The sequence below is a fragment of the Onychostoma macrolepis genome, chromosome 22, assembly GCF_012432095.1.
Source record: "Onychostoma macrolepis isolate SWU-2019 chromosome 22, ASM1243209v1, whole genome shotgun sequence".
NCBI classification, from domain to species: Eukaryota; Metazoa; Chordata; class Actinopteri; order Cypriniformes; family Cyprinidae; genus Onychostoma; species Onychostoma macrolepis.
This window is the reverse complement of record NC_081176.1, coordinates 28,752,174-28,824,262: the sequence shown is the minus strand read 5'-3', so window position 1 is coordinate 28,824,262 and position 72,089 is coordinate 28,752,174. Positions and strand designations below refer to the sequence as shown.

General features: G+C 37.5%; 1 protein-coding gene across 4 annotated transcripts; it reads right to left on the bottom strand.

Annotated features, from left to right (window-relative positions):
• Positions 1-36,040: 36,040 nt before the first annotated feature.
• Positions 36,041-71,490, bottom strand: dag1 (dystroglycan 1). Of its 4 annotated transcripts, none has more exons than XM_058760145.1 (3): positions 71,032-71,490; positions 48,145-48,680; positions 36,044-42,059 (listed from the first exon to the last, which is right to left on the bottom strand). In XM_058760145.1, the coding sequence occupies exons 2-3, from the start codon at positions 48,472-48,474 to the stop codon at positions 39,777-39,779; spliced, it is 2,613 nt and encodes an 870-aa protein (XP_058616128.1). In that variant the 5' UTR covers positions 48,475-48,680; positions 71,032-71,490; the 3' UTR covers positions 36,044-39,776. The 4 variants fall into 4 exon arrangements, with proteins under 4 accessions (XP_058616130.1, XP_058616128.1, XP_058616127.1 ...); XM_058760144.1 differs by lacking the exon at positions 71,032-71,490 and adding an exon at positions 69,691-70,118; XM_058760146.1 differs by lacking the exon at positions 71,032-71,490 and adding an exon at positions 49,090-51,201.
• Positions 71,491-72,089: the final 599 nt, after the last annotated feature.

The window sequence follows — 72,089 nt, the reverse complement described above, 5'->3', positions numbered from 1 at the left end:
CTCAGTCTTAAAAGCATGTGGGCATGTACCTTCCCTCAGGGCTCAGAATTACACACAAACAGTTTCTTTCTCCACCATGCACCCACACAAACCAGAAAGCATATATTTCAGTATATATCAGGGTGTCCAGACTACGAATTGTGTCATAGGTGTTAATCACAGTCGTGAAATCAGCAGCCGGTTTCCTATTCCACTATCAGTCGCAATTGGCAATGCGTTTGCCATCTGTTTTCTTCGCATTCGCTTGCTCACTTTCAACTTGAGTGATGTTGTTCAATCTGAGTGGGTTAAAACAGAAAAGCCAAAGTTTAACCACAGCCATTCCCTCTGCCATCTGTGGCAACGTTGAGAGGGAAATTTGGCAGGCGGAAAAGCAAAACCAGCTAAATAAATCATGACTGGTTTGTTCGCCGGCGAAACCCACAAGGGTTCCAGGAGCGATAACAGGAGGACAGAAAAAGAAAAGGAGAGAGATCGCAGGGCTTCATCCGAGACCTCATTACATTTTCCCAGCTGTGTGTGTGTGTGTGTGTGAGTGTGTACCTGAAGGTGACGTTAGGGAAATGTCTCCAGTGGTGAGAAAGCTTCAATCAGATTTGTCCCCTGTAGGCTTTACGATACAATTCCAACAGGTGACAAAGTACAGGTGACCTCTTTGACTCGTAATCCAGAGCATTAATCCTGTGGGTCGGTTGTGGCCGGGTGCAAGATCACTGAAAATGGAAAAAGCAGCACATGGAGCTTTGATAGGGAAGATGACAGACTGAATAATGGAGAACACAACATGTATGACTATCACAGTCGAATTGTGTAAAGACCAAGAATACACGTTTTTCCAATCCCAAGTAGAATAAGGAGCAATTTCACTGAGCGCTCAAACCATTCCTTGCAAACAACCAATGTAAACAGATGCTGTTTGAGTCTGAAATGTAAATTATTTATATGGTAACACTTTACAATAAGGTTCCAGACAGTTGTTAATACTGGTTAGCTACCTACGTTAACATGAGCTAACAACGAAAAATACTGAGCTGAGAAGAATTTATTAACTAACGTGGTCCCATTTTATATTAGGTGGCCTTAACTATGTACTTACATTTAAATTAATAATTTGATACAATGCACTTTTTGTGTATATACATGTTTTTACATTGTACTTATATTTTAAAAAATACATATTTGTAATTACATCTGTAATTAATTTCTGTAATTAAATTTATAATTACACTGTTGACCCATCCCTTACACCTTAACCTGCCCTTAAACCTACCCATACCACCAAACCTGTCCCTAATCTTACATGTATCCCACCTCAATAGCAGCAAAAGCGTTTTGCAATACAATATGAACACAATAAGTACATTGTACTTATTTTTTGATGTAAGTACATAGTTAAGGCCACCTAATATAAAGTGTGACCACTAATGTTAACAAAGCTTAATAAACACTGTGTTGCTCATTGTTAGTTAATGCTAATTAATGTTAACTAATAGGACCTTAATGTAAAGTCTTTAACATATTGACAGCATCTAAAATATAAGCATTTTACATGTGAACATCAAGAAGAGCCATACAAATGTTTAAGTCATTTTAAGTTAATAGAATGTGGAATTCATGGAAATATATATATATATATATATATATATATATATATATATATATATATATATATATATATATATATATATATATATATAATTCATAATATTATGAATATGTTATAAATATATATAACTAAATATGTTCAGCACCATCATACTTTATTTACATCGCTTTTAATTTTAACGGTTTTATTTAGTGAATTTCTGTGTGATTTCTGGAGCCGTAGTCAACTTGTTTTAAAGGAATCCATCAATTTACCCAAGCCTAAACTTTGCAATGTTGAAATAAATTATTTAAAATGTCCATTTAATAGCAAAGTACTTTGTAAATAGTATTATTGTACATTTAGTAGCCTATAATTTTATGTATGTATTTATTTATTTATTTTATTGTAACAAAAATATAGAACTATATTTATATAAATATATATATTTTTTTAAATAAATAAATAAAGGTCTATAACCATTTTTATGTTTCTAAAACTGTCTATGTAAATGCATTTGTATCTTAGATACGTCAATAATTTCATATTGCATGTTTCTGTGTATATTTAAACATACAAAAATGTATGTGTAAATGCTACACATGCACGTCTGGAATGCAATACATGACTTTTACGTTCAGAACAGATTTTCAAACACTAGCAATACATTTGCAGAAACACATTTGCAGACTTTGAAAATTGTTACTGATAAATGCTTGAAAACTCTCCATCATACACTAGATGACTGAGGATCACACTGACCTCAGAAGACTACAGAGGGTAGTCCGGACTGCTGAGTGAATCACTGGTACAACCCTCCCCACTCTCCAAGAACTGTACTCATCCAGATTGAGCATAAGGGCTTGCAAAATCACTCTGGACCCCTCACATCCAGCACACTCCCTCTTTGAACTTCTGCCGTCTGGTCGACGCTACAGAGCTCTGAGCACCAGAACGGCCAGACACAGGAATAGTTTCTTCCCTCAGGCAATCCATCTCATGAACACCTGACAATAAACGTGGAACACACAACGCTATTGTACATTATTTATTTAACACACATACTTATTTACATTTCAAATTTACACATATCATACCTGTACATACATTATTGTCTATATTATATATTGTGTTTTTGCTATTTTGTACATTGTCTATTTTGTATATTATTCTTTTTATTATCTGTGTCCTGTCCTGTCGCTGTCATTCTGTTGCACTGTGGAGCTTATGTTACTATAACAAATTCCTTGTATGTGTAAACATATCTGGCAATAAAGCTCATTCTCATTCTCATTCTCTCATTCTCACACACTACTGTGTTTCATGTCGCTCTGAACAAGGCAAACTCTTGCAGGAACATGCACCTCATTTGTAGGAGACATGCAGGAGTTTGATATCCTCTGATAGGATGGAATCATAGTCTGAATGAATGAACGAATTAATAAATGAATGAATTAATAAATAAATAAATGGAGTCTGTCGACTCTTCAAAAGTGTAAATCTGTGCAAAAGTCATGTAGTATCTTCCAACCTTAACACTAATCAGATAAGGTTTTCAGATCAATTTATGGAAGATATGGAAAAGAGCGCTCTGGATATTCTGCAAAATGTCTATTTTTGTAAGGTTTTCCTGTAGAACAATAGAGCATGACACTAGCAATGCCAAGGCCATGGATTTGATTTCCAAAGAATGTATGAACAGGCAAAACCTGTTTGAAGTGTATTCCACTTTTTTGGAGTAAACTAACTGTTTACAATCTCTTTTACACTCTTATTGGTGCCATTATCTCACATAATCTTTGTTTAGATAGCATTTGTGTAATTCAATGCCCATGGAGCTGTTAAATGTTTTGATGTTCTCTTGGGACACGAGCGTTCCTCTGTCGGTAGGATCAAAAACCTTCAAAGGATCAGCTGGTAAATCTCCTAATTCAAACGCACAGGCTTAGGCACTCAGAGATGCGGAGAGGGAGTATGAGCGTTTGTGGGCATTGACGTATATGAAGACCAAATGAGACGTGATATAATGTGCAAGCAGTTGGTAACGCACCAAACAAAATCCCTTGGTAGCCGGCCATGAAAGAAACTCACAGATCTGGAGTCTTTCAGCTTTGTCTTGTCTCAGAACCTGAGAGCTGTTTTGTCGCAAGTGTCCAGATGGTTTCGTGTGGAGAGCCGCAATGGAGGGAGGCAGGGAGTGCTTGTCGGAGACGATCCATCAAGTGGGAATTCTCATTCATAAGCTTTACTTCCATTTGGTGTGATTTCATAGGGAATTATGCTGTTATTTTAAACACAAACAAATCAAAGACACATTCTCATGAATATATTTGGCAGGCACTGTTATCCAAAGTGAATTACAGTGCATTAAATGCATACCTGAACCCTTGACCTTGGGTATGCTGTACCCACTGAGATAACACAATTTATATTTTATTTTCATCCCTGGATGATTCTATAAAACATATTTTTTTAAATCTTTTTAACAACATTACAATGTGCCATGTGCCAACAAGCACAGATGCACTGCAGTATTTGCATCTGTTATTGTTCAGTACTTTGCATTCATAAATGCAAAACATTGTGTGTTTCTAACAAATCCATTTGAAAGCTATCCATGAATGGCAAATTAGATGCTTAGCATTTGTCTGTTTTACAATCATTAATCTAAAAAATTAGTGAGCACAATTTTTAGGCAATTATCTTCTTGAATTTGTTTGGAAATTATATATAAAGCTATTTTAAGCAACACTAAATGAATGAATGCCTTTGCAAAATCAAGCCAAGTGGATTTTTTTTTTTTTTTTTTAGATTAGCAAAATATTCTTTGTGATGAATTACACCCGCGGTTACACTGCTAGGACACCTGTGGAAGTGACTTCATTCATCCACTAAAAATCACCTTGGGACTAGCTTATTAAAGGTCATTGCAAAACTGGCTCAGAAAAGTGACATTAGTTGGAAGAAAAGGTCTGGCACAGTGGTATTTAATTAAAGTTCCAAAAGGTTCCGTCTCTAAATTTCATTTCTGGTAAAGGTCCAAAACAAACAAAAGTTCCAACATAACTGCTTCAGAAACCAGTATGTTGTCCAGCTGTGAAATTAAATAAGGAATGGGCATTAAGGAAATTTATTTGTAAATGTTCAAGCTGGAAATTGTAATGCTATGGAACAGTAGTCCAAAAAGTCTTTCCAAGACTGCTGATTTAAGCGGAATTGCAAATTATGAATAAAGTCACCGATGCTAGTAGCACATGTTAGAAATATATTTTTGAAAGGGGGTTCAAAGCCTTGCTCAAGGGCACCAGAGTAATAGAAGGTGAAGGTGGAAGAGAACGCTGAGCATTCACCTACAACTCCTACCAGTACTGAGACTCGAACCTACAATCTTTGGGTTACAAGTGCAACTCTCTAACCATTAGGCCACAGCTGCAGCTGGCAGCCCTTTTTGCTGCGGCACCTGGGGAGCAATTGGGGGTTCGGTGCCTTGCTCAAGGGCAACTCAGTCATGGTAATTGAAGATGGAAGAGAGCGCTGGTCATTCACTCCCCCCACCTGCAACTCATGCCGGTACTGATACTCGAACCCAGGACCTTACAAGGTAACCCAGGTTATAAGTCCAACTCTCTAACCATTAGGCCACGACCGCCCCTAGTCAGCTGTTATTGTTTTAAGATAAACTGTTCAACAACAAGGATATTTTTATTGAGGAAGAACGTGAGTTCATCTTTAAAAGTGCTCTACGATCCGTCCGATTTGTTAACTACAAGCCAGAATACATTATTTTGCTGAGTTAGCTTGATAGTTCAGGCTCTGTTGGGTGCTAACTGTGTTTGCACATTATGTGGGTATATGATTACCATCCACAGCACAGCTGTTGAGTTAGAAAATGTGTAGAACTGTCCAAGTCTGAGCTGCAGTGATATCCTCCTCCACAGTCTGGAATGTAAGAGGGAAATAGGATTACATGGTTTCAAACCACCCATTACAGCTACCATTGTAGGGAATGACACGAAGGAGCCAGAAAATCCCAAGAAGAGACAAAAAGCAGTTTTATGCATCCACAATTTCAGATCTAGCAAGATGATATCAGCTCCCCAGCAGTTGGATCCAGCCCCAGGGACGCTTCATGGGAGGGAGGCAACACTTAAGCAGCTAAGACGACATGAAGACAGGCCTCTTGGAAGAAGCCGAAGCTGTAAGCCGCCTGGTTCACAAGAAGGCCGCCAATCTTTCCAAACAGCTGGGAAGCATATGTCATTTGCCAATCCAGAGCTCCGGAAGGAAACGGTAGTATGAAAGACGACTGAGAAGAAGAATGCGATGACTCCTCAGAGGGGAAATGTGAGTGGGTGAGAAATCTCATGAGTCGTAAAACTTTAATTAAACATTTCACAGCTAAATTTTGGTGATGAGCAAGCTGGGGATAAAAACGGTTGGGCGACGTGCCCAAAAGATAAGGAGGGGCAAACAGGACAGGAAAGTTGAAGAGGGATGTTAGAAATGACAGAAGGAAGATGTGTGGGAAGCTGGAGATAGTGGCTTAGCGTCATTAGTCAAATACAACAGGTCTCATTCTACTAGAGTCCAAACAAATTATGCCACTATCGTATCTTCGCAGAAGTGCAACAAATCAGATTTGATGTCTCAGCAGAAGTACATAAAATCGGATAAGAAATACATGAGAAAAATCTCCCAAAAAATGAGTCCCTGCTTATCTCGCTATCTGACCTTCCATTAACGCGCACATATATAAATAAACATACGCATCTGAGAGAAAGTCACAGCTTTCCTGGACCGCTGGGTTCATGAATAACTCATATTATAAGGGGAGTACATATTTCCATACGGATCACTGCCGGTTTTATTATTCTCAGCTACTCAGCTGCAAGGCGAGACGCCGTTCCCAGACTGGCCTATTTTCTTCGAGAGCCAGGAAGAAGGCAGCGGGTGATTTTGGTCTGACTTATAGCTCCCAAACAGAGACTTCAACCCTCTTAAGTCAGGCACTCACTATAAGGCTCTCAAAATCCTCACCAACCGCGACTCTCCAGTCATTTCTCATCCTGTTATCATAATGGTGAGAAAATTAAACAACTTTTTAGACTATGGGCTCCTTCCTTAACTGCAGCACTGTGGTTTAAGTGCCCAAGCATTTTGAACAGAACATCAAAATGACATTTCTGGCTTTCAGTACTGAAAATCTCGAAGTAAACAGCTGAGGGAAATTATTGTTATCTTGTCGAGTGTGCTAGTGTCTGAAGTGTGCACTCTGCCCGCACACTAGATACTGCAAGGTTTGAGGCATGGAAGATGTGGATTGAAATTGTTCTGGATTCACTATCTGGAATGCTTTATATTTTCTGTCCTCAATTGACCATTCACAGGGAGTTTGATTGACAGGTGATCTGACCAATCATAACGTTGAATCTGCCATTTTTGTCTGACAAACAAACCAGACAGGAGAGTAGATTAACGTTGGTGGACTTGAACTTGAAAAATGGTGTGTACTGATGTCTTTCCACAGTTGAAATAAAATACCTTCTGATGTTCATTCATGTTTATTTTATGCTTTAACTAATAAAGATGATCAGTTCATGTGCTGCTTGAACTGAGGCACAACAGCGATCTGTCACAACACATAAAAGAGCCACAAAAAGCCAAGACTTTGTTTCATACCAGAAGTAACCTTCTCTGTCGGCGTGTTGTCAGTTTTCTCTTTGTGCCGCAATGTGTTTTTCACTACGTGAGAGCATGATGTGCTTGTCAGACATAACAACAGTAACGAAAGGAGGCAGGTCTTGCGAAGGGTCAATTGTTTCACAGATGTATCTGATTTGGATTCATCTTGGAAGAAGGATACGGAGGAGCGATGTTAAGATGATAATATCTTGAGGCTATGCTATTCAAGATTGATTGACCAAAAGATCAATCAATAAATTCAAACACATACAAAATAGATCCAGTCTCTGCCGTCGGAATGGATGCTAGTTTAAATCCAGAGGCTTATGGGTACCCAGTGGGCTTGTACAAAGTTGTGCTAACAAGACCTAACTCTTTATTTTACTCAAGGTCACAATGAAGGAGCTGCCCTTCCCAAAACTGGGGTGTGTTAAAAGAAACGGGTAGCTAATGATGAGCATTCACCCAGGCACATGCCAGCTAGGGCTGATTAGACGCCACCATCGTTTAACACAACGGCCACTGACATTTCTCGGGGCGGAGGAAGGGGAAAAGTCGAGGCGAGCTTTAGGAACCTTCGGCAAGTTAGTATTGTGCAAATTATGGCTAATTACTCCTCCCTGCTGCCTGCACTCATTAGCCAAGACAAAGGGCATATCCCGCTGACAGTCAAATTACTCCTGGCATCATTGACATCACCTTTTAAAACCAATTAAATAATGAAAAAGACAGGTTATGGACTGTTATAGAATGACGCACTACTGTTCAAGAGCACTTCATCCTGCCCAATCAATCTCAAAAATGATGTATAGCAAAAATGACGTTAAGATAGAGACAACCATCCCTGAGAGGCCACACTAAATTTGGTAGCAGTATAAATAATTAGTTTGTTCTAGCAGACAGTGCTCTTGACTTGTCTCGTTTTTATGCACTGCATGCTAACGCTAAAGCTAATGTTTGTTTTTAGAGAACTACAGGCCCCAAAGGGTGAAGTTAATAGCTGAACTCTTATAGAAGCAAATTAGTAGGTTGAAGTTAGTTTTAAATACGAATTTAGAACCTGAACAGCATGTGTTTGATGCATTTATGACAGCACTGCTCTCACAAAAAGTACTGTGGTGCTATAATGGGACAGCGATAATACGAGACATTAAGACCATTGTACTTCCATGCAGTATACAGCATAGTTAGGGTTGGGGTTTGAACAAATATTCATCAGACATTTCCCTCTCATATTAGGGGAGAGTGGTGTAAGATGAGCCTATTTTTACATATGTGGCTTTCAAGATAAGGGAAAATGAGGCAGAAGTACAACAAAAGTACAGTATCTAAGGTAATTGCAGGATGTTTCCTATCATTTTAATTTATCAGAATGTATCTATGACATAGGGTTCTAAAAATATGGCTTGACCCGAGTCAGTGGGTAAGATGCACCATTTGGGTGTAAACTGACCATCTAACTAAATCTGATTCAAATCCAAGTCAAATTTTAAAGATAATTTACCTCTTTTAAAAACTAATGTAATAATCAAATTTATTTTTAGAAACATTCATATTTATTTTCTTAAAGCTAACTTAACATAAAGCAAACCAATCTTTAATTGTTTGCATTTCTGAAACACTATGTTGAACACCAAAGTTGTAACCTTCCCAAAAACAGACTAAACAGAGAGTTTGTTGAGTAAAATTAAATAAAAATTGAATTAGAAAGAATGAATAAATGCCATTGAAACTAATAAACATTAAATAAAAGGTTTATTGGCATGGTAGCTTTTGTGTAAAACAGGCCATTAGGTACTACAGATGGGAAGATGAATATGATTATAATGTGATGAAAAGCAGCTTCTGGTTGTTATCAAAGAATGATTTGGTTTACTTATACACTGTTGTTCACTTTGCACCATAGCTGCCATTTTTTCTGGCAAAAAAAATAAATAGCTTGCTTACCTATTCAAGCTAATATTTAGCTAAACGATTTTGCATGGTTTTATCTATTGCTAAATCACTTATATGTATCATAAATATTTTTTAGACCTGCATAAATTTGTTTTGATATAACATATGTAATTATGTCTGTTATGCAAAAATTTCATAATTTATATACCACAATTCTGACTTTATAACATGCAATTTCAAATTTATATCACGCAATTCTGAGAAAAAGTCAGAATTTCCGTTTATATCCCACAACTCTGACTTTTTTTGCAATTTGCAAAAACTCTGAGAAAAAAAGTCAGAATTGGTGTTTATACATCGCAATTTTGAATTTATTTCTTGCAATTGCGAGTTTATATCCCATAATTCTGACTTTATAACTCGCAATTGCAAGTTTATATCATGCAATTCTGAGAAAAAAGTCAGAATTCCTTGTTCATATCCCACAATTTTGAATTGCGAGTTTGTATAATGCAATTCTGAGAAAAAAGTCAGAGTTGCGAAATGTAAACTCGAAATTGCGAGAAAAAAGTCAGAAGTGTGAGATAAAAAGTCGCAATTACCTTTTTTTTTTTTTTTATTCAGTGGCAGAAACGAGCTTCCATACAACCCACTACACCACAGGCCAAGAAGGTATATAGATAACATAAATGTTTCAGGACCAACAATAAATAATTATCATTTAGCATAATCACAATCACTACTAAGTTACTGAATGATTAACATATTCACACCACATTCATTTTTCCGAAATACTTCAGAGAACACCATGGTAGTTGTTGGTACTTTTTTGTTAGCGTAGGTTGTTTTTGTTTGTTTTCTTTCCCCAGAGATTTAATATAGATTGTTATTGACAAGTTGACTATGACTGCCACATCTCTCATGCCAAAATTTTAGGATGACTTTGTATCCTAGATCAGGAAAAAAAGCAAAAACAAAACAAAACAGTCATCCATCCCTCTCAGCTATCATCCATCATGCTGTTTGATCGCTTAGAGTGAAACAAATTGCAAAGAACCTTAAGAGTCCTTTCCTATCTGTGTCATTCTGATACAGACAATCAATTTTTTTATAAGATTGCATTTTAAGCCTTGCACAGGTTTGGCAAATGTTTTTCGATGGTTTCAGCTATATACCCATTTATCAGTTTACTTTGCATCGTTTGACTGCAAGCGCATCATGCCTCTGTCCTTGAGAAGGGGGCTATTTTGGCTCACGTGGAAACTCCGACCAGCTTCCCTTGTGCTAAGGAGCAGCCGGTGCCATTCAGCTGTCAAAGTCTGAGCTAAGGAAAATCGATTCAACAATGAGAACATTGACTGAACACGCATTTGCGTGACAGTGACTGTGAACGTAATCCATCCAAAGTTAGCCTTTGTACATTGAGCATCAAGAATTCATAAAATTCATTGTGTGCAGCTCATAAATTTATGTAAGAATTCTCTTGGGTTACTAAGAAATCTAACAGCGTTTAAAGTTCTACGAGAGTAACTGAAGGGCAAGCAATGGGAAGACCAGCATCAATAAACCCCCTCCTACATTTGGTGCTCTGTCTTCATTTGTCTGGACGACATAAACCAAGAGGATTTAGATAAATCAATACTCCAATGATTCACACTTAGACAGCCGTGACGTCATCTAAATTGGCAACAGTGACCAATGCTAAAATGTACTTGCACTATTCAATAGTCCGAAAGGAAGAGGGGAAAATGGGGTCTTTCATCAGTTGATAGACTTCCCTTGGCTGCCCGGTAACTCCTAACAGCCAGTCCAACTGCTGTGTCCAGGAGTAGCCGTATCTTCCAGCCATTAATTGCTGATGTTTACCCTTTCCTCTGGGCTTAATTTTCAGAGCAAATGATCACTTGAACTCCCACCAAATCGTGAAAATGGAGGCTGACTCCGCAAATACCAATTTGCTAATTAGCCAAACACGTCAATGGCTGCTTCGAAAGGAGAAGGGGGTCATTTCCTGCCATATTTATCAGTTCTAATTTGCTGCGAAACAATTGCCATACTGCCCTGCACCTTATTGCATCACGCTAATGAGCGTTACACCGACACCTCTGCCATGATAATTTTTAATATTTGTTGCGCCGCATATAACAGATTAACCTTTCGTTCATCTACTTTTCTTTGCAACACACATGGGATTACATAACAAGGCCTGAAGTATGGCGCTAGTCCAAAGCACTGCTTCAGCATTTTTGTCAGCGCATTCATTTTACAGTGACCCTCTTCGCACCCGCAGCATTTTGATTGATGGGTCGCACTTATATTGTACATGACAAAAGACACTGTCACTCTAGTGAGAGAATGCAAGTGACGTGTTCGGGATTTTTTTTCGAATGCAAAACCCATCAGGAGAGCGTCGGCACAGCACAGCATGTGTTTTCTAATGAATTCCACTCATCTTGACCCACTCGCGAGTAGCTAGATAGATCAGGGGATCCAGGGTCTTTCATATTCTGCACGCTTTGTTTGACACACTTCCCATGAGGATGCCACACTGGGCCAAGTATGCAGTTGGGCCTCAAGTCACGTCAACGTCTTTGGGAAAAGATGATGAAATCTTTTCATCTACCCTCCTTGTGTCTCTAGGCATAATTCAGTCAGGCTGCTTAGAAACACAATGTAACTTATTTCCATGCATTTAAAATATTATTATATAATTTAGCTAGAATTGCATCTTATTTCTCAACTCATGCTACAGGCCCACACAGAATCTGTACCTTCAGTTCCATTTTGGAACACTCATTATTTACATTGTTCTACACGTCCCTAAACTCAAATAAATGTTTCTGCTAATTTGCTTGTGCTTTCAGCTACCAACGGAAGCACCATGAGGAAACTAGAGGCACCTACATGAAGAGAACATAGAGGGTTAAATCAATGTGATAAACGAGTGAGGTCAAAAATAATCTAAAAGTAGTCTGATTATATTACCTCAAATATAATGATTACGTTACTAACTACAATTATTGTCATGTAATTTGGAATCAGTAATACCTGCTTGTAGATGCTGTAGCTACACCATCTGGTGCTACATCTTCACCCATTGACAGCCATTCAAATGTAGTTGTGTATTTACACTTTATTTTAAGGTTCAATTCTTGCTATTAACAAACCATTAACTACGCCTTTTGCCTCCAAATTACTAAACTCCTGATTACTGCTTATTGATAGTTAGTGATAAGTGTAGGTATTGGATAGGATTAGGGATGTAGAATATTGTCTTGCATAATATGTGATTTATAAGTACTAATAAACAGCCAATATGTTAATAATAAGCATGCTAATAAGCAACTAGTTAATAGAGATAATTGGTCTCTATACTAAAGTGTTACTGTATATTCTTATTTATTTATTTATTTAACTCTCATGTTGTGTTCTGGGATGCATAAGTTTAGGTACATCGTAGACCCATTGAAACCAATGGAGCTATGACCAATTTAGGCTTACAATGCTTTTGGAAAACGCGGCCCTGGTCAAAAATCCTTTCCCCAAAGTTAATTGGACTAATCTTACTCACACATTAGGTAAAGGTACTAACCACTTCACACTTTCTTTTTCTTTTTTTGGGGGGTATTTTCCCCACCTTATTACACTTGTGGTGTTTGCGGTTAAACATGACAGCTCCACAAAAATTGGCTGTAAATTTCTTGTTATGCTACATTATTACCAAATATTGGATTCAATCTTCTGTCAACTTGTTTTCTTTAAATTAGCACAGGTTTTGTGTTTCAGTTTGGAAAGGACTGACCACCGAGCATGTGGACCACAGTTTTTGATTGAACATTGCCAAATTATCCACAAATAATGCTTTATTTGTTTTCACTTTCAGTGCATAAGTGCATAAACACAGTGCATAAGCTCGGACCAATGGGGCCTATGACCAAACTTCCAAAAATAAATATAAAACCAGTGCAAATTGAATGAAAAGAAGTTGACAGGAGATCAAATCCATGCAATAATAAAATGAGAGATTTACAAGCAATTTTTAAAAGGCTGGTCATTTTTGACCGCAAACTCTAAATTAGGTCATGTATCACAGCACAAGGGTTAAAGCAACATTTGCATGACAAATCTTTCATTATATTATCATACATGTTTTGATAGTGACGGATTTGAAATTGAATGAAGTAAAGTGGACTTTACAGCTCAGGATGGGTTTGGGACTGTGAGCATTTTTGTGGTGCTTTTAACCAATCAGTACAGTCATGTACAGCTCAGGTGTTTGACTTAAGATATGTTTCCATCACCCTGTTTTTATTCACATTTTGAAGTACTGCATCAGAAATGAGTGATGGAAATGTCAAATTTCAAATTGAAAAAAATCCCTTAATTTCCAAAAAATAAGTTTTTACATTCGCTTGAGGTGGTTTTTGACTTAATGCGAATAATTGAACATGGAAACGCATTTGCTGAATAAATTCCTCCATGCGCATCATAAAAGTCATGTGACTTTGTGTTATGAGATGGGATAGCTTGACTAATCTGCGAACCGATCTTGAAATGTTGTTATGGTCATTCTGAAATGCCTGAGCAAAGTCTGACGTCAAAGTATTTCTGTATAACTTCCTCCCAGAACTGCATTCCCAAACAGCAGGGATCCGCCTCCGAAAGCAATGACCGCATTTATTGTGTTTCGTCTGCGTGCTCCGAGGTGCAAGTAATTTATTATATATGAAAATGACTATATTCAGTGGCTTCTCCTACTTTTCTTAGTGATATTTTAGTGCCAGTTTATCTGTAAGTGACGATTTTGTCGTCTTTGACTCGTTGGATGGAAACGGCGCAAATGTTTTATGCGACACTCCAATTTTGCGCATAAGTTAAATTCACAACTCAGTTAAAACTTAGTTAAAAAAACTGAATGCACAAACAATTTTTTCACACTGTACCTGCGCCAACTCTTACTGAGGTCAATGTAAGCACTAACAGATAGCTTTCTCCAGGTATTACAGACCACCTTGAATCAGTAGCTAGCTTAGCATTAACACCAAGAGTAGGAAAACCACAATAGAGCCGTTTGATGTGATCAAACCCATAAAACTTCCCTCTCACTCTCTCCGCTGCCTGCGTGGACACATTGACAGCCAAAAAGGCATGTGTGCGTTGACGTCATGTTTTGACGATACTCGGCGAACTCATCAGTGCCAATTAGTTCTGCTCTGACTGGGAGCGCAGATAGCAATTATTCCCTCCCTTTCTGGAAGCTGACAATCAAGATGAGGCGGCTTGATAAAGAATCGAGTGAAATGTTTTACGACACCGAAACAGATGGGAAGAAAGGTATATTAACATATATACAGATATAAAGTGGGGTCAAAAAGTATGAAACAACTAGAAAATCATTTGGTTTGTCCCTCTTTTGCTTTACTGATTTGACTAAAAACCTGATGATCCATGTTATTCAGCAAGATCTGAGAAGGTATCTTGAGTGCTTTTATATATCTTCTTATTTGATTAGAAATAGTGCATAATCTTAAATAAAGCTCAATCATTTTACACCATACGTCTTGAACTTTGAATGTTTTTAAAAATCCTAAAACGTTCCGTTTGTTATGGTTTAAATTAGATTTAGATTTTTTTTAATGCGTTCTCAGACTTTTGGTCTCCGCTGTGCATATTCACCGAAGATAAATATTATCCATTAAGCGCATTTAGTCAAAAATGGACCAATGTATTAAAGGCTTCCCATTCCGACTTTGATTTCAAGATGGAATCAAATGAGTAATTTTAAAGAAACAAATGACAAGTGGTAGCTAATGAAGGGCTGGATGAAACTATGAAAATATTACTCCTATAATTTTAACATCAAACCACGCTCTACATATACAGTCAGGCGATTGTGTAATTGCACACATGCCCAGATGAAGATTATTAAAGGTGGAATTATTAACTGCTCTAGCTAACGCATTTAAGCGTTATCTTTATATTTCACATCTGGCTGGGTATTTAAATCTTATCGACAGCCAGGTGTAAACACCATCAAATCCCCACGGATATCCACAGGCCTAGACGCATAGGAGTTCAGCGTAGAGTAATTGTTGCTTGGCATTCGGAAATGTCAAAAGGATCGCATTTACAAATTCGGTCAGGTACCGAGAGATTGCATTTTATCAACATACAAATGAACAGCCTGTGATATTTTCATGCAACGTTCAGCTTCAGCCTAGAATACTAAGCCAGACGTGCTGGGGAGTTTCTATTTAATCAATGAAGCCACTCTGTCATGAATGATATGAGAAAGGAGTCGAATCGGAAGAGAAAACAAGAGTCCAAGAGACGAATGACAGATTCGCAGATAACTGCCACCTGAAAGCTACTTAGCAGAGATGTGAAAAACTACATATTTTCATCGATCGGTCTTGAAGAAGTCTTGCGTAATTAGGGTGATTTAAGGTCATGGTTTGAAGTATAATAGTAACTGTCTTGAAATATGTTTTATGGTGGTCAATTTGTTATAAAAGCATATCTTTAAAGCCCTGCTCCTAAAATTTTATAATTTAAAATATGTGTTTATAATTATTAAAATAAACAAATATTAAAAATTAAATAAAAAAATATAATTAACTAAAGAAGATTTAATATTTAAAATAAAAGATTAAAATAAAAATGTTAAAAATATATTTGTATATGATATTTAATATTTAAATAAAAAAGGAAATCTTTCATTATTAGACTGGTCTAGAGCTGTGGTTTGATGTCTGACAGTAATGGTCTTGAAATATAATGTGGTGAATTTGTTTTAAAAAGCATATTTTTGAAGCATAACACATGTACAGAACTGCTGCTAAAAAAAAAAAAGGAAAATCCTGCTAAAATGTTTCAATATTGTGAAATTAATTATTGCAAATAACATGAATAAAATATCTGAATTAGAATTAAATGAAAATTAAAATAAATAATTACAGTTTTTTACAATCATTTTTGCACTAATAACATAACCTTTGTTTCATTTTTCAAAACACTAGACACAAAACTTAAAACAGTCATTATTTGTAACACAGGCTATCCATTGTTCAAAACTTTGCATATTGCATAGTTTCACTGTTTAGTTGTTAGTACAATCATTAAATATAGTTGTTCAAAACACATTATGCAGCTTTCATTATGGCTCTACACATTCATGCATCATTGTAATAGACCAGAGAGAAAAGTACAGACACTGGAATCATTAAACAAAATTAGAAAATTATTGATGAAAGAATCAACACAACAGATTTTTCAAAAAACTTTATATAAGAAAAAAAAAAATAGATAAGAAAAAAAAAGGATAAGAAAAAACTACATTAGGTCTACAGTAAAATGTCAACTGGAGTGTTCCTCACTGCTCCTCTATAGCGGGTTTCCATCCAAAGTTGCGAATTTAACTTATGTGCAAAATTGGAATATCGCATAAAACATTTGCGAACAAGCACCGTTTCCATCCAACGAGTCAAAGAGAATAAAATCGTCACTTCCTGGTAAACTAGCACTAAATAGCCTATAGAAACCTAGGATAAGCTACTGAAAGTCACATGACTTTTTTGATGCGCTTGGAGAAATTTATTCGCAAAATGCATTTCCATCTGCCATTATTCGTATTAATTCTTTTTCTCACAAGTCAAAAACCACCTCAAGAGAGCGTAACGATTTTTTTGCGAATTAAGGGATTTTTATTCGAAATTTGGCGTTTCAAAATGTGCATTAAAACAGGGTGATGGAAACCCAGCTCATGTTTTTTTTTATCAACCCTGTCTTGTGGATTTGGCCACAGGTTCTCATCCACATCATAATGTATGTTTTCATTAGTTAAACATCTTGGGAAAAAAATCTTCCTGCATGGCAAATACAGGCCTGACATTGGTCTCCTCCTGTGATGCCATTGCACACATCATCTATGGCCTGGAGAAGAGGGACTTGTTTGTGGGGAGCCTATTGAAAACCTTCCACCTCCATGTGGAGAAAAACTCCTCAGTCGGGTTACTGTAAGGAAAGAGGAGTATGGGGTAAATACAAGGTGATAAACTGTGGATGCCTGAAACCGTGATTGCTCTCAGTGCCATCGCTAGGAATTCTGGGCCTGTTGCACTGATTTTGCTATGGGTCCCCTCAAAATCATATTCAGTGGGGGTGGTCAGGCCCCCCAGTGAACATCGTTCTGGGCCCCTCTCAACCGCTGGACTCTCAATCTCTCCTCCATGTCATGGCCAGGGTAAAGCTTGCCAGCTCTATCACCCTCTAAAAAGACATTTATTGTAGGAAAAACAAATACTGATAATAATGATATAGACTTTTGGGGATTTTTTTTTTTTTTCTCCCAACAACAGGCATCTTGAAACTGATCATACCTGAACATACTCTGTCACATTTAATATTGTTCATCATTTTACATAAAAACTATGTTTCAAGAGTAACGCAACAGTTACGTAGCATTTTGAACAGTTGTATCAACTGATAGTTAGATCATTGTAATGAAATTAATAGATACTCAATTCAGATGTAATGTGTGAGTGAATTTTGAAATAACTTTGATGTTAAGTTGTGTCATTTTGAACCGGTGATTTTAGTTCAGTGAACAAAAGATCTTTGAAAAAAGTGAAAATGACATGAAATGTGGCCAAGTATGGTAACCCATACTCGGAATTAGTGCTCTGCATTTAACCCATCCTAAGTGCATACACACAGCAGTGGGCAGCCATTTACGCTGCAGCGCACTGGGAGCAGTTGGGGGTTCGGTGCCTTGCTCAAGGGCACCTCAGTCGTGATATTGAGGGTGGGAGAGAGCGCTAGACATTCACTCCCCCCACCTACAATCCATGCCAGACCTGAGACTTGAACCCGCAACTTTTGGGTTACGAGTCCGACTCTCTAACCATTAGGCCACAACTTCCCCATGACTCGTGTGTATTGTATCCAAGCATTTGGAAAAAGTGTTAAGTGTTTTGAAAAATGTGCATTTTGATCATCGGTTGTGATATATGTGTCTAGAGTTTTGAAAAATGACATGAAGGTTCCGTTATTAGTGCAAAAATGATATATATATGTTTTTTAAAATATATTTTTGAATATAATAATTAATAATTATAATGAATAATAACTACGGAAGTCTTTCATTATTAGACTGGTCTAAAGCCATGGTTTGATGTCTGACGCTAACAGTAGTTGTTATGAAATCTATTGTTTATTGTGATTAATTTCTTGTGGTGAAAACATATTTTTGAAGTTCAACACATTTACAGAACTGCTGCTAAAAAAGATTAAAAAAAAACAAAACATGAAACCGTGATTTTGAAGCACTATATAAAAAAAACTGCATAATTACATAATCAATTAAATAATTACAAATAAAATGAATAAAAATATATAAATTAGAATTAAAATTAAAATTAAAATTAAAATAAATGCTTAAAAAAAGAATGTAAAATAAATAAAATGAATACAGAAATAAAGAAGTATTTTATAATTAGAGCAGTGTCTTGAAGTTTAACAGTAGTTGTCTTGAAATGCATTGTTTATTGTGGTGAATTAGTTTTAAAAAGTACATTTTTGAAGCACAACATGTTCACATTTACAAAATATTTTGAAATAAAATAATTACAAATAAAATATAAGAGAATTATGTAAACTGTAATAAAATAAAAGTTAAATTAATCAAATAAAGTAATTTAAAAAAAAAATCAACTACATGTCAGCCTTTAAAACACTGCGGTTTTAATTTGAATATTTAATATTTAAATATGAATATTTTTAATATTTAAACAGTTTAAGAAATAAATAATACTAAAATAAATAAATAAATAAGTCGGTAAGTTTTGCCTCTTTGTCGCCATCTCTGTTTGAAAACCTGTAATTGCAGCTTTTTTGCAGTATTATCTTCCTAGCGTGAGTCGGAATGGCTCCAGCACAGATTAATCTATTGTTTTGAAGAGTATGTGTGGCAGTCAGTCACCGCACCTACGTTAAGAATTTTCACCGTATATTGCCATCTGAACAAGTAAGTAACAAGTCTGCCACTTTTGTTCTGACCAACTGAGGAAAAAAGCATTACAATAAATCGCGCTACCAATGGTGATTAAATCTAACGATCGGTTAGCTCATATCACATCAAACCGTGCAAATTATTATTATAATTATAAATGATACATTTAATTATTCTAGCTGCTGTGAGAAAAGGCTATAAACGATCCACCACCTGCAGGATCCTCACATGCGATAGCATACTAGCCGGGAAAACTTCTTTATGTTTACAGACGTGACGTAATGACGCAGTGCCATGCTCAAATTTCCTGTGAAAATCTACCCGTACCACTCAAATTAGAAAACATTATTATAAGCTAACCATTGTGAATCGGGCTAAAGTAAGGTGATAGTTTTGAATACTGGCTGGTTATGTACTTGCTCAAATATTGATTTTGGATAATTTTTAACCAAAAAAAGTTATGGACTGCAGCTTTAAATATAAAATACAGATAACATAAATTAATACTCATATAATAAATCTTAAAAAAATATAAAACTAGTCCTGTATCGTGACCCAGCCTGATGTGCTCCTGAGGTCAAGCTGTTCCACGAGTCAGATTTACTGTTGCACAAGTACTTTGATTTTGTTGGGAAAGTGTGGCAACAATTAGTATACAATCAAAATCAAATTAAAGTTGATAACACTTAATGCAAATTGGACTGAGAGGGTTTCTGCTTTAAACTAATTATCTTGGTGTGGGTTATACTTAAAGTGCATTTCTCTTTGCCACATCCCCTCATTACAAGCCCAGGTGGGCATCATACACAAAGTGAAATGGATAATTGTGCAACCCTCAGCCCGAGATGACATAAAAGTGAATTGTGCACACGCTGCGGTGTATACATAAGCTTTATTATCCATAAAGCAGTGAGCCACAAAATGTTTGAGGTTGCAGCAACTTATCATGTAACGGCCGGCTCTCTCACACCACAAACGACTTGTTGATAGCAGTTAAACAGACCCAAATACATAAATCAGATATTGTCACTAAACCCTGTCATAGCAATGCATGGGTAAACTTGTTTCATTCCATTCCATTCCATTTTCTTTCCATCAATCTTACTGCCTTATACATTAAAGAAATAATGTATATAGTGTATACAGAGGAGACTGGGGCTAGTCGTCACCACCGTCAAGTTTTGAGTCAATATTCCAGTTTTATAACAAGATCAAATTACATTTTAAAATATATTAAAATAGAAAAGTTATTTTACATTGCAATAATATTTCGAAATATTACTGTTTTTTCCTGTATTTTTGATCAAACAAATGCAGTCTTGATAATTATAATACATTTATTAAAAGAATATTGAATATTGAATATTGAAAGAATTGCTTGATTAATATAAAATAAAATAATATAAAATAATATAATATAATATAATATAATATAATATAATATAATATAATATAATATAATATAATATAATATAATATAATATAATATAATATAATAATGTGCCCTTTGGACAACTTTAAAGGTGATTTTCTCAATATTTTGATATATATATATATATATATATATATATATATATATATATATATATATATATATATATATATATATATATATATATATATATATATATATATATATATATATATATATATATATATATATATATATATATATATATATATATATATATATATATATATATATATATATATATATATATTTTTGCACCCTCAGATTCCAATTTTCAAATAGTCAAATATATTGTCCTATCCTAACAAACCACACATCAGTTTATTCAGCTTTCAGATGATATATAAATCTCAATTTTAAAAACAAATTGATCCTCATGACTGGTTTTGTGGTAATAATTATATTATATTATATTATATATTTTTATTTTTTATTTATGTTGTATTTATTACTTAGAGTCAGGGATTTAGTGACTGTAAATGCCTGGTCCATGTTAAAGACCGCACAAAATAAAATGATCCATTCTGAAGCCATATATCTTCATTGTCAAGTTTTTTTCTCCAGTCCAGGCCTCGCCGTACTCATGTTATTCCTGTAGAACAAGGAGGTTGAGGAAAAAGTGCAGCTCGATTGCCGCCAGATGTCAAGACACAAAAAACTGAGTCTGTCAAATAAGCAGAAGGACTGGCAGCTCCCTGATGCCCACCGTTACGGCAATCACGCTCTCCTCAGACAGATTCTCCCACACCAGCTGCAGAAAACACAAACACAGAGAAATGTACCTTTCCTTGCATGGATGGTCCCATTGGAAAAACCTTCCCTCCAAATTAGCTGGCTGGGCAAGGGAATGAGGAGTGACTGATGACAAGTCATGTGACGGCTTGCCCTTCACACGGGCCGAAGAGAGGTAATGACTTTGAGACTTCCAGAGGAACACGTGAGTGTGAGAAAGAGCTAATAGGTGCGAGAAAAAGGATGTGTGAGCGAGAAACGGAGAAAGGATAAGAAAGTGTGGAAAGAAGAAGAAAGGAGATGACAATGGCTGTCAGCGCTGAATACGTGTCAAGGCTCTTATGGCTCTTTCACCCCGCAATATCTGCCAACTTCCTGTCATAAACATGCATGAAGCTTATGTGTCTTATTTTAAGCATAAAAAAAGATAAAGCATTTTGAGATTTATGTTTAAAACAAGAACAACAAACTGTGCAAATGTGGTCAGAAACATAAAAAAGACTTGATTTTAATGTGATTTTTTTTTTTTTTGATATTTGTGTTTTATTTTTTTTTCCAAAAATACAAGAAATGATTACTGTTCTTTTGCACTGCTAATAAAAATGGTCGTCAGATTTTATAAAAATGCCAGGTCTATGATGATAAACAAGAAGAAACAACTTGTCATTGTGGTAAAAACACTAAAATGGACATTAATAAATTGATTTACGTATAAAGTAAATTTATCTTGTTTTAGGATGTTTATATTTTTTATCCTGGAAAAAGGACAACAATGTCTTAATTTTTTAATTTATATTTTTATATATTGTGTGCATACTCTGTGCACTACAAATAAAAAATTGGTCAAATTGTTTAAAAATTATACTTTAAAATTATACAGCTGGTTTTTGCAACTAAAATGAGAGAGAGAGAGAGAGAGAGAGAGAGAGAAAAAGAAAACTATTTTCCGGTACAAAAAGTAAAGAAAAAGTAAAATAACATTGAAATATTAATGAAGACTAAAACTAATGCATTTAGCATATTAAAAAAAGTTGGTGGGGTGGTATTTTTAATTTTTTTCCTGGGGAATAATAATAATAATAATAATACAATTTAAAAGGAATATATATATATATATATATATATATATATATATTTATATTTTTATTTACAGTGTGCATGTTATATCTTGCTAATGAAAAATAGTTGCCAAATTGTTTAAAAATGCTGCTTGTTTATATGGCTTATGAAACAGGCAAAAATGTAAGAAAATCAGGTAAGAAAAATTCTAAATTCAGAAAAAGACAAGATATTTTAATATCATATTTTTTTCTTAAGTAAATGTTTTTTTTTTTTTTTTGTCTCTGTTTTTTCCAGGAGAAAAAAAAAAGAGAAAAACATATTATTATTTTATATTATTTATAATGTACATATGTATTTTTTTTTTTTTTTTTGCAATGTTAATTGCTAATTAATCAAATTGTTTTGAAAAATGTTAGTCATTTAACAGATTTATGAGGTGATGGGCTTGTGTGGCAAAACTACATTTCTCACAATTCTCTGTGGCAGCTTGAAATTGATAAAATGCACACATAAGGTTTTAATTACACATCCTAATACATGCTAAAAACCTGTCAGCTAGAAAAAAAATATATGAAATTATGAAAGGAATATAAAGTTTCCCAGTGAATTAAGCCAAGATGACTGGAACGCACATACTTTTCATAATTGCAAACTTGCACGTAGGAACATCCCAGAAGAACTGGATTGCAGCAATATGCAGCTGAACGATTTTGTTGTGTTCTGCAGTCCATGTGTCCAATTACATCAGCGTTTGTTTGATAGTGAACCCACCTGTGATTTTACAGTCCCACAATCCATCTGGCAGCCCATCCCACAACACACCGCAAATCAGATACACGTGCATCGATCACTGACAAACAAACATCCCATTATGCCTTACCTGGAAAAAAAAAACATTGCAGAAATAGCTCCCAAATGATTATACTGCAAATCACTCTATAATGGCTCATGTTTTCATCAGCGAAAGAGCAAAATTAGGCTTGGAGGATTTCATTAGAAAAACAAAATGTCAAGCCATCCATTATCAGTCGTAATTCAAGCATATATCGTTCAGAAGGCTTTCTACCAGCATATGGTGAAAATGTAAGATTTCGGCACCCCATTTCACATGAATTGAATCAATAGCTCGGATAATAAAGTCGTAAAAGATGATGTGGAATTAGAGTTTTTCTTTTATTGCACTGTAGAGAGGATGTGGAAGTTGATCATTCTTGTATGGCGACAAGAGTGAGAGAAAACAATACATCATCACTGCTGACAATTAGATATTTAATCATACGTAAAGCTACAAACAACTTGCAGATGTGTACAGCGTTTATAAGTATGCGCACTTCAAGAAATGCGTTTGTGACACAGACGAAGTGTGTTCAATTGCTAATTGACTCTATGCGGAGTTACCATATAAAATAACTGAGCCATTTGTGTGCTGAACATATCCATGTAATGATAATGTACAAACTGGGTGAATCTCAAGAAATAAGTCAAGAAAATATCTAGGCCTAAATTCATTCCAAAATAAAAATAATTTCAAATGAAAAATTACATACAGATAAGAAAATGAGGACATTTTGAAGATTCTCTGCATTCTGATATCATCTATATAAATATTAATATATAGTATGTATAGCGTAAAAAGCAAAGGTGCACTCCACACTGAACTTGTGTTAGATATGTGTTTAGTAAGAGAGAAGCAAGATGTCAATGTGTGTGTGCGTGTATATATACAGGTGCATCTCAATGAATTAGAATGTTGTGAAAAAGTTCATTTTTTCTTGTAACTTATTTCAAAAAGTGAAACTTTCATATATTTTAGATTCATTACATGTAAAGTAAAACATTTAAAAAAAATTGTTTTCAATTTTGAGGATTAGAGCTTACAGCTCATGAAAGTCAAAAATCAGTATCTCAAAATATTAGAATATTTACATTTGAGTTTCAATTAATGACTTGTTCTTTGAAACCACAATAATGGGGAACACTGCTGACTTCGCAATGGTCCAGAAGACGAACATTGACGCCTTCCATAGGGTAAGTCACAGAGGGTCATTACTGAAAGGTGTGGCTGTTTACAGAGTGCTGTATCAAAGCATATTAAATGCAACGTTGACTGGAAGGAAGAATTTGGGTAGGAAAAGGTGCACAAGCAACAGGGATGAACGCAAGCTTGAGAATACAGTCAAGCAAAGCTGATTCAAACACTTGGGAGAGCTTCACAAGGAGTGGACTGAAGCTGGAGTCAGTACATCAAGAGTCACCACGCTCAGACGTCTTCAGGAAAAGGGCTACCAAGCCACTTCTGAACCAGAGACAACGTCAGAAACATCTTACCTGGGCTGTGGAGAAAAAGAACTGGACTGTTGCTCAGTGGTCCAAAGTCCTCTTTTCAGATGAAAGTAAATTTTGCATTTCATTTGGAAATCAAGGTCCCTGAGTCTGGAGGAAGAGTGGAGAGGCACAGAATCCATGTTGCTTGAAATCCAGTATGAAGTTTCTGAAGTCAGGGATGATTTGGGCTGCCATGTCATCTGCTGGTGTTGGTCCACTGTGTTTTCTGAAGTCCACAGTCAACGCAGCCATCTACCAGGAAATTTTAGAGCACTTCATGCTTCCTTCTGCTGACAAGCTTTATGGAGATGCCGATTTAATTTTCCAGCAGGACTTGGCACCTGCCCACACTGCCAAAGGTAGCAAAAGCTGGTTCAATGTCCATGGTGTTACTGTGCTTGATTGGCCAGCAAACTCACCAGACCTGAAACTGTCAAGAGGAAAATGAGAAACAAGAGACCAAAAAATGCAGATGAGCTGAAGGCCACTGTCAAAGAAACCTGGGCTTCCATACCACCTCAGCAGTGCCACAAACTGATCACCTCCATTCCACGCAGAATTGAGGCAGTAATTAAAGCAAAAGGAGCCCCTACCAAGTATTGAGTACATACACAGTAAATGAACATACTTTCCAAAAGGCCAACAATTCAACAATTTTTTTTATTGGTCTTATGAAGTATTCTAATTTGTTGAGATAGTAAATTGGTGGGTTTTTGTTAAATGTGAGCCAAAATCATCACAATTAAAAGAACCAAAGACTTAAACTACTTCAGTCTGTGTGCATTGAATTTATTTAATACACAAGTTTCACAATTTGAGTTGAATTACTGAAATAAATGAACTTTTCCACGACATTCTAATTTATTGAGATGCACCTGTATGTATATATATATATATATATATATATATATATATATATATATATATATATACACACACATACATACATAAAACATCTGCAACATCTGCACACAGAATACTCAAATAATGGTGTTAATTTCATTAGTTTGACTAGTTTTAATTTTCACTAACTTAACAACATGTTATAACATAAAAACACATTAGAGAAAATAAAGTATTCAATAGGAAGTATGCTTATACTTTTGTAGCATTATTTTTTTCTATATTTTCATATAGATTATACATGAATGAAAATAAAGAACATTTTCCCCAAAATTATCAGTACTGCAATGTGAAAAAAAAAGAATTTATGTGTTCGTATGTATATAAATATATTCATATTGACACGTTTTGAACTGTTTTGCTCTTAGAAACCACATATAAAACACAAGTTCAGTTTGGAGTGCCACAAGGCTTAGTACTAGGACCTTTGCTTGTTACCCTATTTATGCTTTCTTTGTGAGACTTCATCAGTAAACTTTGAGTTAGCTTTCAGAAAATCACTTCAAATATATATAAGGACAACAGCCAGCTTACTATAGTGTGTGTTTTCTTGCCACTTGATTTGCCAATTTAAATTAAATTTTGTGTGATCATATGCTTAGCGTGTTTATTTTGCCAACAACACAAAATTAGTGGATGATGAGCAACATCAGAAGTTAACATATAGGCTACTGTTACGCTAATGATTTCTGTCATTTTCTTTCTTTCCACTTTCTCATATCCCACTTATGCTAATTTCCGTCTCAATCGCCACTACACAAAAACCCCAAAAACTCTATATTTACACTAAAGAGCTCATTAGAGAGGAAATAACATTTAGAGGGCTTTACGAGAGAGTGACAAGAGGACGTAAGGATTTATGTGACCTGGTAATGAAAAAGATTGCTGAAGTGTCATCCAGTCCGCTACTGCAATGATCCAATAATATGCGTCAAGTAGTCCCAGCAAGAAAGCTGGCATTAACAGCAATGATCACACTGAAGGGCCATCATGCAGTTATCAGGCTTGCATTAATTCTCCCCACCACTGACAAGATTTACGTTACCATTCCAACCAGCAAGAGATGTTTTCTATGAAATCCACAATAGAGGCTGAAGCCGATTTAAAGCTGGACTTGCTAGACTATTTTGATTAGCAGCACAATGGCAGAAAATGGATTGACTCTTCTTTTTTTTCTGTAATTTCTTAAAGCAGTTGCATTTAGCCAGATCTCAGAAGAGAAAGTAACAATATGTCTGGACATTTGGCCAATTGCTGACAAATTCATACAATTTTATTTCTGTAAAAATAATAATAATAATAAAAGCTAGGTAGAATGACAAATTCTACTGTTATATATATATATATATATATATATATATATATACAGGTGCATCTCAATAAATTAGAATGTCATGGAAAAGTTCATTTATTTCAGTAATTCAACTAAAATTGTGAAACTTGTGTACTAAATAAATTCAATGCCCACAGACTGAAGTAGTTTAAGTCTTTGGTTCTTTTAATTGTGATGATTTAGGCTCACATTTAACAAAAACCCACCAATTCACTATCTCAACAAATTAGATTACTTCATAAGACCAATAAAAAAAACATTTTTAGTTAATTGTTGGCCTTCTGGAAAGTATGTTCATTTACTGTATATGTGCTCAATACTTGGTAGGGGCTCCTTTTGCTTTAATTAATGCCTCAATTCGGCGTGGCATGGAGGTGATCAGTTTGTGGAAAAAAAGTGAAACTTTCATATATTTTACATTCATTACATGTAAAGTAAAACATTTCAAAAGGTTTTTTTTTGTTTTCATTTTGATGATTAGAGCTTACAGCTCATGAAAGTCAAAAATCAGTATCTCAAAATATTAGAATATTTACATTTGAGTTTCAATAAATGACCATCCATACAGTATAAATTCTGGGTATCTCTTGTTCTCTGAAACCACAATAATGGGGAAGACTGCTGACTTGGCAATGATCCAGAAGACGATCATTGACACCCTCCACAAAGAGGGTAAGTCACAGAAGGTCATTACTGAAAGGTGTGGCTGTTTACAGAGTGCTGTATCAAAGCATATTAAATGCAAAGTTGACTGGAAAGAAGAATTTGGGTAGGAAAAGGTGCACAAGCAACAGGGATGACCGTAAGCTTGAGAATACAGTCAAGCAAAGCTGATTCAAACACTTGGGAGAGCTTCACAAGGAGTGGACTGAAGCTGGAGTCAGTGCATCAAGAGTCACCACGCTCAGATGTCGTCAGGAAAAGGGCTACGAAGCCACTTCTGAGCCAGAGACAACTTCAGAAACATCTTACCTGGGCTGTGGAGAAAAAGAACTGGACTGTTGCTCAGTGGTCCAAAGTCCTCTTTTCAGATGACAGTAAATTTTGCATTTAATTTAGAAATCAAGGTCCCAGAGTCTGGAGGAAGAGTGGAGAGGCACAGAATCCATGTTGCTTGAAGTCCAGTGTGAAGTTTCCACAGTCAGTGATGATTTGGGCTGCCATGTCATCTGCTGGTGTTGCTCCACTGTGTTTTCTGAAGTCCACAGTCAACGCAGCCATCTACCAGGAATTTTTAGAGCACTTCATGCTTCCTTCTGCTGACAAGCTTTATGGAGATGCTGATTTCATTTTCCAGCAGGACTTGGCACCTGCCCACACTGCCAAAGATACCAAAAGCTGGTTTAATGACCATGGTGTTACTGTGCTTGATTGGCCAGCAAACTCGCCTGACCTGAACCCCATAGAGAATCTATGGGATATTGTCAAGAGGAAGATGAGAGACACCAGACCCAACAATGCAGATGACCTGAAGGCCACTGTCAAAGAAACCTGGGCTTCCATACCACCTCAGCAGTGCCACAAACTGTTCACCTCCATGCCATGCAGAATCGAGGCAGTAATTAAAGCAAAAGGAGCCCCTACCAAGTATTGAGTACATATACAGAAAATAAAGAACATTTTCCCCAAAATTCCCAGTACTGCAATGTGAAAAAAAGTATTTATGTGTTCGTATGTATATAAATATATTCATATTGACACATTTTGAACTGTTTTGCTCTTAGAAACCACATATAAAACACAAGTTCAGTTTGGAGTGCCACAAGGCTTAGTACTAGGACCTTTGCTTGTTACCCTATTTATGCTTTCTTTGTGAGACTTCATCAGTAAACTTTGAGTTAGCTTTCAGATAATCACTTCAAATATATATAAGGACAACAGCCAGCTTACTATAGTGTGTGTTTTCTTGCCAATTGATTTGCCAATTTAAATTCAATTTTGTGTGATCATATGCTTAGTGTGTTTATTTTGCCAACAACACAAAATTAGTGGATGATGAGCAACATCAGAAGTTAACATATAGGCTACTGTTACGCTGATTATTTCTGTCATTTTCTTTCTTTCCACTTTCTCATATCCCACTTATGCTAATTTCCGTCTCAATCGCCACTACACGGAAACCCCAAAAACTCTATATTTACACTAAAGAGCTCATTAGAGAGGAAATAACACTTAGAGGGCTTTACGAGAGAGTGACAAGAGGATGTAAGGATTTATGTGACCTGGTAATGAAAAAGATTGCTGAAGTGTCATCCAGTCCGCTACTGCAATGATCCTTTCTAGAACATACTTTCCAGAAGGCCAACAATTCACAAAAAATGTTTTTTTTTTTTTTATTGGTCTTACTTATGAAGTATTCTAATTTGTTGAGATAGTGAATTGGTGGGTTTTTGTTAAATGTGAGCCTAAATCATCACAATTAAAAGAACCAAAGTACTTCAGTCTGTGTGCATTGAATTTATTTAATACACGAGTTTCACAATTTGAGCTGAATTACTGAAATAAATTAACTTTTCCACGACATTCTAATTTATTGAGATGCACCTGTATATATATATATATATATATATATATATATATATATATATTTTTTTTTTTTTTTTTTTATTATTATTTATTAATTTTTTTTTATCTTGAATTTCCCTTTTGTTTTCCATTGAAAAAAAATAAAATCAAAAAGGTTTGGAGCGAAATGAGGGTCAAATGGTAAATAACGACCTTATAATGAGGGGTAAACTATCCCTTTAAAGTTTTTATTTTGCCATTTTAGTATCTGCATTAAATTTCTTGGATACAATCAGATTTCAATCACTCGCCATGCACACATGGATGCACACACTAGTAACAAAACGGGGCACTTTGCCCCAAACCTCCATTTGCTTCTGAAGATTAAAAAATGATTCCATGCTAGCATGTAGCAAATGTGCATCTGTGGTCACATAACAATCCCTTATGGCTAACTAATGGGCCTGAAATAACGGCTTCCACTCAACAAGTACAAAGTAATGAGTTCTAGCTAGCTGGCCAACAAGAGAGGAAAGGAGGGAGGGAGATCGAGAGAGGCCAAATCTCATCATGCATAATAGATTGTGCCAACAGCCTGCGTGGAGCTCTTGAGGCCCAGTGCTTCATCATTCCTGGAACGGCGCAACGAGAGGGGACACCTGGGTTACTGAGGACGAATCTGAATGAGCTTGTGAGAGCGGGAGCGGAGAGGAACATACTCATCTGATGTCCTCTGCTCTTTTATCTTCAAGTCCATCCAAGCTGACCATTTTTTGCTCTGGTATAACGACAACATCTGATCTGTGTTAAAAATAGTGTTCTTAAAGGGATAGTTCACTGCAAAACAAGTTTTTTTGGAATTAATTCTCCTTACTCACCTTCTTTTCTTTGTAAAACACAAAAGGAAATAGTTAGTAGAATGTCAGAGCTTCTGTTTTCCATACAGTTGAGTAAATTGGCACCATATGTGAACAATCCTTTAGGTCAAGGGGTCAAGTCGCATGAAATGCATGATCTAAAAAAGTTCTGTTCCTCACAAACCTCATTTGTGGGTGAATTTTTATACATGCAACAATCAATAGGTGTCTTCGGCTTTGGCTGGAAAATAGAGATGTGAAATCAGACACTTTCTACTTCCTGTAGTGTTTGCATACAGAATTCAAACAAAATTTCTAACCGACATGCTTTGCTTTAACTAGTGTTGCTAACTGCTAGTGTACACATACAAAACCGAAGTATACTTGGGGTTTAAGTCTCAGTGGGGCGCAAGCAGATTGTATGAATAAGATTGAACAAACTCATATTCACTACCAATTTGTCAAAATGTAAAGTAAAATTCTACTTTTTTCCAACATTGTTTATTTATACGCAGCATTTTAAGCATGTTGTAAATAGATCTTGTGAATAAACCCTGGCTGGTTTTTACTCAAGTATTTTATGAATTGGCTACTTCATATGACTTTGCCTCCAATTTGTCAAAACGTAAAATAAATATTTTCTACTTTCCTACGCTATATAGTTTTTTCAGCACATTGTAAACAGATCTTGCATCCTGGCTGAATCACCTTATGGAGAATTTTTCGCAAGTATTTCATGAATTGGTGATTTCGTATAAATTTGTATGATTTGATTAGTACAAAAACGCACCATTTTTAAGAAAAAAAAAAAAAAAACGTACCCAAAAAATTCACCCTCAGTGGACTGTAAAACGATTGTACAAAAATATATAAATGAGATTGTCAACAATTTGCCAAAGCGTAAAAAACTTTTGCCAAATTGCCACAAAAGTACTGTAAGTTAAATGTGTCCAGAAGTGAATAAATGTGCATACAATTTAAAACCTTTGGCATGCTTATTAGAGAATACGTATATAAATTTTGCTATTCTCCTCACACAAAGCTACATTATGGCTTTGGAATATGGTTGCCAAATGAGGAGAGCTATTTTTATGGTGGTTTTTGGAGCTTGGCAGCATTTTCGTTGTAAGAAAACATAATTTCAGACATTCTCTAATGAGTCCCTCTACAGAATACATGGCCTCATAAAAAAATGTCAGGTGTCCTCCGGCCTCGTAAACCTGTCGTTTCAGGATTTGTAATCTAAAAGATGACGTCAAAGGAGGTTTCTCCTCAGATGCTGAGAAATTGCTTGTCATTCTTAATTCTCTGGGGGAAAATAAATAAATAAATAAGTAACAGTGGGAAAGGAAAGTTTAAAGCATTTCCCACTGATTAAAGAAGGCAGTTGTCTTTCAGAATGCACATATCAAAGAGATAAATGGAAGAGAATGTTACTCTGAACCTGTTAACTCCAGTACCACTGGCGTTCCCTGCTCATATGGTGAAGTCCTGAACAGAGAATGTGTTCGGCAAGCAAATAGCCTTGACTTGAAACGGCGCATGTGGGTTTAAATCACACGTCTGCTCTAAATTGACAACAGACTTGGGTAATTTCTGTCTACGTGGTCCTTGAGATAAGCTCTCCATCACAGTGCATGTCTGATTAGAATTTGCATAGATTTACTTCATGAATATTTCTAACTCATAATGACTTGTCCCTTTAGGTCTAGCAATCCTGTTTTTTAGCAGTAAATCTAAAAAACTAAACAGGCAAAAAATGCAAAGTTGCATTTATGCACGTCGACAACTAATGACAATACTGTGGTACAGTAATGGTAATATCATGACAATTTCATATTCAGAATATTCTATATCTATGCTATTTACATGACAATTTTAAGCTAGTTCACAGAATATCATGGTATTACCATGATACATGTACAAAAACATAGTAATATTACAGTTTGTTCAAAAACATAACAATATCATAGGAGTCCAATGAGACTTCACAAAGTTCATTATGATACTCCAAGTGATACCATGTACTTTTATATATATATTATTGAAATAAACAATTTTACATGGTACATCAACAAATACCATGCATTTACCATAGTCCTTAAAAAAAAATACTGTAGATATAAGGATATCATTAAGTCAGATTAAAATTTTTACCGAATGATTATAACATTCATATACCATGATTTTTAAATGGTACTTCACAATAATAAAAAAAATAAAATAAAAAAAAAGTACTGTATGTCCAGAAAGCATGGTGATATTTATGTACTTTTGGTATATATTATGGTAATCAATAATTTTGCATGGTACATCAACAAATATTGCTTAAAGCAACAAATTGCTTAAAGACATAATGATATGAGTTTGTCATGGCACTTTATTCATATTGTTCATATACAGTGTTTTTTAAATGTTACAGTAAAAATACATTTTGATACTGTGTGTCCAAAAATATGCTGATTCATCTTATACACCTATATCATATTATGGTACTCAGTGATTACCATATTTATATACAATGAGTATATACATTGATTTTTAATCAAAATACTTTATGATAATGTAAATATCTAGAAAACATGCTGATACCATATACTGTGCTATATATATATATATATATATTATGGCAATGGTATTGCCATGGTACTTGGACAAAAATCATGATAATGGTTCAGTTAATCCAAAAGCGTGATAATACCAAGGTACTAAATGATACAAAAGTTTTTTTACAAGATACTTCTAAGAATTATAACACCATGTATAATACAATAATAATAATTTTCAAACAATAATAAAACATGGTAATGTCAAAAATCACGGGGGTACATATTCATATACAGTGGTAACTATAAAATTATATAATTCAGTCAAAATACCCTGGTATTATCATAGGACTTTAAAAGCACAGGTGGTGAATATCATTTTACCTCAGTAATTTACCAAAAAAAAAAAAAAAAAGGCTTGCACATCCAACATTTCAACAATCAAATCCATTGGAATAAATTTTATTCAGCTGTACCCAGCACATGTTTCCACAGTAAAGTAAAACTCTTCCTCTTCTCCTACATTATATATACAATATGCTGATGCACTCATTGCAGATGTCGAACTGAGACCCAACGGAACTCCAGTCCAGATTTTCAGCACGTTGTGAGCAGATCTTGGGAATAAATCCTGGCTGCATTGCCACGTGGAGTCCTAGATGCTGCGCTTGATGTTCGCAGCCACACGCTTTTCGATGCTGCATCAAACGCATAAGAGATGATGAATTGCCACTGTCTACCACGTGGCGCCTGAATATTCTCAAATGAAGAAGACAGAACAATGGGAGGAAAAACAAACATTGTTTCTGCATTTGTTACTATGTTCTACATTTTTTTGTGGGGTTTTAAAATGGGAACAGTCTCACTTCAGAAAACAATCACGGATTTATTGAGCTAAAAACTTTTTCTTATTTATTCACCAATGATCTATGCAATGAGTACTCATAGATGCCAATCCCACGCTACAAATACAACAACTGGAGTCATTTTGGTATTATGTTTTGGAAATTGGTGAATCTTGCAGGCTATATTTTCACCCTGAAATACATTTTATAAAATTTATAATTTTAAAGTAAATAAGTAAATTAACTATATTCTATATATAAAAAAAGTCTCTTTCAGGACCATTATTTTACATTATTTTCATGGCAATTAAGCACATTTTCCCACAAAATTGTAATTGCCATAATGTGTCCAGACATTTTCCCTCCAATTATTCTTTTTAATGTGAGTAATTTTTATACAAACCTTTGTTTTTTATACATAAATCTGCATAAAGCAGCAGTGCAATTACTGTCATGATGTGTTTTTTTCATTACAGTAATGAGAATTGGGGGCAAGAGTGCTTAAATGTCATGCAAATCTTATTGCTCATCAAGGCTTCATTTTCATTAAGCGCAATATATTTGATTTATTTCTTCAGATTTTGAAGTAAAATATAACCCAGCCATATTCTTGATACATTTTAAGAGATCTAAGGAGGCACAACCAAACCGCAACAAACAAATCCTAAATACCAAAATAACTGCAGTAATGCCCCCAAAATAATGTGAAGCCCCCAGATATAGTAAGCTTGATGTATGTTCATTTTAAACTCAATAGCACAAAGAAATAACTTAAATACTGCTGTGAAACAAAACCCAACTATCTCCAGTTTGTGTTTTGTAGGGTATCATTGCAGTATCTGGAGAAAGTAAGAGGCTCATCCATCCTAATGCCCATGGTTAAGTAAACACAAGAGTTTGGAGACACAACCATCTGTACATTTTAACAGGAGGCGTCCTCAGAGGCGAATCTTCTTTAATCTTCATATGTAGCCTGCACTAAAACTACAATCTGTAAACTGCAACATTGCATCCTATTAGAAACTTCAAGGACTTAACGTCGCATTACATGGGGAGATGAAAAACCATTGTACTTAAGGTGATCTGAACAGTTTGGAGAATTGGGAGAACACTGAATGCGCACAATTACTGAAACTGGATATTTTTAAGCTGAATCACTGAGAAAAACAACGACTAGAAGAGTTAGTTCAAGTTTTTAAACACCGTCAATGGTGAAGGACACACATTTCTAGGAAATCTTCATCAACACAGTGGTATTGATGTGAATCCTGTTTATCTGGACAATAATGTCTACGTATTTGAAATGGGGGCTGTATTTGAAAACAGCTAAATAAAGACATTCATCAAGCGCTAGAGTCGCGATGGAAACAGATTTACCGTCTTTCATCTTTGCCTTCTCAATTTGTCTGACAAGAGAGACACCCTGTCTACTTTGTTCCTTATTCTAAATTAAGACAAAAAGAACGTAACAGGTATGGCTTGTATAATTCATCTCGAAGAACACATGAATCTGGTTTGTGATAGATGAGCAGTAAATTAAAAGAAAAACATGGCCTCTCTTCTTGATCTCCGGCTGTCAGGGGGTTTTAAAGGCCGCAATGCCATCGAGGGCGCTTCAGATCCTCAAAAGCGAAAGGGTTTTATGAAGGGTGCTCTACCCGAAAGGTCACTTGCTGGAGGGTTCACATTCTTTGATGGTAATGAGGGGGTCTTACTGAGGAGGATCCTTTGACAAATGCTGTAAATACTTTATTTAAAAAAAAAAAAAAAAAAACAGCTTTATATTTTTTTCTACTCTCTTACTGTATAAATACATGTTTTTATATTTTATGATGAATGTATAATTTTAGTGCGAAAGTTGAGGAATCATGATTTGTTCATAAAAACGAACCAATTTTTGTGTGTACTACTACTTCTAGTAATATAAACAATCCTGTATAGAAGATCAGTTTGCTTAAGCAAAATTTAAAATAAACAGATTTTTTGTCAAATATAATGCAGTGAGTTTCAACAACAACAAATGCAGTAATAAAGCATTTTGCTTCTTTGAAAAAAGAAGCATGTGCATAGAAAATGATTCACTCGTAAAACGACAATTGAAAAGGTGCTAACCCCACAAGTTCCAGTAAAACAAAAATAAATAAACCACTGCACATGTATGCTTTCAATCTCATCTGGAATGTTTCGCAACATAGACTACCACTGTAAGTACTGTACGTTTTTGTTAAATTTTAAACTAAACGACAAGTGACATTTTCAGTGTTAATCAACAGTTCATATTTCTTAGTTGTTTGAACCAGGAACATTCTTTAAATCCCTAATTACGAATATTATCGTTACTAGACTTTTATATGCAGTATAATATGCATCAACACCTAATGCACGTTGGTGGACAGAACGCAGTCAGTTTGCGCAAAACTCTGAAATTATCAAAGAGCCCACACACATTCCCGGTGAGAACACTTTTTAATACAAGATTCAAACATACAGTGTTTGGTGGCATAAATTAACCAACGCTGTTTAACATGAAAGAGAATGAATAGTGTTTTTCGTCATTACGTTGGCGTTGTATTCTTTACTAGGATGCACTTCTTCGCAGCAACTGACCTCTAAGGTGTCTCGCTCAACACGTCACTGTCATTTCTAACACCTGGACCCAAGGTCGATCTCAGCACCTTTATAAACGCATTGCTTAAATGCTCAATCTTTTGTCAACTCGGCTTGTCTTTGCAATACAGGTTGCACACTTTGTAACATTGTTAAAACTCAGACAAAATGTTAAAAACAACCATAAAAAAATGAAAAGAAATACTCATATACACACAAAAAGAAAACATACTGACCATTTCCCCCACTTGTACCATTTCCGGTTTTAAGGATTAGTTATATTCTTACAGTAAGTATAATCAAATTGTTTTGTGAAGGCTGAAAATATACGTAAGGCTGACTGATTTGACAAATAAAAAACATAATAGCTGTGCAAAAGAATAAAAAATATTGTAAAATAGATAAAACTCAATTAGCTCAGGGTTTGTGAAATTAACCATATAGATTGAATACATGTACACAGACTGAGCTTTATCTCTATGAGAAAAATAAAATAAAATAAAATAAAAGGGACGGAGGGGAACCTATCATATTTTTACTTATTCATCATCGCTTATATTCAAAACTGTAAGAAACAAAAAGACATTAACTTAAGCAGCAGACTTACCGGTAGCAAACAACAGCCATTTTGTAATCTGCATCTTTGGTTTTTCCACCTAAAATATTTATTCAGAGTTGTGCTAATGAGAAAGCAGTAACTTTACTGCAACAGACTCATTGCTACATAAATGTATAAATAACGTATTATAACACGAACAAAATAATCCATTATAAAAGGCCACAAAAAAAGACAATAAGCATTTCCTTGCTGATTTTGCTGTACACTGCAAAAAAAAAAGAAAAAAAAGAAAAAAAAAAAAAACCCACGTGTTCTTGTAAAAACAAAAACTTTCTTGAGAAGCAAGATTGTGTTTGATAATAAATAGCCGTTTTTCTTATCCCATTGGCAAACAGCGATCGTTTTTGCTTTAGTTTCTACTATAATTCTACCAGATTCAGGGTTAAAACAAATACACAACTTTGCTTCTTTGAAAAAAAATACTGAAAATTATTTTGCACTTTGTCAATGCCGCACCATGATGAAGCGCATGAGCAATGTTTTTGTACCTCAATACTACTGCACCTTTTCCTGCACCATTTCCATCTTCAACCTGCTGGTACGTACAAATGAAACATCAAATCAAACCTCCATGGATTTTGGTTTACTGATAAATCTATAAAGGCTAAATGGAAGCATTAAAAAACAAGTTACGATCACACCCAAAAATACATCCATACATAACCTCCTACGTGGCAAAACAATTCCGGGGTAGTGAGACTTGAGGAGGTACTGCGTCACACAGATCTTGCACACTACTCATACTGACCAGCCGTGACTACGCCACACCTTTATTATTGCAAATGTCACTTTTGAATTCAAACCTCAAAACAAATGTTAAAAAATAAAAATAAAATCTATTACATAGGACACTTTCCCCGACAACACAGTCCGCCATTTCGATTTTGTAAGCTTAAAGCAAACTTAAAGAAAACCACCTAAGAAAAAGACCCATGAGGAAAAGCTAATGAATCAATTACCAAGACTAAAGTTTTACAAATTGCAATACACTATATATTTATTGTTCTTAATAAACAATTTGAGGCTGTATCAAAAACTTTGTAAAAAATTAGATTGTGATTTTATCAATCTTTTTTTTTTCTTTCTTTTTTTCTAGTTTTCTGATGATTTTGTAAATGAAACCAGTTCTTTTCACTCCTTCCATTCCAAGTCTTGCTCAAGGATTTATTTTTTTTTATAACCATCACTATATATAAAAAATAATCACCCCTCATCTAAAACAAATGGTAATATTTTTTTCTCCATTTCCTTTTTTTTTTTTTTTTTTTATACCATATCTGATTTACACACGTTTGGACTATACAGTTATATCCACAGGCAGAATATTATGTACAGAAGACACTTGCTGCGATACCACCAAGGCAAAATATGGCATTCAACTGCAAATATATAATTATGACATGACATTTAATAAACAATACCGTTGTGTAGAGGATGGGTCACCATTATCAAAATCTTCAGTCTTTATTTTGAATTATTTCGAGTGGATCCAAGGCATATACTCCATAATCATCACTGAAATATATATATATATTTATATATTAAAAAAAAAAAAAAAAAAAAAAAAGGAAGAAACAAAGAAACTACAAATCATTTGAAACCAGAGCTTGTTCTGATTAAATCAAGTCTTTGAAATTGAGCAATCCATCTCAATGACTGTCAGTAGCTTGAGTCTAACTGGTGAAACAGTATATTGGTGGTTTTGACTTGAGGGTGCTGAACATGGTTCCTGCTGTCTTATGAGAGAATTAAGGATGCGAAGACCCCGTCAACCTGTACAACCAATTAAATCACAAGATTTCTTCATGGCCTATGGGAAATATGATTAAGTGAGATCAATACCGGGCTCCGGCCTGTCAGGTCAAAGGCAGAATCTGCATAGACGACTCACTCATGAGATTACCTCCTCCAAAAGTTTAACATGGCTGGCAAGAAACTATATAGCACAAATCTCAAGTCAGAACACACACTGTGACATGTTCACTCAGTAATTTTAATGTTTTTAGTATTTTTGAGGGGTGGAAAATAGTGTTTATCTCAGTGTAATACTTAAAAAAAAAAAAAAAAAAAAAAAAGTAATAAAATATAATAAAAAAAGAAGATCTAGCATAACAACTTTCAAATATACAGTGGATTAAACAAATCTTTCGTTTTGGCTACCTCTTCTTGTAGTGATTTACCTAGACATGTGAAGAACAATAAAAACAGTTTAATTTTGTGTTAAAAGGCAAAACCATAATGAATCGACATCCCACGGAACTGTCTGCATGGCTGTCCAAGTCCCTCAAGGCCATTCTTTTATTCCCCTTCTGTTATTGAATTTCTCTATGAAACCTTTTGCACCTGCAGTCAGCTTTATTGTCCGCTTATATTATTCAAGATTAACGAATTCAGAAGATAGAAAGAGTGCTGTTAGGCAAGGAGTTTTGATTCTGAGTCAGAAAAACGTGAAACAAAAAGACAAAGAAAATAAAAATAAAAACAAAACCAATAATTAGTCAAAAAAGCCCATCTAGACACAAAAGCGCCAGGACTGGAGGGTACATCCCCAACAGTTTAGCAATAACCAGAGTAGTCAGAGGCTGAGGTTGTTTTTGCTGTCCTTTGCAGACTATCCACTTGCCCCACCCTCCCACATCTCCTTAAGAGTCCAGTTTAACAAAATTATCCCATCCCATCACATTCAAACCCCAATTTGCAGCACCCCCCTTCTAAAAATCCCATAATGCAAAGAAACAACACACTGGTGTGGAACTACAAAAGTTCCCCATCCTCCTGCTCCGGAGGTTTCGGCAAACATTAGGGTGGCACGTAAGGGGGTGGAGATCTGTACGGGGTCATGTTCTTGGGGCGGGATCCTTTCCCCTCCATTGGCGTAGAGAAGGGTGGTGGTGGCTGGTAGGGAGGGGCATTAGGATCCTCATCGTGTAGAGGTGTGTACTCTCCCAAAAGGTCCTGGTTCAGAGGTGTTGTCTCTGGACTAGCCATGTTGGGATACTCTGGTGGAGGAAGCGGAGGCTTTTCCTCTTGAAGGATAAGGGGCATGCTGGAAGATGGGGGCGGCTTAGAGTCATCGAGCTCATCCGCAAAAATAATGGGCACTCCTTTCTTGATGAAAGTTGCTTGGTCTTCTATGGTCAGCTTGCCCTTGCGCTTCTTGCGATAGCAAATCATGGCAATGATTCCGGCTATCAGCAAAATTGCTGCAACCACCACTGCCGGTATGACCGTGTGAAGATACACATCATCATTGCTCTGTCTTCCCGCGCCCACAGCAGGAGTAACAGGAGAGGTGGTCGGATCTGGGATCTCACCTAACGGGACAAACATGTAGTTGCGACAGCTTGCTGTGCCTCTGACAGTGATATTTAAGGCCTTGAAATCTGGTTCCATTACATGCATGAATTGCGGTGAGGGTCTACCCTCATTATTAGAGATTTTTCTGCTCAGCTGCTGTATTTGCTCTTTTGGGCAGGGGTTTTGCTGAAGGCTGTTGTTGGTCCATTCCACTATGATGGAGCCCTTCATGATGTTCTTCAGTGTAACGGTGCTACTGTTGCGATCACCGAAAGACTGGGCCAGTTTCTTGACGAGAAGGATCTTCTTGTGAATGTCATTGGTGACTGTACGTGCATCCCCTTCAAACACAGCAGTAAACAACACCGGTGACTTAACAATGTTTCCCCATCGATTGACACGAACCTCAAAGGCATCTATTGCATAGAGACCTCCTTTGTCAGTTGCCTGCATGAAATACTCATGTTTTCCTTCATGCTCCTGGTCTGGTAATCCATAGAGCAACTGGCTTGTGCTATTGAATTGTATCCAGGAATCATCTCCAACCACGTCACTTCCCTTGCGCAAGGTGAGTCTCAACTTATCGGTAGTTCCATCCTCTTTGTCGAAAAACGTATCAGATGGAACCTTCACCTCAAAGTAGGTGCCAATGTAGGCATTCACCTGATCGATTGGGTTTCGCAGCTGGGGCTTTATATTGCCTTCGATTGGGATAACAGGGGGTGTTGTGCGCCTTGGTGGCTTGGTTGTAGTGGTCTTGGGTTCTCTTGGTATCGGAGTGGTCTTGGGTTTCTTTCCAGGTCTTTTTGTCGGTTTCCTGGTGGTGGGTGTTGTTGGAGTCACAGAAGCCCCAACATACACAGGCCTGGTCATGGTGGGCTGGATGGCGATTGTGCTGGTGGTGTCTATTACTCGCGTTGGCTGAGGGGGGCCTAAGGTTGGAGTGTAGGCAATGGTATCCCTGGTTCGAATGGTAGGTTTTACAGGAAGTGGCACAGGACCACGAACAGGTGGGGCAGAACTGTCCGAGGTAGGAGCAATAGAAGGAGAAGTCGGTGTGGGAACGATACGAATGGGGGGCTCAGGGTAAGTTGTTGGGGGGAGTAATGAGGGAATGGGAGTGGGGGTGTTGTTGAGCTGCCTTCGCACCCTTTTGGGTACATGGGGCTTTTTGTTAGCGATATGCCACCCAACGACCGGATATCCTAACTGTGCGGACATGGTTCCCTCTTTTGCTGGAACCTGAACACTACTGATATCAGGAATGCTGCTTTGATCCAGACTGCAGCCAAGTTTCCAGGACAAAAGGGCTCCGTTTTCAACCACCTTCTTGGCATTTCCCGGTCCTGCCATGAAAGCAGACATGTCAAACAAACGATTGTTGACCACAGGCAAAATCTTCATGTGCTGAAGCCCCATGCCAGAAAACTTCTTCATGTTAGCAAGTAGTTCCACCCTCTGCTTCGAGCTCATCTTTGTGAGGTCAGCATCCAGAATGACGGTAAGCACAGTAACAGGCTCCTCATTGCCACAGATGAAAGGTTGGACATCATTGCTGGCTGACTGTTGAATTGCAAGCTGAAAAGGGTCCGTATCAGCATGCTCCTCTGGGTGCACCTCAATGGAGAACACATCTGGGCTTTGGGAGACTTGGCTCTCATTGGAAACAGATACAGATATGTAGTGAACGCCCTTGTCTGTCTCTAGAGGAAGGCCTTGAAGTGTGCCACTCTCTGCATCCCAATGCAACCATGCTGGGAGCACATCCTTGCTTGCTTCTGTGATCTGCAAAACAGGAGGAGAAATAACGATTACCGCAACTGAATGACTTGCATCTGAAATGTAACAAGACAAATGAGCTTACAGTGATGCCAGATATGCACTGCCAAGTCAAACACTTAAAACCTGAAAGTAAATCCCACTTTATAATGTGACTAATATCCAATCACATGAATCAAAGCTGTCTTTGACGCATCATTTTTAGTTTTTGTATTCAGTCTTTCCTGGTTGTGAGCACAAAGTCAGTATCTTGAAATTCAGTAAGACAGGAGGAGTAAAGACTATAATGAATGAGTTCTCTCAGAGTGGCATAGAGCTCCCTGCGGCATGAGATACTCCACCAGCTGGAGAGCCGTTCAATGAGCGCTCAGTCAAAAATAACCAATAATGAATCAATGGCATTGAGATGATCCATTAACACAAACAAGCCTCTTTGCATACAAAAATACATCCTTTGCTTTCAGCCCCTTAATTTGATTGTTAATAAATCCTGGTTTATAAATTATGTAGAGCCAGTGCTCATGGGTTGGGTCATTAAAACTCAAACCAGTGCACAGCAGTCACTAAGGGAGTGAGGGCATCAGCAGCTGGGCTTTTTATTTCAATTGACAGCCTTCAAAGGTTTAGACACAAAAATCCTCAGCACCACACCCCTCTCTGCCTTTCGCAATCTTGCTTTTGAATGTTCCCATCAACCAGTCAGAGCATGTATGCGAGTTTGATTGTGAACCTATTTGATCGCTTAGAGAGACATTAATAATTCAGGTGGGAGTCTAATTATAGGCTGATCTATAGTCTTGTTGATTGATAGTGTGTTTGAAACATCAACACTGCTTCACTTCAAATGGTACGTGGCTTGCACAGAACAGTGGTATTTTAGCGGATGCAAAATGACAATTCTGTTATCATTTACACAGCCGGAGCTCTCAAACATATATTTAAACTTGGCACCTTCAGAGGGACCCTAACCTGTTGAGTGAAATGGCAGTTCCTCACACTAAGCTATTTTATAGATTAGGAAAAGCTGGAATGTAACATGGTCTACTTTTACTTATCTCAGTTCATTTATATCAGGGGTGGGGAACATTGATCCTGGAGGGCCACTCTCCTGCAGAGTTTAGCTCCAACCCTAATCAAACACACCTGAACCAGCTAATATTTATTATTTTCCCCCCAAGGTTTTTCAGGGTTGGAGCTAGATTCTGCAGGAGAGTGGCCCTCCAGGATCAACGTTCCCCATCCCTGATTTATATTGTATGGAAAAGTGCAGCGTGAACATTCTGCTAAACATCTCTTTTTGTGCTCCACAAATGAAAACGTCAAACTGATCTGGAATGACAGAGTAAAAACTGGGAAAGTTTTTTTTATATTTTGGGGTGAATTATTCCTTTAAATCACAGAAATGGGCCACAGCTATCAATAACAGAATGTGTCAAACTACGATCAATTCTGGAATCATCCTTCAATTAGAGAATTGATTCTGCACTGCCACTGAATCTATACTTACTTTTCGCCTCATTATCTGTAAAAACCACAGCTAACAGATATACAGCATTGGCAAAAATCACCCTACATATTCTGCTTATAGTCAAACTGATACCATCCCTGCAATGAAACATATGGCACAGATGTCATGTCTACTTTCTGGTGCCTCTTCAGACCTTGCTTTAGACCAAACGGAAGGTTAAGGCAAGTCTTCAATGCTGCCTTCTGAAACTAGAGCATCAGTGGCAGAACACACACACAGCCACACACACACACACACTGACATTCAGGGAACCACATAGTTTCCATAGTGATGATTCATGCAACCCACACTAAAGACAGTATAACTTCTGCCAAAGGCATGTTTCTCTTGACTTAAGTGAAGAAAGCACGGAAAGGCAGAAACGAGTGCAGAGAGAATGTCAACAACAAGAATATTAGCGAGTTGTTTTTTCTTTCATATTTCAGTTGCTGCGGCAAGCCTGTTGGAATGCTTCTGAATGGCACATGTAGAAAACCTGACCCCCCAACAAAAAAAATAATAATTCCTTCTCCATATCCGACAGCCACAAAAATTCTGCCATCATTTACTCACTCACGTTGTTTCAAACCTCTTTCAAAATGAAAGGTCATGTTAAGCAAAACGACAGCCCTCTTCAGTCACCTTTCACTGAATCTTTTTCCATACAAGGAATGTGAATGGCGACTATCTGTCTTTAACATTCTGCCTAACTTTTAAACCTGTTGTTCTCCACATGAGAAAGAAAAGTCAAGCAGGTGTGGAGCAACATAAAAGTGAGAATCTCAAGACAGAATTTTCATTTTGAATGAACCATCCACAACCCTTAGGACCTCTGTGATAGGGTTGTAACAGCAAAATCTAAAAAGGCCTGATGAGAAGAATAAACTTTTCCCCACTGAAATGAAGGAATTACACGGATAAATCGAAACTCCCTTCGTTGTGGGTCGAATAAAGCCACCCATTGTTAGGGCACGCTTACGGGGGAGTCCGCAGGAAGAAAAGATCCCATTGTTGGAATATGAAGACAGCTGAAAAGATAAGATTCATAGTTCTGAAGGAGTAGGCTCAGGCATGTCTTTGTGATATTAGAGAGAGAAATGGAGACAAAGGAGGCGGCGGGGAAAATTTGAAGAGGGAGAGCCCTTTAGTTTGGCCAAGCAGATGTTTACAAGAAACGACTAACCCATTTACTTTGGTTAAAAATTCATGCAACTCCACTCATCTCGGTCTCTGAATACATTTGCACATGCTTCTTTAAATAAAAGGCCCATCACATTTTGAGCAGCGAAAGTATTTGCACTTCTAATTTCGAGACAGAATGACGACAGAGTGATCTTTGAAAATAACCCACTCTTACCTAGGGAAAACGACAGGCCTTTTTGAGCGGACTGTGGAACATGACCCATTTTTATGCTGAAAATTACAAATGAAATGTGGTGCGTTCAGGTCACTTGAGAGAGGGATTTACAAAATGTGCGACTGAGCCACCCCTCTAGCAGAAATCAAAACAGGCTTGAAGTGGCCAATGGCAGTCCATTTCTTCAACCTTCATCTGGGTAAATGAAAGTTATCAAATGAATGCCGATTCCGCTTGCTGACATTTTTTTTTAGACGGGGAAAGAAAAGGAAACAGAATAAAGGCTCACCGGGAGAGCGGCTGTTTGTTTATAATAAAACTTTAAATTGCTATTCGGTGAGGAGGGAATGTCAGCTTTTGATCCATGCTGCGAAACAAGCATGAACAAAGGAGAAAACCATAAACGTGCAGAGAAAAAAAAAAAAATGCAGCGAAGATAAAACTCATGAATGGCAAGCAGTATTCTTTCTCGTGGATTGGTACATGTTATGAAAGAGCAAAAATTACAGCTCTTCTGGCCTTGTCATTCGTGGCGGACAGGTGGGGATGGGTATATGCAGTAACTCGACATTTAAATGCAACATAGGACCTATTTGATAGGACATCTGCAAAATAAGGAGCCTGAAGAAAGAGGAATAAATGCTAAAAGAGGGGCTTATTTATGCTGTAAATCCACAGAGCTCCATTTCCTGAAACAATCACAAGGAGAACAGTCAAGGACACTTAACTAGTCAACCCCTAACTGCCCTCTAGCGGACATAACAGGAACCGCAACGTTGATTCATTCACACAAGCCAAGGGCTGTGTTCTGTTCCCTTTGTTTTCAAACCCACCTAAAATGAGGAATTACAGGACCTCGTTTCTGAAAACGAAAGGCTGCATAAAGACTGCTAAAAGAAAGGCCAGTGGTGCGGCAGAGTAATTCTAGCCTGCGATGACACCGGCACCGCAAAAGCTGGTTGCTATGCAGACAGTATCATAACAAATAAAGACGAATATGCATCCACGAGACCCAAACGGAGCGATCTTGAGTTACATACGTCTCCCCTTCGACATACAGTGACTCATATTTCCAAAGCCATTTTATTATCAGCTGCAGGAATACAACTTTTCCACTGCCTCACTGCTGAGGCTAATTAGGTTTCAGTGCCAGTCTTTGTGCTGAAAAAGGGAGGGGCTGGGGAGAAGACGAAGAATCCTGCCGTCACGGACGAGTGTGAAGGAGCAGGAGGAGAGGAATTCAGAGAAATGAAAGGACAAGGGAGAGAGAAGCTCACCGAGCCGTTTAAACAGAATCCACATTAGCAGCGACTAAAACATCTGCCTCCATATCTCAAAATGATTGAGCAATCGTCAGTTGGCTTTGACATTTAAGACTAGAGCTTTGTGCTTTTTTTATTTACGTTCAAAACAGGACAAGGGGATGTTAAGATGAGCTTAGCTCTTCTCTCTTTTAAGCGTATCCCCTTGGTTCCTTTTCATAAAATGGAGGCAAGAAATGTAAAAGCATGAAGTAGGTCAGTGACTTCAAAAGGATCTTTTGCACAGTAGGTTATTTATGAATATCTGAGGGTCCGAGCATTTCGTGGAAATCATACTGATGGGTCTGGTGTGAACAGAGGGCTTTGGACTCGACTGACTCGAGATACTACAGCGGTATTACAATATTACGAGATACAATAAGCGGTAAAGACCAACTGCAATATTTTATGCCAAGAATAATCATTAATGTTAACAGATTCAAAAAAAAACAACAACATCAACTGAAATATTAAGTGCAAACAAGAGATTACAACCTGTAAAAGCATTACAGTCTTTTGCCAAGGCAAGCACACTACTACTATTACCAATACATATTTGAAAGATACGCCAAATCTCCTATGACTTTAAGACAGATGTTTTTAAATCATAGTCCAGTGACCCCCAGGGGGGCCACAAGGGGGTGCAAAACATTTCAGAGAGATTTTTTGCTGTCATTAGTTAAAGTGACAAGTATATGACATATTCATCATATTTAGACATTTATATTGTAGGAAAATTACTTGTTAGTTTTTATCTGTGTATCTTTCTATATATTGAAGCCATATTTACGGATGACAGTGTGATCAAAACACTTTTACCCAACCACCTAGAAACCTCATAGCCAGTCCCTGATCACCTTTATCACTTGTTTTTGTGCAATTTCCATGTACAAGTTTTTAAACACTGCAGTTGTAGTTTTAATTCATTTTTGTCCCCAAGCGTGACTCGCTACTTTTTCATGACACTAGAAAATTATTTATAAGTTGCAAAGCTGATTTTAAATGCTATTAAGGAATGATAGGAGGAAGTTCATTGTGGGCTATTGGTCTGGACAGGTCTGAATGGCTATGCAAGGGAACAGCTGTAGGCAGCTTTAACTGTTGGGCGTTAGATTCTTTGGCACAGCTGTCAAGACAGATTTTCCGAAAGTGCACAAAGGGGCTTGTGGTTTCAACTTAAAAATGCGCTTGACAGGGCAGAAATGATCCAGTGAATGTAGGATTACACAGAAGGCCTGCGAGAGCCACCCAACATTCAGACGGGACAGAGAAACACAATGAACAGATACGGATGGGGTCACGCTTTCAACAACAGTTGACATGGACGGGTTGGTTAAAAATGTCTCATGAACTGCTGGGTGGTCAACAAAAGACGCCTGGTCAGGGCTGCATTGTGTTTGCACCATTAGTGCACTGCTCGGTTTTCAGAAAGAAAGAAATGCAAGCTGACAAGTTGATAGAAGCACACACCTTGTTGGGTTTTATACAGATAGCCAATTGTAGCATCAACTACACAAAAGCAGAAAATAAATTCCATGCCCTCACAGAAATTTTGGTAAACAAACAGATTTGTTTATGCTGTTGATCTAAATGTAAAGCGCCCCCATGCATCAGCCTGCAGTTTTCCGAGAGCTCTATGCCATCAAGCATGCGGACCACGTGTTCGCAAGTAGTATTGCGTTATTACAGGGACCAACACATTTTATGGTCCATCAGTCATAAGGAAAGCGTAGAATAAGATTTGAGCAGTGCTTGGGGCAAAGTCACGTCTTTTGCACTGACTGAGTACACTGGCTGGGGAGTGTTGATGTGGTGCTATCTGATATAACAGGGACGATCCGCTGAGCACCAGAGGGCAAATTTGTTTGCATGCATTTGCAACGCATTTCGAAGGATGCCATGTGCTTTGACGGAACAGCCTCTCACCTTTACTGTGTTCCTGGAGTTCTTCACTTTGATGGGCACCTGCATTTGGAACACCCTGCCCACCACAGCCGAGGAGTCTGGGAAGCCGCTGGGCTGCGACACCGCCGCAACCGCCGCTTCTGCCTCACGTAGGTCCGACAGCACCGCCGAGTGCATAGACGCCTCCAGCTGCCTTACGTCGCCTAGAACTTCCATTGGGTTCTGATCCCAGGAAGCCCGCACTTCCGTTACTGTCAGCACCATTGCAATCAGCAGCACCAGAAGAGTCCTGTCCCACTGCCCCAGCATGGGGTGTCCCCCATCCCGGAACTCTCTCAGTTTATTGCGCATGCTTGCTTTTATTTTCTCTCACTCGCACAAAAGAGGACGTCCAGTTGAGGGGGCAGCATGCACCCCGCTGAGTTCGAAAGAACTGATCCTCTTTTCAAAAGCTCAATCCTCTCCTTTTGTTCCCGTTGCCGGCCCCTTTTCCCTCCTTTTGTGGAAGTGCCCTCAGTAGTTCTGAAATTCCATAGTTAAGGGGCTGCCTCTAAGACCTGCATTGAGAAAGAGAAAGAGAGGAATTAATTAACAAGCATTTCAATAGCAAAAGATGACACTGACATGTCTGACCAATGCATCTTCAGAGCGATGAAGATCGAAGATGGAAAAAATAAAGCTATTGGTATAAGCTATGTATTTGTTCAGGTTTACCAAACCATCTACAGGTTTATAGTATCGGAAGTGGGTCTTTAAATACACTTTTTTTCTTGCCGTAAAAATGGGTGCGGCCATTTGTAGATTCTATGGGTCTAGCTTCTGGTCTCATCCGCGTCCAGCTATTTTTAGCTGTACAAAACAGTTCGTTTTGCTTCTTGATATTGAAAATTTGTGTGTCTTACGATATTATTTTAATGTATTATCTTATATTATGAACACACTGGTTTGTAGTGCAAACAGTTTTACCTTTTACTGCACGTTGTTATTCTTCTTATTTATCTATGACGGCTAATGAACCGGAAGTCTCACCCATAGGCTTACTTCCACGTTGAAGAAAAAGGTGGATAAGACACGTTAGCTGGGTTTCCATCCAAAATTGCAAATTTAACTTGTATGCAAAATTGGAATTTCGCATGAAACATTTGCGAATAAAGCACCGTTTCCATCCAACAAGTCAAAGAGAACAACATTTTCAACTAAATATCACTAAGAAAAGTAGGAGAAGCCACTGAGTATAATAATTTTCATTTATTATAAATTAGTTTGGGAACGCAGTCATGTAATTAAAATGGGCAGGCATTTAAGAATGGTCATAACATTTCAGATGCTGTGCATCGAGATCAGTCCATTGGTTAGTCAGGTTATGCTGTCCCATAGTGCAAAGTCACATGACTATGTGCATGGAGGAATTTATTCGGCAAATGCATTTCCATCTTCCATTATTCACATTAAGTAAAAGATCTCAATCTCGAGCGAGCATAAAAACTTTTTTGCAAGGTAAGGGATTTTTTTTCTCAAAATGGGATGCATTAAAGATATTTTTATAGCTATTAATAGCTTTTAAATATTAAAAACGCAATGTTCATGGCACACGCTAAAAAAAAAAAAAAAATGTGGGATGCAAAAAAATCATGCACAAGAGGTAAACTTGTTGGCCTGACTAGTTGTTTGTTACATGACAATTACATTAGTCAATTAGATCAGGACCCAATTCAAATACCAACCGAGGTATCAAATAAGTGACGTATCATTACAGTGCTGTAAATCGCTTTAGGTTAATGGTATAAACTAGATCTTCGGTCTCTGCCAGCGCTGATGTTTCGCACTGCTTGCTTACCCACACGCACACATACACAGGTGGATCAAGACTAATCTGATTACCATTCACAGCTCTCTCTCCCTTTTCTCCTCTCACACTGTGCCTTTCATTCGCTCCCTGCCTCATTCGTCACCGAACATGTCCCTGAAAAAACACCCTGCACTGGAAGAGTAAGTGAGTGTCGAAAGAAATGGACAGAGACAGGGGGTCAGTCCATAGCGACCGACTGGTTCAAACACTTCAGAGGAATGCACACCATCTGAATTGTCTCATGGGGGGAGAGCTCTACACTCTAGAGGTTTGTTATTCATGCAGGTCTTTCATTCAGAGAGGAAGACGAAAAAGCCTGCGGTGAAAAGAGGGATGGGTTTAGTGCAGGGTGGGCCACAGATTTGATGCATTTGAAGAGGGAGCTGCTCTGTACAATGCAGCTGATTTCCCCTGAGAACTGCTCTTGAGTCCTCGTGTCCAACCTATGAACGAGGGAAGCGGATACGAGAGGGGTGAGGCGGTCTCTCACGCTCCCTGTGTTCGGTGGGGGTTCGAGAGGAGCTTCTTCAGAAGACTCCCAAACAACAACACTGTATGTCCAATTCACCTTGCTATCCTTCGGAGATTCATTCTGAAAGCCAGCAGGGAAGCTACTCCTATAACAAAGTCCAAATAATCAACGATCATTTTCAAAGTCAGGTTTATTTTGGGGTCTCACCCAGACACCGACAAAACACAGTCTGAGAATGTTTAGATTATCATTTGGTGTCTTTCTAAGACATATGGTGGATGGGAAAAAAAACATGAATACCACTGAGAGCAATAATATTGTGATGCTGTGATAGAACATAAGGTGTGTTTGCAGGTTAAGAGTAGGAATTTGAGAGATTTACTCAACTGTGTGCGAGCCAAGGCTCATCAACGGCCGGCAAACTGCTGGGAAGCTTCCTCCATAGATTTTTAAATAAAAATAAATTCAAATCAGATTTCTGCAGTTCGATAAGCTATTCATTTCAAGTCACCATTGACTGAATCATTGGGATTTAGTGTCAGACTAATCTACGCTGGCTCTCATTTGGAAAGAGTCACTGAAGTCCAGAGTCTCACATTTTTGTTTCCAGTAGGAACTTTGTGGAGAATTTATAATAACTGCTGATGTACCTCACAGGCCAACAAATAAATCTGCCAGAAATGTGTTATTCAGGTTTTGCAAGGAGTGAAGACAGTCCCATTTTTCAATTTTCACATACAAAAAGTGTTTGAAATGTTCCAAAAAAAAAAAAAAAAAAAAACTTGTTTTTTTCCTAATTTCTTAATACTTCAGGTTTTAAAGTGAACTCGTGCATGTTGTTCCAAAGACATAATCATAAAAAAAAGGTAACAACTTGCCTCTGAAAACGCCCTTTTGTTGTGCAACCCCTCCTCTTCAATCAATCCTCAGTCAATTCCTGAAGGACAAGCCCTACCTTTTGTACTTGTTGGATAGTTCGAAAAGTCATGCAAGTACAAACGAGATGTGAACACGTTTTTATGTTCACATATAAAGATCAGAGAACTGTCGTTCATGAATGTGTTACTATTGAGACACCTGCACCCACGACTTCCTTCAGAGCGGCTATCACAAAAACACTCACTCTTCAAACATTCCACACCTCAGCAGATTATCATGCCGTTTTGTAATACCTGCCAAACACGTGCTTTAAACACCGCCAATCCTCTAGTTTTAAACTTGTTAAGTCAATCTTTTTTGACACGAACTGTAGACTAAAGACAAGAACTCCACCTCCTGCTGTCACCCTTTAAGTTTTTTTTTTTTTTTTTTTTAAATCTGCAGAATGCCTGAAGTCTTATCACACATCATTGACACTGACAGGTATGGCTGGAGGTACAGTCAGTAGCATGACCCTCTTCAGCTTTCCGCACATTTCCACTACAGTCCCACCATTGAGCATTCACAAAGAGCCTGATGGAATTGGCAGGTACATGAAAGAACTTAAACCTCATCTCCGGTTACGGATAAAGACGCCCTTTCAGCTCTCAGGAATGGCGGGCTGCTCTCAAAAAGGTGGAAAAAGGGGCCTATCACAGCATTCCTCCCTTGATCAGCCCGGCACAAGAAGCTGCATTGGTCGCAAGAACCCTGCCGCCAGTCTCACCGGCAGTAGACTCGGACCCTTTCAGCAGTCAAACGTGACCCAAGAAGTCTTTGAAATGGACCTTTCTGCTCTAAAGACAAAATGGAAATCATTTCATGCGTGGGAAAAAAATAAATAAAAAAAAGGGGATCCTGAAGGCTAGTCTCCACATGCCAGCACAACTACAGAGGGCTATTGTGTTGGAGGCCTGAAGCAGTCCAGTGGACGCTCCGGGAGATTAGGATTTGACAGGGATGTATGTAGGTTGGGGGAGAGGGCAAGCAGTAATAGGTTTGCCGACAACAGTGCAGTTGGCAAAGGGGGAAGAGCGCCCTTTGCCCTGGTACCATGGTGACACCCCTTGTCCATCACCCCCCAGGGGCCCATGCTATTGGACAAGCTTATAAAAGGCATTGAGTCACGCATTCCAGCTGGAGCAAGTTACCGATGTTTACTCTCAGCCTCTAACTTCGAAAAAAAAAAAAAAGAGCCAAGGTGGTTAAGTCCAATAACAAAACGAATCGCCACCTTAATTTAGTTCCGTTTAATATGCCAAAAGAACATTACCCATCAAATCAAAACTCATAGTTGATGAATCTTAGGACAAATACTTCACTCATCTGTAACTGGAAGGACTAGTCCTATACACCTACCTCAGCTCAAATACAGAATTCACCTGTTGATGCCATAAAAAAAACATTTACCAAAGCTCACAGCTGAAATATAAATGTGCCGCAAGAGAGATCTGAAGAATATGATATAAATAAACATCAGCGACTGAAAACCCAGTAACCCGACGTACGCAAGGTGATGTCAAGTTTATTTTTCAGGATTCTGAAACTAGCGCCTGGCAAAATACAAAATCCGAGCAATATTCTGCTATTAAAATGCTTCAAGCTGAGAACTGAGAATATAACCACAGGCAAGGTGATCTCAAACAGGAATTTTATTTGAGCTAAACCAACTTGATTTTTTTTAAACAAGCAGGGAGAGTAAACTGCCTTGAAGTTATGTTGTCAGTTTCTTGTTTGTGCAAAAACGCAGTTATGCAGAATTATAGGAAGGAACGGAGCAGGACGTGAGGAGAAAGGTACCAGGCACCCTGTTTTTCTTTAAGTTATTAGCTTCCGATTTGAAACCGAAGTATTCATGAATTATTAAACAGAGAGATCCCAAATTCCATTAGAAGCCATCAGCAACAGCTCGCTTTGGTCAATTCATACTGCACGTCTGTATTTTCCTCACTGGTGTTGGCAAGCCACTTGACGCCACTACTTTAAATAGCTACCAACCCAAAGTACTGCCAAAACAGTAAAACCCTGCGATGCTCTCACTGTCATAGTATTAGTTCAGAGAGTCCCTCAGCGGTAGTCTGAAGTCCTTCCCATTATAGTGTGGTATGCACCCTCAGCAGGGTCAGAGGTTATAACCACACTCCTCATTTGGCGAGTGAGTAACGGAGAGCGGGCCTCTCCCAAAGAGACTGACTGCGGTGATTAATGACTCCGATACGGTGCCATCAATAGCACGCTGTACGCGTGAGCAGTCAGCCTGGATGTCCGCAGCCCCTGGAAAACCTCCAGGAGCCAATCAGAACACTCGCTTATGCCTAAGCCCCGGTCAGCTCAAAGCTGACCTTCTCCACTTCACACTGTACTCCTTCCCCACCCTGCTCTGACATAGCTGAGCCTTCTATTAATGGCAACTGCAGGGCATGAGCAAAAGAAGATAGAAGCTGGCTAAAGAAGTCATTCACGACTGGAAAACCAAGCCGGCCCTGGCAACAGGATGAAAGTCGCCAATGCAGCGCAGACTCTGGCCAGTTTACTTGAAAGTGAAAGATATAAATAGAAATAATTCATCCACTCAGAGACTGAAATTATTAATTAAATATTTTTATTTATAACAAGAGTCAAGATTCTCATACCTTTAAACAAGTTATTTGTGACCATGATTTTAAAAATATTTTATAAGGATTTGCAACTACAACTTTTCACTGATAGGTAAGCCTATTATTTATAATATTTTAGTGCTGAGGAAAACTAGATAAAAAAAAAAAAAAAAAAAAAATTACCAATATTCACTTAAGAATTTTTAAGTAAAAAAAAAATGGTATCCTAACACCTTAGGGACGAAATCGCACTATTATTAGTTTAAAATGAAAATTCGGCCATCAATTACTCATCATCATGCCGTTCCAAACCCATACGTCCTTTGTTCATCTTCGGAACACAAATTAAGATATTTTTGATGAAATCCGAGAGCTTTCTGACTCTCCATAGACACCAATGCAACTGACATGTTCTAAGCACAGAATGGTAGAAATGACATCGTTAAAATAGTCAATGTGACATCAGTGGTTCGTCAATAATTTTATGAAGCTACGAGAATAAAAACAACAACAAAAATAACTGAACAACTGGACTATTTTAACGATGTCCTTACTACTTTTCTGGGCCTTGAACGTGGTAGTTGCATTGCTGTCTATGCAGTCAGAGAGCTCTCAGATTTAATCAAAAATATCTTAAATTGTGTTCCAAAGATGAACGAAGGGTGAGTAATTAGCCTAATGACAGAAGTTTCATCTTTTGGTGAACTAACCCTTTAATAAGCAGCAAATTAGGAGTTTGAGGCACAAACTACAGTGTGTCCAAAATATTTATGAAAAAAAAATAAAAAATATTTAATTGTATACAATACAATACAAATTTTATTTTTATAGCACATTTAAAACAACTGCCGTTGACCAAAGTGCTTACCAGCCTCAATACATACAGTCACAAAAACAAAATTCCACAACAATTCAACAAAATTCAACATTAAAAAGTACAACCTAATCCCTCTAATCGACTCCAAAGGCTCTACTAAAAAGGTACGATTTCAATCTAGACTTAAAAGCATCCACAGATGGGGAAGATTTAATATGCATTGGGAGAGGGTTCCATAAACGGGGAGCAGCCACTGAAAAGGCCCTATCGCCCTTAGATTTTAATCTCGTTTTAGGAACATGAAGAATCATCTGATTCGAAGATCTCAAATTTCTTTGAGAAAATGATTTTATAATTTCCATGATTAATTTCTGGGTCTGAAAAACTACAATGTTAAAATTCCATGACATTTCAAGGTTTGATCCTTTGACAGTAGAGAAATCATTTGAAGAGAAGGAGCACTGGGCCAGGAAGCGTCACTGACCCAAAACCTGTTTTTCTGACTTGAGCGTCATAGCCTGAAGTGTTTGGAGCATGTGCGCTAACCGTTAAACCATGACTCTGACAAGAACATCTTTTATCACTGAATAAGTTACTTTGGTAAGAAAACATCAGTAGAGGAAAGCAAAATATGTAAATTAAAGTTGTGGAAAGACAGCAGTACGGAATCAAATAGAAATACAGCAAACTGCTCTGAAAATTCCATTAGACAATGCTTGTTTACATCAAAGCACATTGCACAGTTAAAATTCACAACTTCTAGTTGCATTATGTCATATTGCGTTTTTCTTCTATGTCCTTGTGACTCACTATCCCCTGAAATTGAATTTGCTCTCTGACGCAGAGTAAACTCCAGTGTACAGGCACGCCAAGAACAGCGACCATGTTATGTCCCTTAACAATTCAATTCATGAGATGCATGAGTGAATCTGGGTGAGCCTTTGTGGTCCACAACAGGAAAGAACTGCATGGGGTAAATCCATATTAAAACAACAGAGTGAAACAAAACATATAAAAAAGCCACCAGCAGGCCTACTGAAGCTGGGGGCTGGACCATCACACCCAGGGTCCTGGCAAACACACAGGTCCAAACATGCTTGTTGAGCAAACATGAACCGAAGAACCCGTCAGCATCCCGATACTTGAGAATGGGGTGTGGAGGACATATTGACCCCACATGCATGCCTACAACAATGGGAGTCCTTAGCCCCTCCGGCTTATTACAGTGACTCCATATCGAGTTCCAACGCCCACCTGTAGGCCACTGCAAAATGTGTTTTTAAAAACCAGGCTCTTAAATGGATTATTTCGCAATTATGTACACCCCCGCTTTCCCTTATCGCGTTAATAAGCAATGAGTGCATTAGAAGCATTGAAAACAAAGCTATCGGATAATAGCGGCATGCAGTAATGACGTAACGCGATTTTTCTGCTCGTATCTTGCATGGAAAGCAGCGTTTGATGCCTCTGTGCTTTAAGATATGAAAAAAGCCAGGGTAGCGGTGCTGTACACCTCTCTAATGCGTTTTTAATTTGATGACGAGCTAAAATGAATCGTGAGAAACAATTTAGGGAATTGTGCCGCTTTCCCAAACGAGAAGGAACGCATGTTCACTTTGATTAAAACTTGGTAAAGTCAGACGTCAGCTCTTTCTCTCAGATGGCAGTACGGCTTGTGAAGAGTCTGACTGTGCTCAGTTTTAGAGCTTCCTCGGTTGCCTGTAATTATGTGACAGCAACAAAACGATTACGAGATTACGAAAAAAGGTCATACTCGTTAAATCCTCAGATTTTGTAGGTAGCATGATAATTTTCAGCATAAAGCGCTACTTACAAACCTTGTTTCAAAACACCTTGCCTAGTCACTATAAATAAATGAGAAAGCACTGTACTTCAAGATGCAATTTCCTCATATGAACAGCAATAGCCTACATCCAAGCTATAGAGTGCAATCTTGGAATTTTAATAGTCAGTCAGTTTGATTGATTATATTACCGAAATGATTGTCCTGGGGCAATCCAGGCAGTCATTTCAGTGCGGAACACTATCCTTAAATCTTCTTAATAAATTCTGCTTAAATCCTCCAATGTGGCTGGGACACGATGCAACTTGAAGTCTGTCTTTGAATTGGGAAAATAAACGACACTTGCTTCTTCAAATAAAAAAATCTAATGGGGCAAGAGGGGCCTCTGTAGAAACAACTTTGTAATCATGTCTGATGAGCTTTGCTCAACTTTGATCACCTATGACCATCTTGAGAGAATAACCACTCTTCTCACAAAGAAAAGAATAAACCATGGAGGGCACCATGAGGGCTGCTTCTCTGGCAGGTGCTTTTTAGGGGCGGACCAGATTCTTGTTAAAGACCACCAGTAAAACCACAATCTTGGAGCAGATAGACAATTGAGGCCAGTTGGTAGAGGATACCAGTGACAGCTGGGAACCCCCAGGCTCTTAACATGTACCGGGACACCATCCTGACCCCAAAAAACACCCCAGAGATACACCCCAACTGCTAGAAGGGCAGCCCTCCCAATTCCTGGCACAATTTGTGGTTGCAGGGATTGATTTCATGTCCCACTCTTGGGGGCATACAATGGTAGATATACAATGTCAAAAAAAATAAATACAAATAAGTCACCATGAACCAATGTTTGCAAACCGTTTTACTAATTTTCTTCAGTAATTTGGCATCTTTGAAAACAACTAATATCTATAAAGGCAAGAAATGGGTAGTGTGAGCCTTGGTTTTATCTTTATCTATTGAGATTTGATTAGGATTGCAAAATAGTGGAAAATTTCCTAAACTTTTCCAAGTTTCTGTGATTTTTGGAAACTTTTGGAAAATTTGAGGTATTTTAGGAAACTTTTGGAAAATTTCTGGAAATGCTCCGCCACTTTGCAACCCTAGATTTGATTGGATTACGAGAACAGCTAGGCTATACCAATGACATTATATACCAATATCAATAAATACCATGAATTGGAGGACTTAAAGGGATAGTTCACCCAAAAATGAAAATTCTGTCATCATTTACTCACCCTCAAGTAGTCCCAAACCTGTATGAATTTCTTTGTTCTGCTGAACACAAAAGGAAGATAATCTGAAGAATGTGGGAAACAGAGCAGTTCTGGGGCACCATTGACTTCCATAGTATTCCATAGTATTTTTCCTACTATGGAAGTCAATGATGCCCCAAAACAGCCTGGTTACAAACTTTCATCAAAATATCTTCCTGTCATATTCATACAGGTTTGGAACTACTTGAGGGTTAGTAAATGATGCCAGAATTTTCATTTCTGGGTGAACTACCCCTTTAAGTGGCTTTGTTGACATCTTTCAAAATGAATACTTTTTCAGTGGAAGAAAAAGATTACAACTATTCTCTCTCATTTGCGCACTAATGGATCATTCACAGTAAGATCCTTAATGTGTATTATGAAATTAAAAAGGGTCAATTTGTATTTCATGCCGACTCCAAGTCAAACTAACAAGCAGGTTCCCCCAGAGTTTGCAGAGATGCATTGCATTCTGGGAAGGTTTTGGAATATTGATATACAGTGCATAAACACAGCATATTGTCTCAAAAAGACAAAAGGTTATTGTTGCTAAAAATCTTCTTTTTTCCCCATCACCAAGAAGGCTGTAAACAACAAACGCACATACAGAAAAACACTTTCTACAAGGTCAAATCAAAAGAGCATAAGACACTAGCAGAAAAAAAATAAAAAATAAAAAAAAGACTTAACGGCATGACAACATAAAATGGATAAAACCGCTCTGTGAATGATGAACCACAAGGTAGGAGAACCAAATCACCTGCCTTAATGAATCAGAAATGGCGATATGCTAAACTGACCAAAAAAAAAGGAAAAGATTAAATTAGATACAGCAATAAAACCCAGTTCAAGGACATAAGAAACTGTGAATGATACAGCTATTTCTGGCAGATGCAAACCCAAAACAGACACATATCCTGCCCTATGAATTTATCAGAAATTAAAATCTCATTCAGGTTTCAGAATATCATGGCTGAAACCGTAAGATGGCCAGATGGCCCTCCTTCACACACACCGGCCCTAACGCTGCTTGGCAGCAAAGGGAGGGAGTGAATCTGCAATATCTGTGAATGAGCTGCAAGGTCTCGAGGTGCTGGGCTGAAGCAGTGCAATGCCGGGACTGTCACAATCGGCACACAGATACGGATGGCCGGGGAGGGCAGGATGGCAGACGTGAGGAATAGGAGGAGGGGTGCTAGAGTTTGCTAATGTGCGAAAATGAAGGACAACCCACAAGGGGCCAACAATGGCATTCGGTGCCTACAACAATCAGCATTTCAGTTCTCTTTTGTGTCTTTAAACCCTCTACACAAGACCATGCTTAAACATACAACTAAAGCATGCATGTTTTTCTTGAATAAGATGCAACCAAAAGAGAGTTCTTCAAAGAAGATCAATGTTTGTTCAGAACAAACGACAGAAATGCAAGAAACACATTTTCATTTGCTGCAACTTTGATGGCAAGAACTGATCAAAGCCACCTTTTTCCCAAACAGTAAACGGACTCAATGTAGCGAGAACGGTAAGTAGTGCCCTTAACCCAAAACAGGGGGGTAACAGATGGCCTGAGTGACATAACCACCAACTTGTTTAACACAAACACAACTGCTAAGTCTGTCCTAGATCAATGGTCTGTGTCAATAAACACCTCACAGTAGACATCGACAACCCAACTGTGTATTTAACGTAGATGTGGAGATACACGTGGGTTCGGGTTAGACAATAACACAACCTCTCAAGGATATCTTGTTTGTTATGAAACCAGGAAGGCTCGAACTGTACCCTGCGGACACGGACACAAAACAGTGCAAATCACTGATAACACTGTGCCGTGATATCTGTGATACTTCAGAAGCCTACACCAGTCGAAGAACTCATTGCTTTTTGTTCAGGAAAACATTTCCTGAAATATAAGTCACATAAATCAAACACACGGAGATATTAGAAAAACAACAAGAAGCCAAATGTGAGCGCAAACTAAAAATAATCACATTCAGAAACTCTTTTTGGATGACAACCCCGGGTGATCCTATTCTTTCTGTAGTATGCTTAAAGAGAGCTGCAATTTCGACCTGAAAGAGGCTAAACATTTGCAGGAAATAACTTATACACTGTACCAAAAGACCTTTCTTCTTTAAAGTGATAGCAGCAGGGCACCACCATACCTTTTCACACAAGTTTGTGCAATGAATTCAGCCCAATCCAATTACAGATTCATTCATTCATTGTGTTAATAATGTCAGTCTTGGGTGTGATTTTGATTTTTATAAACTTTAATCTTTATACTTAACATTAAAATCTGAGAATGTTCTGTTGGCTTGCACTGACAAATTATTCAAGCATTACAAAACTGCCAGTTCTGAGGATTTAACAATGTGTTGTTGAATCGTGCATTTTATCAAACTAACATAGGATTTGTCAAATTTGTGAGAATAATGCGTGATTCAGTTAGAATCCACTGAAAATAGGTCGAAATCAGTAATGCTTTAAACTCATACCATTGTTTTCGAGCAAAAGTATTTATAGAAAGGGAACATGAGATGCTATTTTTTTTTTTTTTTAAGAATTGTCATTCATGCAGCTGTAATAACCGAATATTAATTGAGAGCCTACATGAAATAGCCTATTTGTACTCATAAAAATATTTTGCTTAAAAAGCATTTAAAATGCACAAGTGGTGATTAAAATGATGAAAAATTTGACTAGGACCTGACACAGTCTACACATTTTGTTGTATATTCAAACATTGTTTTAACTAAAATATCTAATATCTTTACCTAACATTGACTAAAAAATAAAATAAGTAGTTACACATCTACCATAATATGAAGAAAACTTGTTTCATGAAACACATAAATAGCTTTTCTTCTGTCAAATGTTGGCAGGGCAAGTAAAAAAAAAAAATCTGAACTTCTTGGTCTTACCTGGCCAGCAAAAAAAATTCAAAAGACTTAACTACAGCCAACTTAAGTGGTTTGTTGATGGAAAAACTCAACATGACTGATGTTTGGAAATCTAAAAACCTTGAACTAGATCCTTAGCTAAATAAACAAATTCATACATACAAATGAATGATGTGCATGAGGGAAAAAAAAAAAATCTTTCTTCGTTATATGGGGCTACAGAACATAATTTCAGTGCCATCTTTCTTTCCTAGCCTACATTTCTACGCTGTTCCAACCACCCACTTCCTGCATTTCATTCATAAACAAGATAATACTACCATCTTTCTCCTTGCGGACATGAATTCCTGAAGCAGCCTTACCTTACCAAGGTATCTACTTTCCCACACACAAACAAAAATCTGAACAATGTGGATACACCCTTCTCCATTGCAGGCTCTCTCTTTGACAAAATGGATGATACTGGGATCGCAATCTGTTGGGGTTTTAGTTTACACTATGCGAGGGAGCACTTACATGCATCAACGTGAAATAACTCAAGAACCTGGGGCCGGATTCACGAAAATCTTGAGAAATAAGTTAAGAAATTCCTTAAGATAAATTCCACAAAGTTCATAAGAATTTTCTTAAAGGGATACTCCAGCCCAAAATGAAAATTATGTCATTAATCACTTACCCACATGTCGTTCCAAACCCATAAAAGCTTCGTTTGACTTCGGAACACAATTTAAGATATTTTAGATGAAAACCGGGAGGCTTGTGACTGTCCCATTGACTGCCAAGTAAATTACACTGTCAAGGTCCAGAAAAGTATGAAACACATCATCAGAATACTCCATCTGCCATCAGTGGTTCAATCGTAACGTTATGAAGCGACGAGAATACTTTTTGTATGGAAATAAAACAAAAATAATGACTTTATTCAACAATTAGGCACCGTAACGTCTCCGCTGCGTCACTATAGCGCCATTTTAGAGAATATCTGCTGGACGTCAAAAGCGTACGCTCTTCCGTGTTCAGCCGTGACACAGGCATACGTCTTATACGTCAATTTATGCTTTGATTTGAACGCAAACAACGCATCCATGTGTCACAGCTGACACGGAAGAGTGTACGCATTTTGCGTCGAGGGGATATTCTCCAAAATGGCGCTACGGTGACGCAGAGGAAACGAAGAGGAATTTCCAAAGAGGAAATTATCAGTAATCGCTGTCACTTCTGAAAACTTGTGCACATCCCAATTAATAGTCCTACTACGTATTTTAAGTAGCTAGTGTTGTTGTAACGCTTACATATAAAAATAATTTGAAATAACCCAATAAATTAATAAAATAATTCTTACTGTTTGGGATTTAAGACAAATCTGGGGCTGTCCTAAATTTAAGAAGTTATTTACGATTTTAAGAAGATTCTTTTCAAGAATTTGAATTCTTAAGTTTTGTCTTAAGAACAATCTTAAGAAAAAAAGATAAGAATATTCTTAAGAAGATTTTATGGGAATACAAAATATTCTTAACTTTTTTTCTTAAGTTAAAAAATAAGAAGAAAATGGCAGTTAAGAAGAAATTTCTTCTTAAGAATGTTTCGTGAATCCAGCCCCTGGTGGTCTTGCATAACGAGGAAAATGTCTGGCTCCACAGACACCAGGAAGTGTGAAGACACGCAGTGGTATTGACTTGTAAGAAATAACACACACGCGTTCCTCAGGTTCCACAGCGGTTCTGATGTATTTACTAGGTCAGCACTACAAGTTACGAACCAGTTGGAAGGTTAGTCTGTTTGTCAGCGTCAAACACACCTGGTCTGGACCATTTCCGCCACCTCCATGTGCCTCTTTAAAGCACAAGTTATCAGAGGCTAAGATCTCAACACCAAAGCCAGTGTGAAAAGCGCACTCTAGCCAGCGCGATGTTTGCTGTCCAAGTTGTTTAATGATTTAAGGACTGCTGGGTTAGATGAGGCCTAACTAATTATTAGTGTCAGCCCATATGCGCTAGACCCAACCTCAAAATGAAATACTTACAGTTAGGTATAATTTTGAGCAATAATAGTGATGCTTGTCTTATCAAACATCCCTAATGAGTTATAAAAATGCAGTTATTTCAAACGGTTTGTTTCTGGGATTTACTGTAAAATCCACTAGGTACGATTCCTTCAAGCAATTTCCCACAAATTGACAAGTCGTGCAGCATAAGGACACCCCCTCCTCCACACCAGTGCCATTCAAAGAAAATTAAATTGACGGATTTAAGATTCACAAGGAGTGGACGGAGCGCGGCCCGGCACATGCCCTGAATTTTAAACTCTAATCAGACCCCCTGCTTATTGCCCACACTGATTTCAATTGGCAGTGGAAATGGCGTAGCTGAACACAGAGACTCTGGAAAGATATCAGAAGAAATGTTCTTAGAAGCGTCCGCTTTATGGTGTTGCATTCTTCTAGGATTTATTATAAATAGGGGGGTAAGTGAGAAGATAAAGGAAACGTCTCCAAAAGTGAGAAGAAAGAGCAAATGACATAGACCAAGGACGTATGAATGTTAAAACAGTGATCGATAACAAGCGTAAAACCATACAGGAATATTCCAGAGAGGGCCCTGCTGAAAGAGTGTTAAGATTGTACGAGGGCGGTAAAGGGTGCTATTTTTGCACATCGTAAAGGCAACCCACTGAAAATGGTGGGCTAAGAGTTTCCACTCTATTGCAGTGGTTTCTTTTTGACTCCAGGGCCGCCCATTGTCCACAACAACACTTTAAGGGATAGCTCACCCGGAAATTTAAATTCTGTCATTACTCACTCACCCTCATGTCGTTCCCATAAGACCTTCGTTCATCTTCGGAACACAAGTTAAGATATTTTTGATGAAGTCTGAGAGCTATATGACCCTGCATAGACAGCAACACAACTACCACGTTTCAAGGCCCAGAAAGGTAAGAAGGACATCGTTAAAATAGTCCATGTGACATCAGTGGTACAACCTTGATTTGTTTTTTTGTAGCTTCATAAAATTACGCTTGAACCACTGATGTCACATGGACTATTTTAATGATGTCCTTACTACCTTTTTGGGCCTTGAACGTGTCAGTTGCATTGCGGTCTATGGAGAGTCAGAAATCTATCAGATATCAAACATATCTATGTGTTCCAAAGATGAACAAAGGTCTTATGGGGTTGGAATGACACAAGGGCGAGTAATTAAAGACTGAATTTTTTTGTTTTTGGGCGAACTATCCCTTTAAAGGTTTCATAACTTTTCTTGTTGTTTGTCAATTACTGGATAAGAATTTTAAATGTTTTTACTCAATTTCCATTTCCAAATATTTTAGAGCTTGACATATCTTTAAAAAAAAAAAAAAAAAATTAGTATTATTAAGTATTAAAATGCCCATGGAGTTTTAAAATGTTACTAATTTCCATGCCTTCTTCAGGTCTAGATATCAAACTTTTATAATTTCCTTAACGGAGTTGTTTTTAAGGGAGTGATTTTTTTTAAATCTAATTGTAAATGTTTTTAAGTCACCTTGAGGCCGTCAGGTGGATAACCACTACTCTATAGAATAAGCAGACCTTCAGTCCATATGACAATGAACACCAGAAGCAAGAACATGCTTGACATACTTAAACTGACGCCTAAATTTATGTTTCAACCTAAATTTGCTTTCCACTGCAATAAGTAGCTGAAGATGGAAATAAAACGTCTGGGCCAAATCATAAAAGGTTAATATATCATTGTTTAAACAGCACACTGTAAATCACTAACTCCAAATAGATGTTTTCAAGGCCTAAGGCGTTCACGTGACCGCTACTTTTGTGAACGTGCAGGTGGCCAGACTACAACTGGCATTCTAGTCCACAAGCAAGCTCGCGCTTTACGGTTTACCGGGCTAATCTGTTAACAAACGATGACTGTTTTCTTCCCGTCTTGGCCTAGTTTTGAAGGTAGTAGCAGCTCTAAGCTCACTCAAGACAACTCCACAATTACCCTCCTAAAGCATTCTCGCAAAGATCACGACAGACAGAGTCGCACTTTGGTAAACAGCAGGCAATTTGTGTGGGAGTCAAAGATCAACTCAAAGCAGCGGCTCAGTAGGGGTAAACAGAGAGCCTCCCTTCATCCAAAAAACTGCTGGACACAAATTGGTGCTTGCAAACATTAAACAGGCCCAATGTTTCATTTTCCTCTCAAATCCTTAAACGCAACCCCCAACTGTTATCGATCAGCCAGACACAACATCAGGCATGGTAATATGTAAACAACATCTTTAGAAATCAATATTATTGCATTTGTAAGCAGGTAATTTAAGTGTGTCTGTGAGAGGTGGCCTTTATCTGCCCAGTTTCTCCCATCCAGAGCTGACAACATGTCTCAGTCTCCAGGCCATCGCGTTAACATCCTATGCTACATTAAACTCGCGTTTCTACAGCGTGCTGAGCTAGTGAATCACGCAGTCTTCTCTGTAAGACAGATCTTCCCTCCTGTTTTCCCTCTGCTGAGACCACAGGCCAGGACGTCTCCATTGAGCCCATAGAAATCCACCTGAAAAACACCGTTGTGAGAGCTCGGCATGTCGAGCGCAGATGAAAAGCTGCTATTTTTTAATCGCCGCTTTGTGTTCGAGGTGCACGGAGGAAAAGGTTGCACGATGTACTCAAAGCTGTTTTCCCTCCAAAATGTCAAAGTGCAGCTTTGGTCTAAAGGCCTCTGACATTGTGGAAAGTCTTGACCCGAGTTGTGCAGCAGCATTACAGCTACATGAAACTACATGTTGGGTCGTTTTTTTTTCCTTCCTAACACTGTACTATTTTTGCTTTTTCTCTCCAGTCTCTCCTAAAAACGAAGTGTTAAGAACTGCTAACAATTACGAATTGCACAACTGAACCTTGCCAATTTAAATTCTGCTGGATAGCGTTAAACGCAGAGCTTGTAGATGTGAAAATCATTTATATAAAGGAAATAACTAATTTGTTTTCTTGGCATGCAAATGATTTTACGCTTTAAATATGTACAGTATTACTGACATGATACTTAAAGGGATAGAAAAATTGGTTTACAAATTAAAACATAACATGCACTGATACATTAGGGTAGCTGATATACATGTGTAAACATGAAATGGTAGAAACTTAAATGAAATCATCTCTATTGTGCTCAACATGAAGCAAAATGAATATATTAAACTTCATATGTTTTTAAACTGTGCCACTTTAAAGTTAAGCGATCAGTATTTATATATATATATATATATATATATATATATATTTTTTTTTTTTATCCTAGTCAATGGGGTCCATTGTTGTTTTTCAAAATATCTCCTTTTGCACTTAACAGAAATACGACATGAGGGTGAGTAAATGACAACAATTGTAATTGCTGGATGAACTACCAAGATATTGAGTGCAAAAAATCTAAATTGAATGCAAATTGATTTTGAAAATATTAAAACGGAAAAACACAATTAATCGTTAATAAATCATTGACAATAAGGCCAAGAGCGTGTAAAAAGGGCCACATTTGATATCCTGTCGACGCTAAACCTCAGTGAAACAACTGGTCAATTCTGGCATTATGGCACACTTGGAGATTGCAAACTAAGCTCGGGCCACATGGGTAAAGCAACATGGCAGAACATTAACTCATTAAGCAAACGCACGTCTACTCGGCGGGACTGCATGTTATTGCATATTATAGAAGTGCACAGTTTTCGACGGAAAATCTATTCACTCGGTGCCAGTCAGTAACGCGGATATTTCTCAGCTTTCTTCTTCTCAGCTCCACACCTCTGCTGATGATGCAAGTCTTATCACAGTACCGATAGTACGCAGCCTTGCATTAGAGTCGTTTCCCGCTGCCTTTAAAGCCCCTACCCTCAGAACAGAGCCCCAGGGTTATTTACAAGCAGTGCTACAGAAATCTAGGTTAGGCTGCAATTGAAGTGTGAACTATTGCACACTGCAGCAGACAGTGCCTCCAAAGACTGAAGCAGCTTACTGGAAAATAAACAAGAGATCTGCATGTGTATGCGTGCGCGAAAAAAAGACATGCTCGTGGTAGGAGCAGCCAGCCACCGACTCAGGCTGCGGCGTCATCTCAAATCCAATCACCCTGCAAGATTACGTGTCTGATTACGAAAGCACGGGAGTTATGAGAGGTCCGGTGCATGACTCTACACAAGCTGGGAATTTTCTCCTGGGCGCGCCTTTTCTGCGTGGTCTTGCCTCACGGTCAGCACCGGTGCACCATAATCCAAGTTTAAGTCTTTATTTGTGCGGAGAGATTTGTGCAAAGCCCAAATAGGCACTTGGCGGACTCAACCGTGCAATCGTCTACAATAAACTTTCAGGCACCTGCATGCCGTGGGGGAAAGCACCTCATACTTTGTCTATTTTTAAAACCCGACAACAACGAAGTCACGTGTGCAGGAAATAAATCAATACTGTCACCCTCCGCTAACTCCTTCAGAAGGACTGCACCGTAAAAGAACGTTTTACAAGGTACACCAGGAATAAATATCTCCGTGGACTGGTTAGCTCAAACAAATTAAGGCATAAATGAACATGCAATTACAGAGCCAGGAGAGTTCTTCTCAGGGGCAAGTGAATCAATAACACTTGACAAGTGCAACAGTACAACAGGCCAGAACATCTTCTGCAAGACGATCAGCCCAAAGGGTATTGCAATACCTGCAATCGCAATTAAATTAAGGGCACCTGAGAAAAAATTGGACTAAATTAGTCTCCCACCACAGACTTTCAACAGAGATCCTGGTCTGAGCTAGTAACAATATGAAACTGAAACTAGCAGAAGACGTGCAACACAACACGTTAGAGAACTTGCACAAGAAATAAAAAAAGGGCAGGAAAGAAACATATACCTACATGTCCTCTAATTTTATCCCCCTTTACTCACTGGATTTTCCCTTGGGACGAAATGAGGGGGTTGCAGAAAATAGACTCAACTACATGCCAAGACAGAGATATGGCCTTATTCCAGAACAACTCACTTTACACCTCGTTCATATGAGACATTCGGTGACTAAACGACCAACCAACTCACCGCTGAGAAAGTGGGTGTTTTTTTTTTTCCTTTTTCTTTTATAAATCTGGCTTTGACAGACTGAACATGACTAAAAACTGGAAGTACAGTAACGTTCAGCTTCAGGTCAGATGAGATTAGTTTTTTTTTTTTTTTAGTTAGTTAGCAGATCTTCAATATTGGTTTTACAGTCTCCTCAATGCTAAAGTAACTTACATATTGTGTTGACTGCATAAATTGCGCAAATTTTACCCATTCTGCGTCCATTAGTTTGCAAATGCATCAAATTTAAAAGTAACTCTTTGCTATGATCGTTAACATTACAAACAAGACTTAAATATTACGGCATATTATTAACACTCGTAATTCATATTTCTATGTTGGAAACTAACGATTGTTCAGTCGTTAGTAAAATTCATTTAAATATCAGTGTGTCCAAAACAATATTAGTTCTCTTTAGATTAAACACGGAAACATGCAATTCAAGAGTGTTTGGTTACTACAGATTCATAATTCTTCTAATTATAATAATGTAAAAAAGGTTCTCTCTTCACAAACCAGTCCACATTTTCACTACGGAGTCAATCTTGCGTTTAGTTAAAACCAACAGCACATGGAGAGCATTTTCCTGTTCGCTGAGGAACATAAGATGAAAAAGTCAAATATTGAAGGATAGCGTGGAAACCAAATGTCTGGCAAGCTCATGGAGGTCTTCATGTCCCTTGACAAGAAGGGAAAAAACCCCTCACACAGCTGAAAGGTTTAAAAACGTCTCCATGGAGAGGCAGACGTGATGAACATGCTAAAAAGCCAAACAAGCCAATAAGTAAAAAAAAAAAAAAAAATATCCTCCTGGTTGATTAGTGCTACACACTGAGGTTACTTTGTTGTTATGCCTATATAAGGTTGAAGAGACAAAAAACAAATTCACAAACCCCATGAGACAGTTACAATTTGATTTAAACCCAAATGTAAACCTCTTTCATCAACATTTCCATACTATAACATCAGACACAACAATACTATATTATTTACATGGCACAACGACAGATTAAAGCTAAACACCATGAATGAGACCGTGTATTAAAACACAATCTTCAAAAGCCCAACTCGTTAAAAAAGCGCCAGAAAAGGTTAGAAACTCAAAACATAGAAACACTGGAAACCAAATTCAACGCGGAAATTAAATTCGGCTGCACCATATTTACCATAATATACACAATAACAGATCTAAACCTTTTCTGCTTGGACTGGCGTTATTGATTATCTGTTGGTGGACGATAACATCTAAAACGACCCAATAATGTCGTTTAAAATAGCAATAAGCGGAATAAATTGCCAGATAATGACAACAACGAGAATGCTACACCAGAAACGAGTTATCTATATCGCTTCTTCAGCAAATAATTTCAAAAGCCAGGTCATCGATTTCAAATGATAACCAACTTGACATTAATTAATCAATGGTCTGAGACCTTCATTTAGCTAAACCTCCACAAATGATCAGCGGTTTATTATCGATGGACAACTAACCTTACACCAAAGCTCGCTATACGGTTCGTTTAAAAAAATTTAAAATTTAAAAAAAAAAAAAAAAAAAAAGACGCGAATAAAAGCGTTGAATCGAATCTAATCTGAATTCCGATTTAAAATATGAGCGTTACAGCTTTTGTAGAAGCCCAGTTCGCGACGCGACGCTTTTGACGCGACGCGAAAAACTAATCGTCGCACGAAGCTTATTCGATTCCAAATGAAGCGTTGTGGTTTATCGCGTCGGCGCTCTGGGGGTCTTACACCTGTTTGCATTTGGTTTGCTTTAGGAGCGTCGGTCTCTCTGCAGCACAAACACAGCCAAGCCTAAAAATATCGCTATATTTCAGCCCAACTGTCTCTAGTGTCCTCTGCGCGGTGGCTTACCTCGGTTAAAACAGATCGGCGTCACATCGCAGCTATTATAATGTCTGGATGTCACGCTTATAAACGCATCCGAGCGCAAGGAGGAGAAGAAATCTCGCCCTTCTAGCTGTCTTCTCTCTCCATCTACACGAATCAATCTGCACACACACACACACACACACACACTTTCACTGTCCAGCCTCGAGACCCGACTAGACGAGCCCAGAGTCGCCTACATCGATTGAACAATTTACTGTGCAACCACAAGACGCGACCAGCCGAGCCCAGATTCACACACACACCAATCTGCACAGATTTGTTACTGTCCACATAAATAAATAAATAGTCTTATTTTATTGCACTTATAAAACCCATGTTTTTCTGAAAAACTAAATTATGTCATTAACCTTTTAAATGTTTTTTTTTTTTTTAATTATTATTATTATTATTATTCACAAGACGATTGCTCAAAAGCCCTCATATTTTAGGCTACCTTTTGTAATACTGATCTCACGATGTTCTTAGAAACCCTTTCTAACATCAGAATACAAAACAAGAAACTTATTAAAAAAAAAAAAAAAAAACCTAATAAAAAATAAAAATTTGAATGGTTTTCAAATGTATGCAACTGTCCAAAACGTATGACATTTATTTACATTCATTTATTTATATTTCTTTTTTATATTTATTTTTTTTACATAGCCTATATATTCACTTCGTATTTTGATGTTGCACTTTTTTTTTTCTTTTTTTTTCACGTATTCTGAACTGTACAGCTTTTCTTTTTTTTTTTTTTTCTTTGCCTTGAAATAAATACATTTAAGGGAAAATATCACCCACCTGCATACATTTTTGCTCTTGGATTAAATGCATTTACTTTTCCATTGGTTTAGCAATAAAAGGGGACTGTTTTGTCCTTTATTTATTTATTTGCTGCATGATTCAACTTCACGAACATATTAACTATTACTATACTGCTTGAAAAATAAATAAATAAACATGTAAAAAAAAAAACTAGAGAGAGAGAGCGTTATTTACTTTAAATATAGGCCTCTAAACATTTCGGCCTCTCTGAAATGAATTTCCTGCTTATCATTTATTATACTTTTACTCTTTCTATGTTTAGCCTAAATAATTTAAGAAAATGAACAACTAAATTGTTGTTGTTATTATTATTATTAGGCTATTGTTGTTGTTGTTAATTAGTTCTGGCTTTTTCTTTCCTATAGTAGGCTACAATAATTGATTTGTACCGCTAAAAACTTTTCCTGTCCAGTTTCAAGACTCGATCCCAGAGACCTCTAACATCAAGATGATTCATGAATCATTTCCCACACAGCAGCAAAACAAGCAGATATTTACCGTTTCACACTGCTGGAGATGAACCGACTTGACTCCGAAAGTGATAAAATCCCTTTCAGCGCTTCTTCAGTGGCGAACAACACCGCTGTTAAAAGCACGGGTCTCGTCGTGGGGTCGGCGCTGGTTATTGCTGGAGGTCAGTGAGATGCTTTTATTCGCTTGTTTACACTCGCTCCTCGTCCTTCAGGAGATTCGTACGAGAAACGAGCAAGAATCGCAAAACGAGGATGAATTATTCCTGGCAAATCCACAGGACGACTGCGCGGCGCTTGATTACAAGTCCTGTTTGGAGTCTTTATGACGAAGGAAATCAAATTAAAAAAGAAAGATAAAATGAAAGTACATGTCGACAGTCAGCAGCGGTCACATGTCGAGGGTTTCTCCAGGCTCGCGCCTCGGTGTTTGATCGCAGAGTGTGTGTGAGCTGCTCTGCACTTGCTGTCTAACTCACTGTCTGAGCTGTGAAGAAGAGCTGCCCCTTCAGATGGAGGAGGAGCCGCGAGTACCTTCACACTCCACCCCTCACACGACTCCACCTCACCGCTACTGTCCACAGATAGATAGATAGATAGATAGATAGATAGATAGATAGACAGATAGACAGACAGATAGATAGATAGACAGATAGACAGATAGACAGATAGATAGATAGATAGATAGATAGATAGATAGACAGATAGATAGATAGATAGATAGACAGATAGATAGATAGATAGACAGATAGATGTTTTTATTCATATAATTAAACTATGTTGTGTAATAATAAATGTCATATACAGTAATGTTTTATAATATAATAAAGTTTTTACAAATATATAATATTAATACAAATATGATGATTATTATTTACTAATCCTCTTTATATAACGACATAGTTGTTATATTATATAAAACGCTTTTGCAAACTTTAATTAATCAAGCATAACATTATTAAATGCTTGGCACGCATGTTATTATTGAAATATTATGTAAATCATGTTTTATTTAATAAGATAATATATTTCATAAATAATATTAACAACAACAATGTTTTATATATCTATGAATAAATTAAAAAT

What these genes read in the sequence shown, in the direction of transcription:
- dag1 (XM_058760145.1), bottom strand. Translation starts at nt 48,474, where the DNA reads ATGCGCAATAAACTGAGAGAGTTCCGGGATGGGGGACACCCCATGCTG. An exon ending in ACTCCAGGAACACAGTAAAG is followed by an intron (nt 42,060 to 48,144) that starts GTGAGAGGCTGT and finishes CCTGTTTTGCAG; the next exon opens with ATCACAGAAGCAAGCAAGGA.